Source organism: Peromyscus californicus, unplaced genomic scaffold, assembly GCF_007827085.1.
Source record: "Peromyscus californicus insignis strain IS unplaced genomic scaffold, ASM782708v3 Scaffold_15__1_contigs__length_86483966, whole genome shotgun sequence".
NCBI classification, from domain to species: domain Eukaryota; kingdom Metazoa; phylum Chordata; class Mammalia; order Rodentia; family Cricetidae; genus Peromyscus; species Peromyscus californicus.
Window position 1 is genome coordinate 27,401,081 of NW_026294447.1, and position 72,089 is coordinate 27,473,169.

The 72,089-nt window shown below is 40.0% G+C and overlaps 1 protein-coding gene across 1 annotated transcript; it reads left to right on the forward strand.

The window, feature by feature from the left end:
• The first annotated feature begins 24,761 nt into the window (after positions 1-24,761).
• On the forward strand, positions 24,762-29,591 carry Sstr1 (somatostatin receptor 1). The gene is made up of 2 exons (XM_052738584.1): positions 24,762-25,380; positions 25,730-29,591. The coding sequence occupies exon 2, from the start codon at positions 26,078-26,080 to the stop codon at positions 27,251-27,253; it is 1,176 nt and encodes a 391-aa protein (XP_052594544.1). The 5' UTR covers positions 24,762-25,380; positions 25,730-26,077; the 3' UTR covers positions 27,254-29,591.
• The last annotated feature ends 42,498 nt before the right edge of the window (positions 29,592-72,089 follow it).

A 72,089-nucleotide genomic window follows, 5' to 3' on the forward strand; every position in this document is an offset into this window, starting at 1 on the left:
TATCCTTTTCCAATAATAAATCATAACCACAACTGTAATGTCTTTCTGCAAGTACTCTTAGGGAATTATTAAAGCTCCCCAAGCTTGCCATTGATCTTAGGTGGGAGGACTGTTTGGGGATGCTCCCTCTAACACTGCATCCTCGATATATCTTCAATGTTTTCTCAGGGTGTCACCTGGCTCAAACTTAACCCTGGCTTTCTCCTGGGAGTGGTTCTTTCTTGAGTGCCCTGTCAAATGAAAGAATTTTTTTCTTCCGCATTCCTGAAGCCTCTGGATTTCCAGGTGGGATAACTGTTCTTTCTCACTGTCATTTGAAACCAGCTTTTAGAAAATCTTTAGGGTCTGAGAGATGACTCAAGGGTCAGGAGCTCATACCCATCTGGCAGGGGACCTGAGTTTGACTCCCAGTACCCTTGTTGGGTACTATCCCTATCTTTAGTAGGGTCAGTTTCCACCAGGGACTGTGGCAAAACTTAAACATCCAGTGAGCCTTCCATTTCTGCAGGTTCCACATCTGAGCAGTCAAACTAAAACAGTGGCTTGAACATACTTAATTAAAAACAATGAATTGACCCCACACTGAACATAGACAGACCTTTTCTTTTTATTTATCCCATAAACAATACAGTAGAACAGTTACATAAAGTGTATTTTCATTATGTTAGATGTCAATGTGTTACCTAGAGATGTTTTAAGCCTTTGCTATCAATGGGAATCATGAGTCCAGTCCTCAGTAGATCTATGGGAAGACTACATTGTACTAAAGTACCAGGCACACTAGGCTAAAGCTTCAGAAGCATGAGAAGGAAGCTGCTTCAGCCTTTGGCAGCAGGGCCAACAAAGTCTTGCATGGAATCACAGAGAGGGTACAGGTAAGACTTTCTACCTTTAGACAAAATTAGTCCAACAGTTGGAGCACAGACAGAGGAAAAGAGCCAAGAACCAGGAAGGTATGGGTAATGAAACAGAATTATGTCAGCAGAGAAAGGGAATCCATAAACCTGAGGAGGAAATTATTCCATTATTCAGGAAGATATATTTGATTCTTAGTACCTCCAGACTTCAGAATTCTAAAACTATCAAAACCACCAGATTTTCAACCATCAAAGGAAACTTTCAATTAGAATGTCCTGAAATTTCATTGGTTGCTTTGGAGAGGCAACAAGTCTTCAGTCAGTTGAGAGGCATGAAGAGAGTTTGGGCACGTCATTCAGAGGATCTTATATCAATCAAGCCAAGCAATCACTAGGGGTCAGACAATGTGGTTTCCAAATTGCCTCATTTTCCTATGGTTAAATACTTTAAAAAATTGTTCTTTGACATTTTTATTCATGTATATAGTGCATTCTGATTACTCTCACCATCTATTCTCCTGTTTCCCTTCCATCACCACTAATCTCCTTTCATCCCTACATGTCCCTTTTGTCCATATTTATGTATGTGATTTTGTTTTGTTTAAAGATCCAAAGAATCAGAAACAACTGTATGATCTTGGGTTTAGAATTCTCTATTGGAGCCTGGTGGGTGGAGGGGATGTCTTTCTGTATGCTGTGAATGTGTTGCTCTGATTGATTGATAAATAAAATGTCAATTGGCCAGTAGCCAGGCAGGAAGTATAATATAGGCAGGACAAACAGAGAAGAGAATTCTGGGAAGTGGAAGGCTGGCTCAGGAGACACTGCCAGCTGCCACCATGAGAAGCAAAGATGTAAAGTACTGGTAAGCCATGAGCCACATGGCAACTTATAGATTAGTAGACATGGGTTAATTTAAGATATAAGAACTAGATAGCAGGAAGCCTGAGCCATTAGGCCAAACAGTTTAAATAATATATGTGTCTGTATGTTTATTTGGGCCTAAGTGGCCCAGGCAGGACTGTAGATAACTCCAGCTACAGGTGGGCTCACCGGCAATGACTCACCTGATGACAGTGACCCCCCAAATTCCAGAATCTATCAGTAGCTGTCAGTTCCCTAGGAAGGGGGTTCTTGAACCACTTCCCCATCCATAGTTGGCAGTTGACAGGTCTCTTCCTGTGCAGGCACAGTGCAGGCAAGTGCAGTTACAGGGAGTTCATGATTGGAATGATTCTCTCATATTCAGAAGATGGTGTCCTGTACCCCCTCCTTTTACCTTTGGGTTCTTACATTTATTCTGCCCCTTCTCCCACAATGTTCTCTGAGACTTAGAGGAGGTGGCACAAATACCCTGTTTAAGCATTCAAACTTGACCTACTTTCAGCATCTTGAGCTGTTATGTGCCCCTGCATTCATCACCTTTCACTGCCAAATGAGGCTTCTCTAATTAAAGCTGAGAGTAATACTTGTATATAGTCAAAAACTTAAATATTTAGAAGGCAGTTTGACACTCTGTCTACTTAAATAGTTGGTTTTATCCTAGGGCCTATTTTTTTTCTCTAGGCATGGATTTTTGATGGGAATTTACAGTACCAGAAATGGATTCACCCTTGTAAGCAAGCCTCAAATTTAATCAGAGAGTTGTTAGTTACCCCTACTAATAGTCATACCACCAAAGCACAATCGAGTATGCCCAATCTGCATTGTAGGTCACAGAGTTTACAGTTGTGTAAGACTTTTGGTGCCTTTTATCCCTAAGCAGCCTATATAGCAGCTTATAGCACTGTGAAAGCTAGTTAGCGGGGGAAGCTGCCATCTTGGGTTCAGCTTGGTTTCTATGGACCCTGCAATCAAGATGTCAGGTATCTTCAGCAATAGGGTCCTGTCATCTAGTTTTGGTGGGCTACCAAGAGGAATAACAAAAGCCTGTATTGTTTAGGGGGCAATTTAAAAGGAAGTATCCCACACTGGGCACTGGGAGTTTTGTTTAATTATCCACGATTTCTAAAAGCAACCTTATTCGGATTTGAGAGCACTTCTCTTTAGGCCATTATATCGTGTGTGTGTGTGTGTGTGTGTGTGTGTGTGTGTGTGGTGTGTGTGTGTGTGTGTGTGATTTTAAAATTGGCTTACAAGGTAGTAGATTTCAATATAAATTTTTCACATATCATTTGATTTACTTAGCCCTACCCCTTTCCTTTTTTCCTGCCCAGAATTCCCAGTCACCACCATTCTGAAACCTTTCCACCCCTATTATTCACCCTCTCTATTTTCATATTTCCTATATCCTAGGACCCCTCTCTCTTAGGGGTCACCTTCTCATGCCCTCTTCTAGTTCCCTGACTTCTGTAGGTACTCCATGTCAACCATATTAACTTAGAAGTTTAAGGCTAGGTTCCACATATGAGGGAGAATATGAAGCCCTTGTCTTTCTCTGGGTTACCTCAGGACAGTTCTTTCCACTGTCATCCATTTGCCTGAAATTTTGATCACTTCATGTCTTTTGACAGCTTATAAAATTCCATTATGAATGGGTATCATATTTTCATGATTTATTCATCAGTTTATGGACATCAAGGCTGATCCTAGCTACTGTAAATAGAACAGCAATAAGTTTAGGAGAGCAAGGGTCTGTATGTCTCTCAATATCATAACTGGATCATAGGGTAGTTTTATTTCTAGCTTTTGAAGGAATCTCCATATTGATACCTATAATGACTGTAGCTATTTATACTACCAACAGCTAATAAATATTCCTCTTTGCCAGCATCCTCATCAGCATTTTTTGTTTCTGTTATGTTTTTGTTTTTAATTTCTTGATGTTGGCCATTATGATTGGGCGAGACAGAATCTCAAATTGGCTTTAATTTCCAATTCTTCATGGCTAGTGATGTTGAACTAATTTTAAAATGTTTATTAGCCATTTTTGCTATTTTAAGAACTCTCTGTTCATATCTAAAATGTTTGATTGTGCTGTATTTTTGATACTTTGTTTTTATGTTCTTTGAGTATTCTAAATGTTAATCCTCTATCAGATGGATAGCTGAAGATTTTCTTCCATTTGTGGGCTTCCTCTTCATTGTTTCTTTTTGAGTACAGATGCTTTTAGTTTCATGAGGTTCCATTTATCAATTATTGGTCTATTTTCCTGGGCTACTGGAGCCCTAGTTAGAAAGTTCTTATCTGTGCTTATATTATTGCATATTCCCTTACCTTTTCTTCTACCAGTTTCAGTGTTTCATTTTTCATAGTCAAATCTTTGATCCATTTGTTATTGATTACCATATTGTATGATAGACAAGGATCTAAATTTATTCTGCTACCTGTGGACATCCAGTTATCCCAGTAATATTTATTGATGATTTTCTTTCTTTCCACATTTATTTTTGGTGTCTTTGTCAAAACATGGGCTGTAGTTTTGTGGACTTAAGTCTGGGTCATTTATTCTTTTCCATTGGTCTACATGCATGTACCAAATGCTATGCTGTGTTTATTACTATGGTTCTGTATTATAACTAGGTTGAACTATGATGACTGTAGTAAATGATCAAGTTGGATTTATGGCAGAGAGAGACACAGGGATGTTTTAACATATACAAGATGATATATGTAGTAAATTATACAAATGAAATTAAAGAAAAAAAATCACATGATCATTCAACAGATGCAGTGCAAGCCTTTGACAAAATCCAACACAACTTCTTGATAAAAGTCCAAGCAAGAACAGGACTAGAAGGAACATACCTCAAGATAATATGTGTGACTAACTCATAGCTAACATCATCCTAAGTGGATGTAAGTTTAAAGCAATCTTATTAAAATCAGGGTTAAGATAGAACTTGTTACTTTCTCTACTGCTCTTCAGTGTAGTTCTAGAGGTCCTGCGTTTGGGTTGTATTTTATTGAGAACTTTTGTGTCTATGTTCATCAAGTATATTGGTCTAAAGTTCTCTCTTTTTGTTGTATCTTTACATGTATTTAGTATTAGAATAAGAGTGGTTTTGCACAAAGATTTTGGTAGTGTTCCTTCTGTTTATATTTGTGAAATAATCTGAAAAGCATTGCTTGTAATTCTTCTTTAATGATCTGGTAGAATTCTGCTGTGAACCCATCTGTACCAGGGACTTTTAGGTCAGGAGACTTATTACTGTCTTAATCCCCTTGTCTATTATAGCTCTGTTTAAATTATTGATTCCATCTTAATCTAATGTTGGTGATTGGGATCTAGAAATTCATTTATTTCTTTTAGATTTTCTGTTGTAGTCAAACACAGGTTTTAAAGCATTCCACAATAGTTTTCTGAATTGCTTTGGTATATGTTATGGTGTCTCCCTGTTCATCTCCAATTTAAGTAACTTTTTTTTTTTTTTTTTTTTTTTTGGTTTTTCGAGACAGGGTTTCTCTGTGTAGCTTTGCGCCTTTTCCTGGAACTCACTTGGTAGCCCAGGCTAGCCTCGAACTCACAGAGATCCGCCTGGCTCTGCCTCCCGAGTGCTGGGATTAAAGGCGTGCGCCACCACCGCCCGGCCAATTTAAGTAACTTTTATCTGCTCTCTCTTTTAATTATTTTTGCTAAATAGTTCGTCAGTCTTGTTTATCTTTTCAAAGAACCAGTCCTTCATTTCATTGATTCTTTGTATTTTTTATTTTCATTTCATTAATTTCTGCATTTTTTGTTGATTTCTTCTTCTATTTGGGGGTTTGGTTTGTTCTTGCTGTTCTAAGTTCTTGAAGTGAATCAATAAATTATTTATTTGAACTCTTTCTTTTTTGTCAAAAATGTAGACACTTAGATGTATACATTTCTCTCTTAGAACTTTTTTCAATGTATCCCAGAGGTTAAAGTATGCTATGCTTTCAATTTTAATTCATTCCAGGAATTTCCTGGTTTCTGTATTGATTTCTTTAATGTCCTTTTAACATTCAGTGGTGTTTTATTTAATCCCCGTGAATGTGTGTATTTTCTAATGCTTCCTTTGCTAATGGTTTCAAGTTTTATTCCGTTATTGACAGATTGAATACAAGGATTTATTTTTATTTTCCAGTATTTGTTAAGATTTTCATTGTGTCCTAATGTGTTATCTTTTAGAGAAACTTCCATGGGCTGCTGAAAATAACTATTCTGTAGATATCTGTAAGGCACATTTGACCTATGATGCCTTTTAACGCCAATGTTTGTATCTTTATTTTTGTTTGAATGTCCTCTCAATTGCTGAAAATGGGGCATTGAAGTCACCTACCATTATTGTGTTGGTATTAATCTCTGGCTCAATGCCTAAAAGCTGCTGTTTTACAATATTAGCTAAACCTGCTTGGTGTATATGCTTTTAAGACTGTAACATTGTTGTGGTTGATTGTTCTACTGATCATGATGAAATGACTTTCTTCGTCTTTCTGATTAGTTTCTGTTTGAAGTCTATTTTGTCTGATAGTGATGCCTTATTGCTTCCAAGTCCCATTTACTTAGTACTTTTCCCCATCACTTCACTCTAAGATAGTTGCTTCCCTTTAAGGTTATGTGTGTCTTTACAACAAAAAGATGTATATTATTTCTTAATTCAATCTGCTCACCTATCGTTTAATAAAGGAGTTGAGGCCATTAATATTTAAAGTTATCATTGAGAGGTGCTTGTTGATTGTTGTCAATCTGTTTCTTTTGTGTTGTTAGTTCTCTTAATCTTATTTTACGTACCAGTTATCTCAGAGTCATTTGTTTTCTTTCAGCAATGTCATGGATATGTTTATCCTTCCTTTCAATCGAAAGTGTTCATTCCAGTGTTCTCTGTAGCCTGGTTTGATTGATCTGAATTCCTTTGGCCTACTTATATCATGGGAATTTTTTTCTTTCTTCTTCAACTATTGCAGATAATTTTGCCAGGAATAATCATCTGGATTAGCACCAGTGGTCTTCTAAGACTTCAAATACATCACTCCAAGTTCTTCTGGCTAAAAGTTTCCATTAGAAAGTTAACTGTTATTTTAACATGTTTGTCTCTATATTTGATTTTGGCTTCTCTCCTCCTGTTTTCAACAATATACTTTCTTTTTCTGTATATTTTGCATTTTAACTATAGAGTGACATGAAGAGTTCTTTTCTGGTCCTGTCTGTTTAGGGTTCTCCATGCTTCTTCTCATACAAGTATCTCTTTCACAGTTTGAGAATTTTTTTTATGATTTTATTGATGATGTGTCCTATGCCTTCGAGGTGAACTTATATTCTCCTTCTATGCCCATAATCCATGGAGTTAATCTAATCACAGTGTGCCTAATTTCCTGCATATTCCATTCACAATTTTTTTAACCTATTTTCTTTCATTGACTGATCCAAGTCCTCTCTCTTTCCTTCAGGCATTGATAGTCTGTCTCCTGCCTTCATCCATTCAGTTGGTAAGGTTTTCCAATGAGTGTTTTGCTGAATTGTTGAATTTTTAATTTTCAGCTTCAATTCAGTGTGGGTCTTCTTCAGTATTTCTGCTTCTTTATTGAATTTACTTTATTCTTCCTCATTTCATTCAACCATTTGTGTTTTCTTGGACTTCAGTCAGGGCTTTATTTCTTTCTTGTTCAAGATCGTTCAAGTCCCTTTTGAACTCTTTGAACACATTTGTGACTGTTATTTTAAATTCCATGTACTGATATTCATCTAAGCTGTCCTTTTGGGAACCATTACTATAGGCTTAATGGTCTTGGGCATAGTATATTGTCTTTTTTTTTTAATATTTCTTTTGTTTTTGCCTTGGGACCTGGGCATCTGCAGTTAAGTTGTTGTTTGTATCTTTTAATATGTGTTTTTAGATCATTTGTGTTGAGTGAGAGTTCGGTTCTGTTTTTGTTGCTACCCTAACTTGGCTGGTTTTGAACCAACTAACTAGGAGGCACTCAAAGCTCAGGTTTTCAGACACTCAGTATCGACCCATGAGTATAAATGCTGGGACAATTCCAACTGTTGGCTACCTGGAGGTCACTGGTGTCTTAACAAGTTCACAGGGCAGGTAACATGACAAGGTGAGGCTGAGGGAGACTTACCACTGGTGCTCAAACTTACGAGGCTGCTTGAGCAAAGTCCTGAGCCCCAGATTCTTCCCACTGACTGCTATATGTATGGCTGTTTGGTCAAGGTCTCTGAGAGGCTATGCAGTGGGGTGTGATTGAGCAATGGGTATTTTCACCAATTGCTACAGCCTTGTGTATGATAGCTGGGGCAAAGTCTTGGGGTAGACATCAGGTTGTGATGGGGGAATCTTACTTGTGGTTTCTGGAGCAAGGTCCCAGGGCAGGTGGCACAGCAGGAGAGGGTTGTGGATAGTTACTTGTTCTTTATGTTTATGCCTTACCTGTCATCTGACACAGTCCCCCAAATAAATGAGGTTAGCAATGCTGTTCTTCCAGAGGTCCCAGAATTGGTGTGCCAGGACTTCTCTTTTGTGTCCACTCTGGCTTCTGTTCCCCAGTCTACAAAAAGCATGTGCAACTGGCAAATTTCAAATGTAGAGTAATTTTAGTACAGTGTAAAAAATGTCAGTATCAGAAGGTAAAGTTGGTAGGTTTAAGTGCCTAGTTACACATTAGTTAATTAGCACAGGAGAGATTTAAAGAATGAGACAGTTTCTTCTGACTGCCTTTTCTCTCTCTCCTGTTCATTGACACCTCTTCTGTGTTGACAGTTTTGAGTGCTTGCAACAGAATCCCCCCCCCAGTCTAAATAGAAAACACATGTCTTAACAACAGTGCAAGTAGACATCTAGATAGAATAGAAAAAAAAAAGGTTAAAAATCAGTCTTGTTTCCAAGTTGTAATGTATTTGCAGATAGTCTATTTTGTGTATCGCAACTGCTATCATTAATTAGAACAAATATAGCAGCTAAGACATTGGAGATTGGGTCTCTCACCATTGTAGACACCATAAGTTCAAGCTCAAGGTGTCCTTGAGTCATGATCATTTTAAAAGCTGTAGAGGAAAGAAAACTTTCTTGCCCTTTCTAGTACCTAGTGGCTCCAAGGATCCATTTTATATTCTCTGCCTCTGGCTACATATGGCCTCCTGCCCTGGGAGTCTGTTTGGCTTCTCTTTGTCTCATAAGAATACCAATTATTAGACATGGGATCCCTAAAAATCCTTAAAGATTTGATTTTCAGATCTTTGATTAAAATTACATCTAATAAAACCCCATTCCCAGATAAGATCATATTCTGGGGTTCTGGGTAGACACAAAATTGGGGAGATTTTATTCAATTCAGTCCTCTTGTCACAACTGAAACATGGTTTTATCTTGAGGACTCCAAATCTCTCTGTTAAACACACCTGATGGTTTCAGGGCTCCCGTTGCCACACAACATCCTTGAATGCACCTATGAGATGAATGTCTATTATATCATAATTATCTTACCCTCTCTCCTTGCTCATCTATTCAAAGACAAAGAGTTCCAAAGTAGATTTTATGTATCAAAGGCAGAATTTATCACCAGTTCTTTATGTGGCTGTGGTGGTTTGGAGCTGCATCCTGGACCTGTTTCTGTGAGTTCTCGAGCTAGATGGAAACAGCAGCTATTAGTCTCTAAAGGTCTTAGATGCAGGAGAAAATGGGGAGAGCTGTCCCTGGGCATCTCCACCAGTTCTCCCCAAGTTTCTATGTCCACAGTCCCATGCTCTGTTTCAGAAGCCTGCAAAATAACTTTTCTGTGGTCCTCCAGCTTCTCTTTTCAGGCCTTGATTTTCCTAACTTCGGCTATGATTATATAATATATTATTTCTTTAATACATTCCTTGGCACATTACGCTTACAAAGGTTCTGCTTATCAAACCTTGGCTGATACATATAAAAACTGATACAGCAGTTTCCATGAGAATGTAAATTCTATAAAGAACATCCTAACAATCTTTTAGTACACTACTATGATCCTAGAACAGTTACCAGTGATATGTAGCATATACTAGGTGACAAATTCAGCTTAAATGAATACATAATATAAAGCAGATTTGGGGAGTGATGCAGTTTTGCAAATGCTGAACTCAGATCCATGTAAACAATCGAAGTATGTCTTTGAGGCAGCAGGCGCTCAGATGAGAGCTGGGGTAAGTATGCCAGATGTGTGAGTAAAAAAATAGAGCTGTGACTGCAATAATGCAGGAGAGTCTACTGGATAGTGGATAAAATGAGGGCATGATACTGGTGCTATTAACCAAAGCAATGCTCAGAGACAAAGAAAACCTCAGGTAAGAAAATGTCAAGGAAACATAGGGAAGATCATCAGGTAGGAGAGAATACCAACATGGTCAACGGCTAATTAAACGTAGAGAATATAAAATTTAAAGTATGTTCGCAATATTTGGCAGCTGTCAGCTCCCTCTCTCTCTCCCTCTCCCTCTCCCCCCCTCTGTGTGTCTGTCTCTCTCTCTGTATCTGTCTCTGTTTCTCTCCCTGTCTCTCTCTAGGTGTGTCTCTGTCTTTGTCTCTCTGTCTCTGCCCCCACGCCCCGAACTCAGGTGTTTTTGAAACAACGGGATGACCTCAAACATGTAACCACTTTGTTTGATTTGAGGCTTCTAAGTTTTGGAGTTAAAGGAGTCAGCCTACATTCCTAGCTTTGTTATTTCAGTTTCGGTTGCTGTAACCAAAATTCCTAAGGCGGGATAATTTATGAGGAAAAGAGTTTATGTAAGCTCGTGGGTCTACAGGCTCAGAAGCCCAAGAGCATGGCATTGGCCAAGGACTTGTGCTACCTAAGTCCTGGAAGGAAGTGGGCAGACAAGTAGCACTTGCAAGAGAGAAGGAACAGGTCGGCAGCCTCACTTTATAAAAACCTGCTCTACAACAAACAAGCCCACTCCCTCTAGAAAAGCACTGGTCCTTTTTCAACAATGGTCTTTTAAGTCAACACCTTCTAACAATGTCACAATGACTATCAGATTTCAGCATGAGTTTTAGAGAGAGTAAAGCGTATTTAAGCCAAAGCAGCAACCAGGAGACCTGGATGGCTTCAGTAAGGGAAATTCTGTGATAAATTGAGAGAACAAGTGTCTACTGACTGCCATGGCTAATCTTCATACCTTGAGGAAGTTCAGAATCACCTTGAACACAAACCTCTTGGGATGTCTGTTAGGGAGACTCCAGCCTAATGTAACTGAGAAGGGAAGACCCTCCCCTGACCCCTGAATATGGATGGCGTGGTTCCTTGGGCTTGGGTCCTGGGACTCAATAAAAAAGAGAAAGTGAGTGGAGCACTAACATTCATCCCTCTGCTTCGTGACTGTTGACACACTGTGACCAGCAGCTGCACCTTCTGCAGCCATGGCTTCCCTGCCATGAAGGATTACAGCTCCAAATTCTGACCCAAAATAGACTTTTCCCTTCTTAGGGTGCTTTTTTGGTCAGTCTTTATTACTTTTTTTCTACAGCAATGAGAAAAGTAGCTAGTATGCTGGCCATGTACGAAGGGTTGGGGAGATAATGAAGTTGGTCAAAGTTCTTGCAGTGGAAGCACAAAGACCTGAATTCAGTCCTCAGAATGGACATGGTAAGACCCGCCATGGAGGTGCATGCTTATACTTCCAGCACTCCAGACATGGAGATGGTAGATCCTAAGTGCTCATTGACTAGCCAGCCTAGTTTACTTGGTAAGCTCCAGTTAAGTGAAAGACTTTTCTCTCTCTCTCTCTCTTTCTCTCTCTCTCTCTCTCTCTCTCTCTCTCTCTCTCTCTCTCTCTCTCTGCCCCCCCCCCCACATGTTCACTGGCACACCTGTATAAGTGCACTGAAACACACACAAGCAGAAATATATGCATACACATGTTCACACACACATAAAATCAAACACACATTCGTGCTTGGTGTATATCTAATACAACCAAGACAGCTAAATTAAAATTGGTCATTTATTAGCTGTGAGATCTTAGACAAATTCAAAAGGAAAATATTTCTATGCTCCAGTTTTTCAGCTATTAAAAATGAAATGGTAGCGATTCGTGTATTTTTGTGAGAACACATATGATGATATACAAATACAATGGTATATAAAATTATTATGGGATTCATAAAGATAACGTTGGAACCCTGCTGCTCCTAAGGAAGGCAAGGTGACTGCAGGTGAGAAAAGGCAGCACACTAGTTATGGAAGTTACCCTAAGGAAGCTGTAGTTCTTAGAAATCCATAGCACAGTGAGTGTGTGTAGTGTGGTGGGGGGACCTGAGGAAGGAATGTCTTTTCTTCAAGGAGAGAGAAGGGAGAGGGAGTCTGGATACAGACAAGCTTCTGGAGTACGAAAAGCAAGGTGGGGGAGCATCTGCTTCATAGGCAACTTTACTTTTTCTAAAATTAGATAAAGGGTTCAACTACTGTTAGAAAAAAAAATGTCCCAATGACGTAGTGTACTTGAAGAGTGGTGTGATCTGAGATTTGAACTATCAGTTGTAGGGAAGACTGTAAGGAGCATATCCAAGACTAGTCAGCAGGGCCTGGGCCTGGTTTGAGATGAGCTACAGTGATTGTGGTAGAAATGACCATAAGCTATTACGGAATCTCTTAAGTGCCCACTCAGCATCTCCCGTTTCAAATGGAGAAAGAGTGCGGCAAATTGGTCAATGTTGAGATTTTTTTTTTTTTTTTGCCAATTGTAGAAAATAGACAAAAAAATAAAATAAATAAAACAGCTAAGAGCACAGGCAGAAGTGTCTCTGAAATCTGAAACTCCAAGTATAGTCAGAAGGGAGCAACGGATTAGGGGGTGTTCATTTCTCTATCTGATTCCTGAGGAGCATGTCTGGTAGCAGAAGAGCAAAGGGATGATTTGAAAGAACCAGTGCTTGTGTGCAAGACATCAAATTCTTTTTCATTAGTGAGAAATTTCTTTCTTGCCATTCCTTAGGCTCCCTCTTCTCCCAGGTCACATCAAGCTACAGCAGTGCTTCCTACCCAATGCCAAGCCCCCTGAAGGTTCTTCTGGTGTTGGCCACTTGTCTACACTGTCGGTGCTAGAACATCCCTGTGCCAGCTCTCATGATCCACCTTCCTGCTGGGTTCCACAGTCTGCTCCAGGCACAGAGCTCATCAATGAAACTGGGCACCCATGGTAAAGTCATTTTTGATTCTCTGCTGTGTCCTCAGAATTCCAGAAGGAAGCATGGCACATACCCCTGCCACTGTTGGGACCCATAACCCCAGCTTTGTCCTGTTCCAAAGATAGGTGTTCATTCTGGCTTGACTATTGTTTCTCAAACTACACTGTCTCTGGGCACTGAAGTCCTGCAAAGGGGGCAGGTAGGAAGTGAGTTGCACGTCTCCTGGAAGAAAGGAATCAATCTGCTGCATGGGCTATGGACGAAAAAGAGAAAGGGAAGGAAGCAGCGCTCTCTCACAGGGTGTGCTTAGTTTGTATGCTAGACTACACTGGAGCAGAGGTGTGTGTGTGTGTGTGTGTGTGTGTGTGTGTGAGAGAGAGAGAGAGAGAGAGAGAGAGAGAGAGAGAGAGAGAGAGAGAGAGAGAGAGAGAGACTCACGAGAACAAAGATGTGATTTATTGGTAGAAAGAACTGTGTCATTTGTATTTAAAAAAATCGCCTCTCATGGAAGGTAGGGAAGTGGCTAGGAGGGCGTCTGCACCAGTGACCTTTCCATCTGGTCTCTATACTCTAGGGTGAGAAATGGGTGAAACTGCAGTTGCTTTGCTCTGTATCAGGAAAACGTCTGCATGGTAACAGGGGTTAACTGAATCTTGAAAATGTCCTTGGACTTCAAATCAATCTTTGTTTGTTTGTTTCTTTCTTTCTTTTCTTTTCTTTTTTTCTTTTCAATACCCTTATAGAGATTATCTCTTTATAAAATTTGTACATACAGGTGATTGAAACATGGTAGTGTGGTTATATAAGAATTTCTGCAATGATGTCATTCCTTTACAAAGAAAACAATTTGCCATAAAAATATCCCTTGTACATATTTTGTTTCTTCTTTTATCACCCTTATAAAGCATTTCAGTCGTATCCTAAGTCTTAAAGCTTCCCAAGGAAGATCAAAGTTTTATGAGTCACTCAAAATAGAAATTGACATTATATGTAGTAGAAATAACCTCAAATTACTCTTTCTTCTGATCCATGCCCTGGAGACAAAGACCTCACCTCATCTACAACCAAATAACCCTTCTCCCCGAGACATACAGCTATCACCTGAAATCTCTAACAAGACCCAGTAATATGTCATCAGTTCCCCTAGCCACTCAGTCCAGAGCTCAGTGCATCAAGAATTGTTTGAAAAGACATAACTTCAAATCTAGGCGTAGTTGAAGAAACTGTCACCTGAAATACAACTGAATAAAATCTGAAACTTTTCTTATTCAAGTTCCCAGTGTTGAAATCTCCCCCTGGTGGATTTTAAGAGTATGTGTTTTCATAAGTAGAGTGAGACCTTTTCAAGAAAATAAATGCTGAAACATTACAGGTGTGAAATTGGTTCTATCGATTCTAAGATATTGTAGTTATTTAAAAGCTTCTCATCAAAAGAATTGTAAAAGGAAAATATGGTAATTTGAGTTTACATTAGTGTTATATGCATGTGTGAATACAGAATTTCTAATCATTCCCACTTAAGTTACTACTCTTTAGTGAATTTGAGGCATAATGGACTAAACATGCTAATTTCCCACTTTAGTGAACAGAGGCATAATGTTTCAATCAGGGAGAAGTGTGTTCCTTCTCCAGTGACTCTGCCATCTGCCTATCATCATCATGGCTATAGCTGTCAGTCAAATCAATGAAAGTCCAAGTAGAAAGTCCCTAGGCCACTTACAATGTGCATATACTTGAGCTAGGGCAGTGATTCTCAATCTGTGGGTCATGAACCCTTTGGGGGTCAAAGGATCCTTTCACAGGGGTCACCTAAGAGCATCAGAAAGCACAGATATTTACATTATGATTCATAACAGTAGCAAAATTACAGTTATGAAGTAGAAACAAAATAATTTTATGGTTGGGGGTCACCACAACCTCAGGAACCATAGTGAAGGGTTGCAGCAGCAGAAAGGTTGAGAACCTCTACTCTAGGGGATTCATTGTGTTAACTGATTTTTTTTTTTCCAGGAGCGATGCTTCTTTGTTACTGGGCATACATCTTGGCTCTGATTTCGTGGAGTCCCGACGAGCCATTTCCAAGCCATTCTCGGCATTTTGCCTTCTCTCTGGTGTCTCAGCTCACCCATTACGAAATACACATTTGCTGGAGAAGGGGCAAAGGTGAGATATGAAAGGAGCACAAGAATCAATTAGAAAAGGCTATGCAGAAATTCTCTTATGAGAGGAAGCAGGCAGCAAGGCCAGGGACTTGAACACAGATGATGCAAAGCTGTCTCCTTGCACTGACCACACAACCAATGCAGAGGTGAGGAACAGGTCAGCAGTCTATGGATAATGAAGTTTCTTTGGCAAATACATTCCCATGCTTCATCAGTCTCGCATTTCTTAAAATATTGCTATGGTTGATTTTTTTTTCCAAAATTTATTCAATACTTACAATTATAGGATTATGTGGTACCTTTCATGTTTCAGATAAATAGAGGCGACTGTTAGATTCATTGAGAAATGCAAGAAACTCGGGAGTAACTGAAATTTGCTGTTTATGTGATTTCTTGGCATGAGACCTATCTTTTGATGGTGTGAGAGATGAGAACTCGGCAGTGTGACATGGTCATTCTGATTACACGCCCTGCGGTAGACAGCTAAAGTCAAACCCAAGCCCCGTGCCCTTTAGTTGTCTTACTTGGACCAGTTACTTAGCCTCTCTGGGTTGCAGTTTCTCATCTACAAAATGGAAGCAGCCCATCAAAACATCCATACAGTGTAGCTGAAAGGATTAAGGACAGTGTCTTAGAGTTTCTGTAGCTGTGATAAAACACCATGACCAAAAGCAACTTGTGGAAAAAAGGATTTATTTCATCTTTTAACTCTGAGGTCACAATCTATCACTAAGGAGAAGTCAGGGCAGGAACTCAAAACAAGAATCTGGAGGCAAGAATTGAAAAAGAAGCCATTGAGGAATGCTGCTTGCTGACTTGCTCTACATGTCTTGTCAGCCTGCTTTCTTATATCACCCAGGACCTTGGGTCTAGGGGTGGCACCACCTATAGTGGGCTGGCCTCTTCCACATTCATCATTAATCAAGAAAATGTCCTACAGACTTGCCTACAGGCAAGCTAATGGAGGGTTTTGTTTGTTTCTTTGTTTGTTTCATTTGAGGTTCCTCTTCCCAGATAACTCTAACTTGTATCAAGTTGACAAAAGTCTAGCCAGGATAGACGCTAAAACTATTCACACAGACCATAGCTTCTTTTTCTCATATGCTTAACAGTATCATTTTCAGACATTATTTTAAAATTTCTTACTAAATTGAACTGATTTCTCATTCAACTGAAGTCTTTGTCTCTGTCCAGTAGGGAAGAAGGCAGAGGTTAATTTTTCATTTCTTTGTACTTTTTTAAAAAATCACATCTTCTTCACTACGTTAACTGTCTTCAACTCCTGCAGAGGCGTGAGAAGAACATTGATGGATGGGACAATTCCTCTTTGAGCCAAGCAGTCATTATCCTGTCTGCATTGGCACCCTCTGGCTTTGACATGTTCTCTCCTCAATTGTGCTATGAGTTGGGAAACATTTTGCTCTCCATCCCTTTTCCAAAGTCCCCTTCCATCAGCCTCTATACCCACTCAACTCCTGCTGTGATTCACAAACTTCCTGTCTGTCCAAGTCACTTCCTGATGCCACCTGTCTGCCTGGAATACTGGAGTTTCATTTTCCTCTACCTAAGGTGAGGGAGGAGAGCACGGCCTCTGCCTGCTCTCTGTGGGGGTCAAGTCCATCACTCTAATAATGAGCTTCTTCCTTATCTTTAAATTATCTAGGTGAGAGTGAGACAGCATTTCCCGGGTCTTCTCCCATCCCAGGAGGCACCATCATGCTCTGGGGGTGATTTTCTGAAAGCCCCCGTAATTCATTGGTGGTATAAGCAATGACATCTATCTTCCTTCCTAGGAGAAAAAAACAGTGCTTTCAAACTATCTCTAACAAACAGCTTGTCTTTTAATCTTTCTTTCTACTCTTACAAGTGAGTAAAGGTTGGAGAGAAGTGGAATAACAACTATGGAAGGTGAATATAGTTTCCATAATGATCATCTTGAAGGCTTCACTAGAATCTAAGGCAGATTGTGTCTTTGTAACTTTCACACAGTTAGGTTGAACTGGTGAGCATGGTGGTCAGACAAAAATCCTTATGATGTGGGTAGACTAAACTGACTTTGGTTTGATTTTGATAAGGGTGATTAACACTAGTTACTTAAGCTGAAGATGTGGCATGTCCAAACACCCCAGAATAGAATGTAGTTCACTGTATTGAATTATAGAACTGGCTGCATAAGAAGGAGGGAAATTAAAGGATAAGTCACTTATCTACAGTAATTGCTCAATAATTAAAAAAAAAATTGCTCAAGAATTAAAAATATCAAATGCCAGATTTCCTGTTATTAAATTTTTGAGCCATAGGGGAAAATCGACTTCTTAAATTTTTTTGGTAGCTCAACGACAATGTTACACTGCAATCTATACTTTATAGACATTAGTTTGTGATATCTAAATGCTTTTATGATGCCCAGTATATATCAATATTCTAAACATGCCATATGTTTATTCTGCTTAAGTACTCTACCAAGCAGTTGCACAACTATCTCCAGTTTATGAATGAAGAAGCTGGAGCACAAAGAGATCAACCACCTGCACAGGATGAATAGATAAGACGTGTAGCCCAGTACTGCAACACAATGATTGCTTTCTTAAATCCCTTCATGTGATTCACATCGCCACAGCTATCTTGTGAGGTGGGAGCTACAGACTGACAAGGAGTCAGTTGGCCATCGAGCTGAGTGAACCCTTCAGTCCTTGTTTCTGTTCTATCGACCACTTTCAGCTCTGTACATTTTGTTGGTTAATCTATTTGCATCGTAATATGTTAATTTTTAGTATTAGAATAACACTAATAATTATTAGTGTTATTTTTACTGACAGTCAAAATAATTAAGGAGGAAATTAATGAACAAATGCTTTGTTAAATAGGGCAGACACTTATGGCCCAGAGCTGCTTTTTTTTAAACTATTTTTTTAAATCTTTCATTACCTTTACCTTAAAAGGCAACACATAGTCATATCTGAACAAATAGAAAATCTCTACAGAAAGGAAAAGAAAACACTCATGATCCAACCACCTGATGAAAACCACTATGGATATCTTCGTCACTGTCCTTCCAGGCCTCTACATACCTGGGTGGGGGCTGTTTGCACCCATTGTTATGTGTCTATTACTCCTATCTGAGTGAAGTACAATATCCTGTTTTGGAATAAGAAGCATCAAGATGATCAGGAAAAGCCACAGTCACCGATGTGGCTTCCTCTCTCCAGCTCCTCACTGGCCTGGGTAAGCATCAGTGATTAAAGTTATTTTGTTTGCTTTGCCTGTTTGATTACCCTTCAAGTTATAAAATCAAGCTTATAATCTGTTAAATAAAACATATATGTCAATCATATTCATTAAGACCTAGGAGGACAAAGTCCAAAGTAGCCTCTTCAGGATCTGTACCCTGAGACCTGACCCATCTGTAACCTATTGACTTGTATTTCCACCCTAGACTCTATCCCCCACAGTAAGCAATACCATGTACACTAGCGTAGATATCTTGGCCTCATGGTCACACTCACACCTCCTCTGCATCATCCTTTCCTGAACAGTTACCACTTGATTTAGGCATAGAAGTTCTGGACCTACCATGTGACCAGCCCTCTCTGTCCTTGGAAAAGAGCTTGAGCTCTCCAGGTAAGGAATCCTGGGATCATTAAGGATGCCATTTTGAATCTAGTTCAGATGGGGGCTTCCAGGTTCTGATTGGAAATTTGTAGTTGTACCTGGGAACTTCTGTTGTTCTGAGCAGATAGATCATGAGCTTCATGAGCTCTCTGTAGGAGACAATGATTAAAAGGAACCAACCACAATTTGTACCCAGAATGTTTAAAAATATATATTATTATTTCATTGTATGAGTATTTCCTTCCTGTATGTCTGCGTACCACGTGTGTGCATGGTGCCCATGGAGGCTAGAAGAGGGCAGATCTCCTGGAGTTCCTGATGGTTGTGAGCACAATGTGGGTGCTGAGAATTAAACCCTAGCCCTCTACAAGAGCAACAGATACTCCTCACTGCTAAGCTACCTCTCCAGACTCCCAGATGTGTTCTAACTTCTGGTTGTAGTGAGACAAAATAAACACAAGAGGGGCAATGGGGCATCACCTCAGTGTGCCTGAACCTACATGTCCCCATTGCTCTCTGTTGCTGTGATACACACTGACCAAAAACAGCTTGGGGAGGTATTGGTGAAATTATTAAGGCCACTCCATGTAGTTAAAAGGAGATTTATTTAATGGCGTAACTTACAAATTAAGGGATAGGTAGGTCGCGGGGTCTGGGGAAGGTGTATCGCAGTCCAGCGGTGTTCTCTGGAGCTCTGCTTGACCCACCTCCACCAGGATCCCGGAGCAGAGAGAGAGCTGGCTGGCCCATCCAGATCTCAGGTCTCCAGGCGCCTCCCTTGGCCCTGCCTTGTAGGCGTGACAGTTGCCGAAGTCTCAATGGGGGTTGGAACTTCCAGATCAAAACTGGAATGGCTACCCACTACAGGGAGGAAGGAAGTCATTTGGCTTAGAGGTTAGACTCTACAATTCAGGGAAACCAAGGCAGGAATTTGAAGCAGGAACTGAAACAGAGACTGCTGAGGGGTGCTGCTTACTGACTGTAAGGGTGACATTCAGCTCCCTTTCTCATACAGCCCAGGTCCACCTGCCTAAGGTCCAAAGTGGAGTGGGCCCTTCTACATCAATTAGCAATCAAGAAAGTACCCCCCACAGACATCCCCACAGGTCAATATGATGCAGCAAATTTCTTAACAGAGGGACTCTCTTTCCAGGTGTGCCAACTTGACAAAAACCACACTACACCTGCAGGTATCTACACGGTAGCTACACACATGCTATACTTCCGGCTGGAGCAACCCCCACCCCCAAATGTGTGCTCCTTTATCTTCACATCTTTGAGGGGCAGTCGAGCATCACTTTTTTTTCCTTTTGGTCTAACCCTGTCAAGTATGCCCACACCTACACCACTCTGCAGCACGCGTATCTTTTTCCTTCTTAGATATATTACTAAACGCAGCTACAATACCTGTTTTTCTACCTCTTTCCTCTTCCTTCTTCATGAGAATAAGAATTTGGTGAACCTTTTTGCCACTCCAAAAAGTAACTCAAAACAGTGCCTGTCACCTAGTGGGCATCCAATGAATTTTTTTATTACGTTAATGAACTAATTGCCAAGTTATATTTACAACTGCATTATTCATGCATAATGGAATTTGGAAATTAATTTCCAGTTACTTCTAATAAAGAAATAAGGACAAAAATATGGACATACCCCCATGCAGCTATGAAATTAAGTCTATTCTGCTCTAGTGTCAATTTTGTACCCATAATAGTATCAAAACATAAAAGTAAGTTAATATAAGAAACAAGGTCCTAGACCAAAGGCAGAAGCCATGAAAACTTGACTGATCTAGATAGTACACAAAAAGCTGTTTTTCTAACTAGTCAGGTGACTCCACTGGGCTTTCATGTTTTCTGACCTCTCTCTGGATAAGGGCAAAACCAGAATGTCACGGGAGCTGCTTCCGCCTGTCTTCCTATGCTGTGTGGGAAAGGAGGGCAGAGGCACCTCAATGCTTTAGGACACCTGAATGTAACAGTGATTTGGCTGGTATAACCTGGCCCAGACTCCCGTTTTAACATATTTAAGATGGGCACAAAGTGGCAGTACCAAAAGAGTACTGCCAATTTAAGCTTCCTTCTGCAAAACTGTCTTCTCTTCCACACTCAGCCCTTTGCCTGGCTTTGTGTTCTTTCTTTTGGCTGGCGAATCTGATTGACACCTGTGGCCTGCTCTGAAAGAACAGCCAATTCTTAAGGAATGGGTAAGTTGCTGTAAGTATTTAAGTGCTCTGAGCAGAATCAAACATCATTTGAGGCATCAAAAGAAATAAAAATGTGGCTTTGTTACTTTGAAAGCATTTTTTCTTTTGTGATTGCCACTGGGTGGTGGGGGGAGACAAATAATAGTAAAAGAAAGGTTTGAATAAAATTGTTGAAACTAATGCTACCCATCTTAAAGTCCTTAAATAACAAAAGCTTTATTACAGAAAAAAAATGTATTCTTGCTAAGAACTATTCAAAGTAGTACAGGTGGCATGTGGCCATTTCTATTCCATTATTTATCCATTAATAATAATGAATACTTTTGTATATGTGTTGAATGTGTGTGTTCTTAGAAGCATTATTCAGCAGCAGAGAATCCATAGGGAAGAATGAGCTGTTACACCGTACGTGTCTTTTCTGAAAGCACAAAAGAGACTCTACCACGCTGTTTCACAGAAGAGGCAATAGGAAAATCAGCAGGCCAGTGGGTTTGCTAAGATTGGTGATGAACTTCACCACAGGCTGCCTGGGCTGCTGTGAAGTGATTGGGCATCCCTGGGAGATGGAGTCTAAGGCTACTGTTTAGCCAGATAGCCACTTTGTACCCTAGTAACTTTCTTATTAGACTGTCATCTCATTAACTGCTTCATGCCAGATGGTCCCCAAGTGCCACATACTCTACTTTGGGCCATATTGCTGAGTGATGCTCACCCCTTATACTCAGCTTTCTCCCATCTGCCCAGACAGGTGTTTTCAAACATGACTGAGGCTGTTGAGTACAGAGTATGTTCCAAGAAGTGCCTTTGCCCCTGAAATGCATTAGAACATAGGTTCCAACTGGAAAAACCACATTAGCAGTTTTTTTTGACAGACAAAGAATTTGAGCTTGTGATAATTACTATTTCACCAAACCAACTGAGACTCAGGACTACAATTAAAAAGAAATGATCTTTCATGTATAATGGCTTTCACACTGCATGATACTATTAAATAACCATCATTAGCTACTAAAGCATGTACTACTCCTTTCCCAGATCCCTTTCCCTGCCAAGAAATTTAAGACCAAGAATGATCAATGAATGGTCAGCACTGTAATTGTTGATACAGGACATGCAAATCAAAAATTTTCAGAATGATTTAGATGCATGAGGAATTGTTAATTACGATGATATCACCCAGACATCCAAGTTATTCTAAAGACCCATATTTATGTCTTTATATCTACAATTCATGGGCTAGTACAGAAAAAGGAAGTATCTTTAAAATAAAGAACAAGGAGATTTAGGGTAGTTTCTCGAGTATTTTGCTAGGTTCTGGGAACAAAAACCTCAATAAAACAGTTTTTCTTCTCAAAAACCTTCTACATCAGGGTATAGACAAATAGATATGAACCAACAGTATGGTGTGATGAATTTAATAAACAAATGTACACCAGGTTCAAGACTGCACAGGGGAGTTTAGTTTTATAATGATGGAAGGAAGAGTCTGCTTGAGGACCTACAATTCTTATGTGGGCCTTTTCGTTCTTGTCTTTTTAGGAAAAAAAAAAAAACCTTTTTCCTCTCTACAGATGTTTGTAGCTTGGAAGAGGCACAGGAAAAGATGGTCACCAAAGACATGAGAGCTTGAGGATGGGCAGCTTTTCAAGGCCTTAGAGATATCAGTTCAAACATTAGACAGGGCTCCTGGGTCCCAACTTCACATTATATTGCTTAGTCTAGAAGTGCCTTTTGCTTTATCTGCTCCTGGGGCAGAGAGTCACAGACACAATGATGAGACATACATGACTGAAGAGGTTTAATAAAAGAAGCATGACCTATATCCATCTCAAATGCTTTTTAATGAAATAAAATTCACATAAAATCCATAATTTTAGCCATTTAAGTGTGTCATTCAAGGGGGTTTGGTATAGACACACTATTCCGAAGCTACTACCATTGTTAAATTCTAAAATACTTTCCTTGCCCCAAAGAAACTTTATACCTGAGCCAGTTACTTCTTCCTCCAGCCCTTGACAATCATTAATCTACTTCCTGTCTCTGTAGTCTAGACTAGTTTGTATGAACTGAAACAAGTAATTATTGCCTTTTGAGACTGGTTTCTTTTATTATTAAAATGTCTTTGAACTTCATCAGTACAGTATCTAATCAGCACTTTATTCCTTTTAAAGGAAGAGTAATATTTTACCGATTAATGTGCCATATTTTTGTTCACACATACATCAGTTGGTGACATTTGGGTTGTTTCTTTTCTTTATCTTTTTTTGTTATTGCTCCAATACTTGGTTTCAATTTTGAGGGATAAAGGACAGAGGCTGAAATGCTGGTTCATAATGTTTTTGAAAAATCATTAAACTTGTTTGCAAAAATGTGCCTCGTGATTTTATTTCTACGAGCATGTATGAGTGATCAAATTTTTCCATCTCTTTGTTCACATTTGTTTTTTTTTCTTTTAAAAATTATAGCCAACCTATTGTCAAACTCCTTTATGAATATGTAGTACATCATCAAAAACCCTCCACAACCAGAAAGAGATACACTTGTCCAGTTTTCTTCATTTGTATGTGAAGCCATAACTTAATTGAATGAAGCTTCTTTTTCTATGATGAGTTGCAAAGTGAATTTAATGAAATTCTGACGACAAAACTGCCTTTCATAAACTCCCAGCCCTGCCCCAGTCACTATGATCAAAGCCAATGCCTCTAAATGGTGACCTTGAAAAAGCATCCCAGAAATACAGCCGGGTACTTTGGTCAGTGGCTGGCAAAGGCATCGAAACTATGTCCGGGCTTGGCAAGGAAAATACTCCTCTAGGACAAAACTCAGTTTTGTTTTTTAAACCCAATGGACATCACCCGCCCCACACATGTTGTTTTGTATGTTCTGTTTTAGAAACATAACTCACTTCCGAGTCACATTCCACTTCAGGCAAGGTGGTTTGTTTAGGTAAAGCAATGTCTTAAACAGCCCCAGTCCTCCCAAATTTCGAATTCCACTCCAACATTTTTCTCATGAATAATTCAGCGTCTGTCGCACACACTCCTAGGGAGTCTGTGGTCATTGATTTTAATCTGACTGCCATCCTGGACACAACACGTGATTCTCTCCCTTCCGGCGCACTTAGTTTTGGAAACCGAAGCACCTATGTAAAAGTGATTGCTGGGAACAAGCAACTGGACACTGAGTATAAATGTTTTACTTTTAATACGGTGTCCAGTTTTGCATTCTAGACTGTCTGGTAGAAACAGCTTCCGTGAGTTTAATTTCAAATTTTCCACCTCTTGAAGTAGATGTGAGAGGTGGTGAGGGAGAAGACAATAACTATTTAGCAAAAATTGCAGGCAGCAAAGTTCAGAGTGAGCCTTGGGCTAAGGCAGGCCAGTATTTCCGGGAGTGAGGGGTGGGGCGGGGGAGGGGGAGAAGCTTGGCGCGCTTCAGGCGAAGACTTGCAGGGATTTTGTGGAATACAGCAGCATCCATGAAAAAGGAGGAGACTGAATCTTTGACAGGGAGAGACTGCAAGGCCAAAGAGACACTAGGCTCAGAATTCTGGGAAATCTCAGGGTCCCTAAAACAATAAAAATTAAAAAATCAACATCCATTCTTTCCCAAGCAGAAGTCTACAGTTCTTAGAAGTCAGTGAGCTTTGGTCCTGCCCGCAGGTCTTGATATCCACGTCTTAATGGTTTTGGCACTTGGACCAGAGAGGGGTCATACCTCAAGGCCCTTGTATCTCTTAGTATTCCACGGGGGGGGGGGGGGGGGGGGGGGGGGAGTCTAAATGCCTCGCCACTGATCCCGGGCTTGATGACAGTTCGATCATCTGCGCAGCCAGTCACGGTAGATTTAAAGCTGGCATGCCTGCCTGTTCAGGTCTTGGCGCTCTCCACCTCCATCCTCCGCCCCGCCAACTCTCCAGGGTACAAAGTACAGCAGGGACGCGCGCACTCGCGCGGGCGCAGCAGCTACAAGCCGCGCAGCCTAATCTTTCCCTTGTGAACACCTACATGGATTTCCAATACCGAGTCTGGCAGGTTCCGGAGGGAGTGCCAGCCTCTTCTTGAGCTCTCTGCCCCTCGTCCTGGTTTCTGCAGTCGATATTCCTGGGGGAGATGAAGTGGGGGGGGGGGCTCTAGGCACTAGAAGCTTCGTTAGAGATTCAATGGTTCACTTACTTTCCCTTAACACTCCCTGCTGCAGAGCAGAGGGCGATGGATGTGTTAAATCAGCATCCCCTAACACATCATTGTGGTCCTTCGCGTTCATAATGCCATTGGCTTAGGTCTGGTTTCCACCACTCAGTGTTTGCGTGGGCATTTGTGCAGTGGCCAGCCCCACAGGGAGTTGGACCTCTCAAAGAACGTCAGCGCACCACCAGACCTCACAAGCACTTTGCAAGGGCCATCTGGAGACATCGACTTTGGGATCCGAAGGCCTGAAATCTTCAGCTTCAGCTTTGAAGGACTGGCCAAGCCGGAAAGGAGGTGGGTGTTTAGGGTCCCGGAGAGCAGCTAGGGAAACGTGGGGTCCCTCCCATCACCAGAAGAGAGCAGCAACTGAGAGAAACGAAGATGAACTCCAGACATATATGTCTGGGGTTTTGCTTTAGTTTTTACTATGGGGTGGAATGGGACAGAATCTACATTCTTAGCTTGTACCTACCCTTTAGAAAGGTAGAGAAACTCCTCAGGTCCGTCCTAGGAGTGCCTGAAGATGCTGTGAGAGAAATCTGAAGCAATCTTTGAGTTGAGCCTAGAGGGGACTGGAAATGGGGGTGGGGGGAAGCTGGGAGGGAGGAAATAAACCACCTATGTGCCCCCCCTCCTTTCGTAGCTGCTGACGCGATGGTGCTGCTTATTAATCATTCACCAGTCCAGAGCCACTCCACTTAATGGCTGTACCGCGCGTGGCGGCTCTAGCCTCTTGGCCTCTCCTCTCCACGCTCGGGAGTGCCCGGGACCCACAGAGCTGCTGCAAGAGACAGCGCGCAAGCAGCCGCTGGGCGATGCGCCCCGCCGGCCTCGGTAGGAGCCGCGCTCGCCGCAGCTGCTGCGCTCTGCCAGGCGGCGCCAGGAGGCGGTGAGCTGCGAGCTGGGAGCCTTGAGCTCGGGGAGGGCGCAGGCAGCAAGGGCGCAAGGTGAGCGCCCTAGCCCGCAGCCGCACCGGCCCCTTTCAGCCGGGATGTTCCCCAATGGCACCGCCTCCTCTCCCTCCTCTTCTCCTAGCCCCAGTCCAGGCAGCTGCGGGGAAGGCGCCTGCAGCAGGGGCCCCGGGGCCGGCGCTGCGGACGGCATGGAGGAACCGGGACGAAACGCTTCCCAGAACGGGACCTTAAGCGAGGGCCAGGGTAGCGCCATTCTCATCTCTTTCATCTACTCCGTGGTATGCTTGGTGGGACTGTGTGGGAACTCCATGGTCATCTACGTGATCCTGCGTTATGCCAAAATGAAGACCGCCACCAACATCTACATTCTAAACCTGGCCATTGCTGATGAGCTGCTCATGCTCAGCGTGCCCTTTCTGGTCACTTCCACACTGTTGCGCCACTGGCCCTTTGGCGCGCTACTTTGCCGCCTTGTGCTCAGCGTGGACGCGGTCAACATGTTCACCAGCATTTACTGTCTGACTGTGCTTAGTGTGGATCGCTATGTCGCTGTGGTGCACCCGATCAAGGCAGCGCGCTACCGTCGGCCCACTGTAGCCAAGGTGGTGAACCTGGGCGTGTGGGTGCTGTCTCTACTGGTTATCTTGCCCATCGTGGTCTTCTCACGCACAGCCGCCAACAGCGACGGCACTGTGGCCTGCAACATGCTCATGCCCGAGCCCGCCCAGCGCTGGCTGGTGGGCTTCGTCTTATACACATTTCTCATGGGCTTCCTGCTGCCTGTCGGGGCCATCTGCCTGTGTTACGTGCTCATCATTGCCAAGATGCGCATGGTGGCCCTCAAGGCCGGCTGGCAGCAGCGCAAGCGCTCAGAGCGCAAGATCACTTTAATGGTGATGATGGTGGTGATGGTGTTTGTCATCTGCTGGATGCCTTTCTACGTGGTACAGCTGGTCAATGTGTTCGCTGAGCAAGACGACGCCACCGTGAGCCAGTTGTCTGTCATCCTGGGCTACGCCAACAGCTGTGCCAACCCCATCCTCTACGGCTTCCTGTCGGACAACTTCAAGCGCTCTTTCCAGCGCATCCTGTGCCTCAGCTGGATGGACAACGCTGCGGAAGAACCAGTCGACTACTACGCCACCGCCTTGAAGAGTCGCGCTTACAGTGTGGAGGACTTCCAGCCTGAGAACCTGGAATCTGGAGGCGTTTTCCGTAATGGCACCTGTGCTTCCAGGATCAGCACGCTTTGAGGCCGGGGGAGAGTGGCCGGAAAGGGGGAGGGGGGAGCAGGCGTGAACGAATGATAACAAGACACCAAGTGCTGTAGTAGAGCGCCTGGTTAGCCGGACCTAGGAAAGCCATGTGACCAAGGTAAAATGGAGAAATTTGTGGGTCAATTGGGAAGGCTTTCGGGCCATCTTCTCAGCCCTTCCTTTTTCCCACACAGCGCTTGCTACTTTGAACAACTCTATTCGCCAAGCCCAGTAACTTCGATGCTCCCTCCCAGTTCTGCTAGTTCAAACCACAAACTTTTAACGTCGTCAACTCAGTTTGACCCTTGCCCTCTCAAGTCGATATTTCTGTTTCTTTAAGCTGAGCCACGGTTACCGCCATGTGTTTCCTTGGGGCTGAGTCCCCAGCTTGCGCTCAACCCTGATCGCTGTGCAGGTCAGCGGGCCGGACTCAGCTCAGAGCGGGTATCAGACTCTCCCCAATCACCGCTCTCCCTTTGCACAGCCTTACTGTTAAGGAAGCCCAGCTTGAGGATGACCAGGCAACTTTTCAAAGGCTCACTTTTCCCTGGGCCCTTCCTCCCTCCGCTCCGCCCCACCCAGAGCAGAGCTAGGTGCTTAAGAAAAGATCGTGCACCTAGAACCCCAGACTCGGTATAGCTCCACCCACGTCCTCCTTTGGAGGACAAGAAAGGGGCTGCTGAGAGCAAGAAGAAGGACAAGTTTGTAATATTCCTGGGTTGTGGATATGGGCACCATCGGACCCCCCCCCCCCCCTTAGAGCTCAGAACTTGAGCACTGGGTTCCAAAGTCCCAGTGAGGGGCGCTTCCAGCTGGTGAATGACGCAGGCACCCTGGAGGGTGCACCTGAATCGCAGGGCAGCTCCTCTTGGTTTCCTCCCTAGAATAACAAAAGATTCGGTTTCTGCTCTGGTGTAAGTTGTAGGTTCAGCTCCGGCTCCTCCTGTGACAACTGCCTTTCCCTGAGCTGGGTTGGTTGCTGCAGCCCGTCTGGTCCCTGAGCAGTCCTGCCTTTCAAGCGGTGCCTAATGAGTTATGTCTTGTTTAACATATTTATTTATTTATTTGTGGTGTTGGAAGTCGTGTGTGTGTGCTTTCTTTTTCTCTATTCGCCTAACAAGGCTGTTCTTGGGAATTCTGGGGGTTTGAGGGTGTGAAACCACCACCACCACCGAACAGGAGTGGAGAAAAGCTCCCTCCTCACCCTAAGGACCCCTGGAAAGTTTCCCTCTCTTGGATTCTCTTAGCCTTTTCTCAATTCTTCCTATTTTTGCTTGTGTCCAGTGAAGTTTGAAGTTTTTTATACTTTTTTATTGTAGCATTTGTCTTATTAAAATAAATGAATGATAATTTGGGTTAACATCTGTTGGTACAGAGTGAAAGACTTGGTTTCCAGGTGTTCCAGGTAACACAGGGGAAGTGACACTGTCTTGATGTGTGTATGTATGCATATGTGCTGCTATGCACAAATCATATGTATATACATATATAGAGAAAGATAGATTTGTCTATCTTCACCAACTGTCTCAAGTCCATGAAGCAATTAAAAGGACAGCCACCAAGTGACAAGTGTGACTCCAGCTGGGATCTTTTCAGTTTCAGGTTCAAGTAGCACTCAAACTTGGAACTGAGAAATGTCAGTCAGAGACTTGAATCACTGCAGAAGATATTGCTTCCTTTTTCGAGGTCCCAGCAGAGGTGATTCTTACATACACCCAGTTAACATAGTCACTTCTGTTGAGGAATGGAGTGAAACAACAGTTGTGTCTGCATTTACTAACTTCATCGGAAATCTGAGCAAAGACAAAAGCAAAATCAAAGCAAAAATGATTGCATTTCAGTCATTCATGTTTCCTGTATTCTTTGATTTCCTGGTCTGTACATAGGAGACACTGAAAGCCTGTCATGACTGGTTGTTTAAGTAAGCCAGTGTGTATCAGTGGTCCTGGAATACTGAACCTGGGATTCTCAGATTCCCACTGACATGACATACAACGATTGAATGCACTATTGAAAAAGACGTTTTGTTCACATTTGCTTGGAGAATACCATGCATTTCTAAAAGCAGTAACCAAGAGTTAAACTGTCTCTTAGGTTTAAACAAATGAACAAATATGCTTTTGATCATAAGCCAGAAAGTTTAGATCTTTTCCTAAGAACGGTATATATATATATAATTACTCTTCTGTTAAAATAAAATTTTTTAAGCGTTAACAACAGTGAACTTTACAAACTGAAATCTCCATTGTTATCGTCTCAGCAGGATAGAACTGTAGTTGCTCTTAACCTGTCACCACTGTAACAGTAACCGAATAAACAGATGTATTATGCTGTCGCAAGTAGTGTGCTTCCATGTGAACCTTACTGTTTCCAGGGGTTATTTGAACACCCAAGTCTGATTGACACACTTAGCTTTTAGGAAAATTTCAGATTAACTTTGAAAATTTCCAAGATTGCATTTATCCTTTGAATTATTTTCTTTAAAATGGGGATCCTGGTATGGTTGTTGTTGTTGCGGTGGTGGTGGTGGTGGTGGTGGTGGTGGTTTTGTGTGTGTGTGTGTGTGTGTGTGGTGTGTGTGTGTACTAGACAGGGAGGGGAGGTGTATAAGGAGGAGACTGAGGAGGAGGAGGAGGGGGAGGAAGAGCAAAAGAAGGAAGCAATAATACCTGTGGAGTGAGTGTGAACAGGAAACAATGACCTGGGTTACACTCCGCTGTCACCACACTCATGGACAATGTCCCTGGTTTTCACAGATTAAATTACTCCTGCCCTCATTTGGGACCTCAGATTTTGTTGTCAAGTAAATAATTGCTGCTTAACATCAGGGAATGATAATGGGGGAGAAGGAAAGAAATATCTCTTAAAAGTATTGGAACGGTGGTGTAGAAAAGAAACAGAAAAGCCAAGTTTTTTTTTTTTTTGGTTTTTTTTGAGACAGGGTTTCTCTGTGTAGCTTTGCGCCTTTCCTGGAACTCACTTGGTAGCCCAGGCTGGCCTCGAACTCACAGAGATCCGCCTGGCTCTGCCTCCCGAGTGCTGGGATTAAAGGCGTGCGCCACCACCGCCCGGCAAAAGCCAAGTTTTAAGGAGGACCTATTGTATGCCTTGCTCAGTTTGGGCCATTTCCCTGCTGGAGGCTGTAACAAGGCTTGGTGGGGATTTAAAAAAAAAAAAAAGAAAGAAAGAAAGAAAGAAAGAAAGAAAGAAAGAAAGAAAGAAAGAAAGAAAGAAAGAAAGAAAGAAAAAAGAAAAGCAAAACAGATTCTGTGTTTCCCAGCAGCTTTGTTTCCACAGCAAAATGATTGAAAGTAGTATTCTTCAAATATTCGAGAGCAGTGATTCAGTATGATAGTGGTTCAAATGCCCTGTAACTCCAGCTTCATGTAGTTATATACATGATCACAAAATGACTAAGGATAGCAATACTTACAGATTTTGATTATTTTTCAAAGTCATAGCAAGGTAGCAAACGTGAAGCTGGGTTTACAACTTAGATTTGGAATATTGTTTTCTCAGTGCTGGGATCTTTGTGCTCAGCCACAGCTTACACAATTTCTTGTTTCAGTTTTAACTACTGTAAACATTGTTCCAAACTCCTTCAAACTGGTTAGCTGAGAGAAACGAGCCAATTGAGCTAATAATTTAATTTGATATTTTTTTTAATTGCAGCCTTTTGTTTAAGTTTGTACAGTTTCACAGCTAGAACCCCCTCTCTCTCTTATTATTGCTAAACTGGCTCTAAAGTCTGCAGGGAGACTTTACACATCCTAGTGGGGAGCATGGCTGGGTGAGTCCTTGGGAAAGTGGCCTTCTGGGCCTTTTACCTTCTGCCTGGGATCCTGTGTTACTGGGGACACTTCCTAGCTGCAGCTAGGTAACATTTGCAGCTCTAGAGCCTGGGATCCTACATCTCATGGGGAGCGGCATCTCCTGTGGGCTACAGCTTCTTGAGTACCCACAGCCCTCACACTCATCACCTGTCCGGTGGATGCCTCATCTGTGCTTCAGAGTCTGACACTCTGCCACTGTGGTCCCTGGGTCAATGGCTATAGGAGACCTAGGGAGCTGGCACGGGGTATCCCCAGGCTCACCTTGGTCTGTCCTCGTTGTCTCCCTTTGCTGACGGCTGTCCCAGATCTATTGCATTCATCTTTGCTTTTGTCCACCTTACTACTAAAACATTTCGTGCTCTCTATATCCGGTTTGTACTTAAGAGGAAAACCATAGAAGTAGAGTCCTCCATCACAGCCCTGTGTCTCATAGAGCATGAACGTGTTAAACCAGTTCCCACTCCCAACCCAATCATATTCACACTTGATTTCCAAGAATTTTCCATTTCCTAACTACAAATCCATCTCCTATCCTCAGGTGATGAACCTCCCCTCAAAGAGTGATACTGAAAAATCCTCATGTTATGAGACTTCCCCTCAGAGAGAGAGAATGAAATGACTGGTCATTTATAGAGGAAATTCAAACATGTAGGTTTAATGTCTGTAAATGATTATCTCACTCTCAAGTGACCTCTAAACTCCCAGAGTGGCATTTTCCAGGCTATCTTCTCACACATCAACCATGTAAAATGATCATATTAAAAAGTTTCGATGCCTAATCTATTTTTACCCCATGTTAATCATGCAGTTTACATATGAGGAAAAAGTGGTTCTCTTAGCATAGAGATGCATCATTTTAAATTATAAATATATTTCTACCTTAGTATTATTAAGCAAATGATAAAGATACTAATACAATCTTCTAGGAAAAACTCGTTGGTGGTATGGTATGTTTCATAAATTAGACCCAGTCCCTTCTTTGTTCCAAGGTAGTGCATCAGAGGTGAGGAACTCCAACAATGCTATAGACAGATGCTCAGAATTTGCTATTATGGTGGTGAGTGCTCACAGCACAGGACATTGCTAAGCTGGCATTCTCTTCCAGCACTGTGCACCTGGAGCTAATGACACCCTCTTCCACATACACAGATGGGTACTTTGCTTCTCATCTGACAGATCTCCGTTTGTTGGCTTTAGAAGATGTCAACAGGTTCAACACTGTGACATGGTTTCCCTAGGGGAAAACAGGTGCAGAGATAAAGTCATGAATGATAGTTTATTATTTTATGACCTACCTGCAGACTGCATACAATAGTAAGCACCTGAGAAAGGACTGTGTTATAGGTGGTTGTGTATACTTCAGCTATGATGACAGCTATAAAGAAAAATGAAGATATCGCTGCAATAATGACAAGGTGGAGGAGCCCTGTGAACTGAAGCAGGTAGTTCAAACTAATATAGTAAAATCCCTGATGGCCAAACTGCTGCTAGGGTGAGGGAAGCATTGTCTAAAAGGGAGATAGGGTTTTAGGTCAAAATCTTCTGTTAAATGTTCACTTTCATAAGAAACTGAGTGATTGTCAAATGCTATATAAAACTCAGTCCTATCCCAAAGCTGGAAATTTTATATCTATGTAAGAGTGAATCCTCAGGATGTTACCCATATTCTTGCTGAGTAATGATAAACTTAGCACTTTAAAAATAAATCTCTTTAACCCAGATCAATCCAAATCAATTGTGAGCAGACACAGTATAAAAAAGAAATGACAAGTTGGAAGTAGTATCCACCTAGCATATTACCTCTTTAGAACTCTGATCACATGGCTGGAGCTATTAGCGAAGAAGACTCAGGTCCTCCCAGCATTAGGAAATTTAAGAAAGACTGTGTATTAAATTCCACTTAGAGACCACAGGTTGTGCAGAGGAGGAAGTTGCAGGATAATACATAAACACTGGTCTGACTTTTACAAAAATGATGTATATTCCCAAAGACAATTTCTAATCCACTTAGTTACTTGAGGTGGGGGGGCAGGCAGTCCAGGGCATGATAGGTAAACAGAATCCTATTGTAAATTAGATGTCATCTGTGGCTCACAGGGCTGTTCTGGGAAAGAATGGGTAATAGTTTGAACTGCATTCTTTATGTTTCTATAATCCTTGAACGATCCACTAATCTATTGAGCTAATATTATTAGCAGTCACAAAGTGTCTATTCAATGTCAATAATAAAAATCAAACATTTCTCTTTACGTCTAATGAGCCACTGTTACTACTGAGCCAGGCAGAGGTATGCATGTCTTTTTCAACAGAACCTCAAATTGCCTTGCACATAAACTATCGTACCTGAAGTTTAAATTAAATTATGCATGTGTGCTTGTGCACCTGCGCACCACACACGCGCGCGCATGCACGCACACACACATTCAGTAAAAGAGTAACATCGTAAGAAATCATTGGTAAAATAGTATTTCAAAGCTGTCTTTCTCCTTCACAGTTGTTCCATTTCTGCGTCCTCCCCCTTAGCTCTGTTCTCCCCTTCCCCAGTCCTCCAAAGAAACTCTTCTCAGAAAGCTCTTTCGCTTGGTTCACAGTTTACATAACGGAAAAAGTTTAAGTGTTGGTCTGCCAGAAGCAAGGCTGTTCGATAAGCACATTATATCAAACTGTTAGGCTGCAGTCTCTCTGAAAACATATCTTCCAATACAACTGTGTCCTCACAAGGACTCATAATCCCCACATGTAAGGATCACTTACGGACTTTTAAAAAGATAGTTTCTATGCTCCATCATAAAAATGTTGGTGCTTTGGACCCAGGGTGAATCTGGCTATTTTCCAAAAGCACACTACAGTTTGAGAACAAGTAGCTGAGATTCTGAGAGCATGGAGTTTACCATCAGCACGGGAGACTCTGCTTGGTTGTATAATACAGGCAAGCTAATCTGCATGATGCTTATTAGCCTCATCTATAAGGTCAACATGATGACATCCTCTTCTGTAAAGCTGTTGTGAAGAGACAATACATGTCAAATGACAAATCTGTCAAAGGTCTTTCAGTTGTTAATGAGTGAAAACGCAATTAGCTCACAAGAGTAAACATTCTTGAGAAGATCTGGCCTCAGGGTGACTTGATTCCCAATACACTAATTTTTTTTTTCCGGACTCCACTTTGATCTCTGACCTGCTATATTGATTCATTTTCACACTCAGCATTTGTTTGTCCTTTTATATGAGTGAGTAGCATAATCCCCCCACACACAGAGATTCAAATGTAATTCTCTCTAGCTGTACTGACTGATTTCATTTTCTGACAGAATCAGCTTCGTGAGCCTCTGACCCTCTATTCATTTTTACTGAACATGCTAAGAATATGAAGTTCTGGCTAACTGCTGTTATTTCCCTGGATTATTTTTCAAGTTTTTTTCAAGCAATTCCAAACAATTATGTCTCCTTCAATGACAAAGACAAACTTTGGCCACTCTTTGTCATGAAGTAGTGATGTCCCCAAAGTCAGCCTGACTCAGATATGACACAAACCCACTGGGACCTAGCAGCCACTCAGGCTAATACGTATTATCTATATGAGAGGTGAAGACAAGGACTACCCCATTAGTTTGCTTTTCTGCTATAATGTTGTATCATTAGCAGCGAATTCCTGGATCACTGACCTGGGAATCCTGGGTCTTCCACCATCTGTGAAACAGCAGTTCTCTGGTTGGAAAGGAGGATAAGTCAAATCACAGACACTCACAGTATCCACCACTGAACTGATTAACAGGACTTGCAGAAAGCAGTGAGTTAGGTCTGGACTATTTAACCCACCTGTGGACAGTGTCAATTTCACCAGAAGTGGGAAGGGGGGAGGGTCGGTCCCTAAAGGAAAAGTGAGATACATTTAGCAAAAGTTCAATGAGTGACATATTATTATGTGATAAAAATTAAAATGGTTAAAATGGTTGTTGTTTGTCAATAATTATTTGCAGTATATAAAAGGAAGTACAGAGTTGAGATGAATCAGATTTTGAAGTGGTTCTCCATAATCCAGTCATATAATCAACTTGGGTCACTTTAAACAAAAATGAACTTTCTTTATGTGAAGCTTATCTGAATATTGAACAAATATATTTATGTAATATATTTTGAATAATAAAATTTAGAATGTTAATTATTTCAGAAACATAAAATGTATCTCAAATAGGCTAGTGAGATGGGATGGCTCAGAGGCAAAGACTCTTACTGTACAATCCTGATGAACTGAATTTTCATTCCTGGAACTCATGTAAAGGTTGAAGGAGAGAACCAATTTCATAAAGTTGTTCAGCCACCTCCATATACATGCCTTGGCATACATCCTGACACACTCACACCATGAACATACACACGCCCTCAACAACAGTACATATATTTTAAAAGTGTATTACACTATTTGATCCAGAGATTGAAAATGCCATCTGAACTTAAGAAAATCAATCACACTATAGATGAGTGTCTATGTGTTAAACATAGAATAAACATCCATTTAGATTAGTAGCAATTCATTGCATGCTTATAAGAATGTCATCATTTAAGTACATTTAAAATAAGACAATAAAGGCATTTTAATGTTACACAGTGTGGTACAAATTGTAAAGCATATCAAAGATGACACTGAGATCGGAAACACATTGAAGAAAAGCAGGAAATTATATGCAGTTTTGGACAGGTCTGACCATCAGTAATTAAGGGGAAACTTTACTTAAGTGCATTCTAAATAACAGGAATAATGTAACCTACTATACCAGAGATAAGTACTAATTATTAATGTATTTAAATAATATATTAGTTATGTTTTGCTGATGTTTCTTCAGTTATATATATATATATATATATATATATATATATATATATATACATATACATATGCATGATTATCTGTGTTATATATTTGGAGCTTGTGATAGCATTGTGGAGATAACCCAGTCCCATGAATTAGACTGACAGTTTCAGTTCCCTTCAGACTTCATAGCAGTTACACAAAACTGTCCAAAACCAGGTTTAAATACAGCAACAGGGAAGAAAGGGAAGGCCAGAGAATTAATATTTATCAGCATCAACTTTGTAAATAACACAGTTGCTAGGTGCTTTGTAAACCATCCCATTCAGTTTCCCCTAAGATTCCTACAAACTACCAAATTCTAATTTGTCTTTCAAGAAAGGAGAGTGAGGAGAGAGAGAGGAAGGAAGGAAGAGAGAAAGAGAGAGGTAGAGAACGAATAACTGGAAAGAACAGCAGCAGCTTGACCCAAGAAGCACAATCCTTCCCTTTCATCACTTATGCCTTTAAAGGGCACTCACAGGAAGATTTTTATGTACCACTATTTGAAGATTTACAAAACCAAAACAAACCACCTTACTTTGGTCTCTATCTAGAAGAGAATAATTGGTAAATAATCACAAAACTGTAAAATCTCCAATAGAGATGAATAAGATTGTCTATGAGAAAATCAGTTTCTATTGAGAATACCATTAAGTCCGATGTGTCCTTTTCTAAAGAACTATATAGGTTCCATCCAAAGTGGCAGTATCTTCCAGTATGAGTGATGTCATAGTGCAATGATTGACAGATGGTTTCAGGAATCAGAATGTGTGCTTTAGAATCCTGGACTTGGAAATCACCAGGTAGATTACTGTAGGCAGGTTATTTTTCCATTTACAAGTCATAACTTCTAACTGAAAGACATGAGAACAAAAATAAAATTTAATCTCACAACATTAGCAATAAAACACAAGTCCTTTTAGAACTTTTATGTACTCAACAGTACTTTCCATCTCCATTTCCAGAGAGAGTTCATAAACACTGAAATCTAGAAAAATAGTTCACTTTTCACCTAAAACAGTAACTATGTTCTATTTATCAGTAATTAAATGATTAAAACATTAAAAGGATTACCAGATGTTAAAACTGTGGTGAACATTTGGAAAACATGAAACTGTAGAGTTAAAATACTATAATCCTATATGAGCACAGTTAAGTCAATCCTACAAACTAGAAAGATGTTAGACTATGAGTAACAGATTAGAACTTTTTCTTCCTGTATTTAAACCAGTAAATTGTTCGGTCCTAACAATAGCGTAGAGTAATTGAAAAGCATTAAACTCAATCTTTTTATCTGGCTCTCTTTCCAATTAAGAGGTCACACCATTTATCAGATGCCAATTGAATAGCACCCACTGAATTATTCAAGCAAATAGAGTCTGCTGAGGGAAAGAGAAGAATCTCAGGAAAAAAAATACTCAAAGTTTGAAAACTGATACTGCAAATTAGCAGAAACCGTATCTTCTTGTAAATGTCTCTTGCAAATTATCATATTGAATATGCAAGCAGAAGGAGGAGAATGTAAAATGAAGAGCAAATTTCAAACAGCTGTGGATTCTTTCAAGACGTCGAGTTTGCCAAGCACTTCACTTAAATGAGTGTTGTCTCACCTGCAGCTGCATCGCTCATCTCGTTTGCAACACGAGGGTGTATCTATGAGAATAAAATTGATGACTGCATTGATTCCTCTAAAAGTTTTAATCCTTCTCCTATACCACGATGTTCCTCAAAATGAAAGTGTCTAAAATCATCACAACCAACATCCTGCTCTGCGCCATTCAAAATGAAATTAAACCACTCAGCTCCAAACTGAACACATACCCAAACCTCCCTTTCCTTTTCCCTCAGAAAACCATAGAAGACATCAAGGCAAACCAAGGGCTAGGCTTTTGCCACGATGGGTAGCCATAGGAGGATGAAGGGTCAACCAGAGTTTACGTGGGCAGGACTCAGTTTTCTACCTAAAGCATAGATTCAAGATGCTGATTTTCAATTGCTTTCCAATTTGTTTGTAACTTTTCCAAGGGCCATTGCCTCAGTGTCTAGACTGTCATCTAAAGTCTCTGAAGAGTAATAGGCTGTATTCAGGAGCAGGAACTATAAAACAGTGCCCTTTAATAGCTATATGACCCTATTTTAACACCTTATGTTCAGTTTTCTCATCTTTGAACAAGGGAAGCAACTGTGCTTATCCAACAGAACTGTTCCGATTAAACATGTCAACACTTGCAAAGTTCCAAAGCCATGTTTGGCACATGGTAAATGTTCTAGCTCCTCATCCAGACGTACATACACAAATTGTATGGATTTATTCGTACAAACAAGGCCTTGTAGTCACTGATGTTGGTCTTGGGAACTCTCAAGTGCCTCTATGTCAGATTTGGGCCCTCTGGAGTTTTCCCCCTCCCCATAGCTTATAATCTTACATTGATTTTTCTAAAGTTCAAATTATCAAGTTATTGTAGAATTAAATTATTGATTTGATAATCCTCAGTTAGCTGATATTTAAAAATATCTCTTTTTTTTCTTATTTATGTATGGATGGGTGTAGGTGTCCAAAGAGACCAGAAGAGGGCATTCAGGGCTCATGGAGCTGGAGTTACAAAAGGTTTTGAGCTGCTGGGTGTAGGTGCTGGGAACTGAACCCGGGTCCTCTAGAAGAGCGAGTGCTCTTAAGTACTGAACCACTAGGCCAGTGAGTTGACTTTTAAATGTGAGATTGTGAGGTCCCCTTTACTTTAGAGGTCTGTGTGGCCACCAGTCCATGAGAACAAAGGGACAGATGTGATGACAGAGATCTCTTGATGGCCCCGTGAACAGAACGGAGACAGCCCTCCAGGAGATGACTTTGGTGAATCAGCTCAGCTTTACTCCAGAGTACAGGAAATATAGGATTGGGAGCCTATGGACAAACCCTAATTTGCATTAAGTGGCACGCTCCTATCAAAAGACTTTGTATGTGGCAGTAGGGTCCTGTAGCAAAGCTCCTAGTACAAGACTTAGTTACCATATATGTAGCAGGAGAAAGGCTTCTAGCAGGGGACTGTGCCAAGGATCACCCTAGAGATTAATCAAGCATCCAGGCTTAGAGATAGCTTTCAGATAAGGTTGGTCCTCCAGGCCCAGAGACAATCTCTAGTTAAGGGCAGGTAGAGAGTAAGAAGTCTTGTTGGGCCGGGGGGCCGGGGGTAGGGGGAGTCCTCATGTTGCCAAGCTTTGGTAAAAGCTTCAAGGCCATGATAGACTGAAACCTCTGACCAGCAAGCAAGGTTCCCCCAACACGAGATAACCTGATTCATACCACAATTGCTTGGAGAGTCTTTCTAAAAACATAGGTTCTTAACACATATTTCGGAAACTCTTGAAAAAGAGGCCCAATCATCCATATCTCAAAAAGTTTTTGCAAGATTCCGAACTGCACTTCCTCTTCTGAGTGCTTAGTGAATCTCGACCATGGCTGACTTGGGCTTCATAAGGAAAGTTTCCATGCTTTATAAAGGAATTTGGCTGCCTGTTTCATAAAGCATTAGTAGATCCATTTTAATTAGATCTCCCTCGGCCCTGCAGTTTATATCACATAGTCTTTACCAGCGATTCTTCTTTAGGACAGGAATATTGTTTCCAACCCCCTTAGCAGTATAGTTTCCAAACATGGTATTCATCCTGAGCTACTTCCTCTTTCGTATTCTTCCCGCAGATAGAGCTCTTCAGAGCAGTCAGGAAAATGGACAAAACCTTGCAGCTTTCTTTCCAGCACGCTCCCTACTTTGCCTTGAAGCATAAGCACAATCCATTACTCCAGACAAAGACAATATAGCGTACTTATCCTTAATCATCCTTCTGTTTCCTTTTTTTTTTCCCGAGTAATCTCATGTGATCAGGATCAGCAATTTAAAAGTTAAATTTGCAAAGTGATTTGATATTCTCCAGCAATAAGAGGCTTTGTTTCTTGGCCATATTATTTCATAACCGTTTTGAGACCAGAGACATGCTGTGGTTGTGACCGGTGGGACTCGGGTGGTGGCGATGACAGGGACTGTTATTACCTCCATCATCCTTATTATGACCTCTTGGCTGCACAGCTGCAGCTGAAGCACCTTCAGGAGTGGTTCATTAGCATCCAGATGAAAAACCATAGAGTCTCTCTGGATATTTGAGACTAAGATAAAAAGAATGAATTGGAGGACTAATGACTTGGAAAAAAAATCAAATGGCAGATATTCCTATAAAGGGAGATTGTGGGTCCTGTGTTTAATCTATCAGGAGAATATTTAGCCTAGGTATAAAAGCATATTAGCACAATAGCAAAGATTAGCTCAAATAGCTGTAATGTTTCATTTGTTTCCCATAAGATCCATAAAACTAGAAAAATAAACATGTACCAATAATGTGAGACACCGGACAGCTTGCAAAGAATTCTTTTGGAAAAAGAAAACTCCTTTTTATCAAATGTGCTAGAAAATGCTTATGAGATCTATATCACTACCACCTCCTTCTTTCCCTCCTCCTCATTACTTTATACATAATTTTGTACTGATCCTTGCTATCATTTTTTAATCACAATTGTTCACTACTTCCAAGTTTTACACCATCCCAGGACTTCATCCAGCCGACTAAAAACTCATAATAATATTCTTAACATCGAGGCTCATCTTGGTTCTCCATATGTGTGTCACCTACTTCCCTCTAGCAACATTTTATTTTAAAAACCTTCTAAATGTAAGGTTGCAAGTTTGCAACAGCAGATTTTTAATATTTTTGCTTGAAACGACTAAATATGTGTTCTTTCATCATGGGGATGCTTCACATTTGTGGATTAGCTCTAGACAAGAAATGGTGGACCAAGAAGGTTTTCACATTGGAGTGCTGTGAGGAAATGATTCTTAGAAATGCATCTCCCCTTAGACCTGAAGACTTGTCCTTTAGGGAGTCTAGCAAGAATCATCATGTCAATCACTCAGGAAATGTCACCCTCTGCTCTCAGTAGCTTATCATGTGTTCCTATTTTAGTTATACATCCTATTTATTTAGCTATATAAATAACCTCATGGTAAATTTTGTCATGAAAATTAGATGACATTAAGAAACAATATTTTTTCTACATGTGGAGAGATATTTGGCAGCCCTGAGCAGTGTTATAATTCTTAAACAAATCACTTGCAGTGTCTAATTTTTAAGATGTTTCTGTTTTGTGCCTGTTCTTTTACCTTTGCTAGAATATAGTCAGTGTACAGAGTACTAGTTCCCACAAGCACATATTCATCTGTACATCACGTCCTTTAAGTATATCACTGTCCTCTTTCTTCTGCCTCCCCTACTCATTGGCATTCTTTGTTCCCACAGACAATTTAACTTCTGCTTTCGTATATACATCTTAGTTTCCTAGATGCCAATTTGTGGGATTCATTTTTGGTATCACTATTCAGAGCTAAGGGAAAAATTAATCAAAGCTTTTCTTATAATTTATTTAGACTAGATCGTAGAGGTGAAGGCTCCTGTTTCTAGCATAATTTATGGAAAATGCAGCAGTTCTGGCTGTGACTGGCAATGTCATAAAAAGCAACCTTGAGCTGCATTTACATTTCAACTACTTACATATAAATTTTAAATATAAGTTTAAACCAGAGGTAGGAAAAGCCATTCTTGTGGGGATATTTGTACACCATTTAATCAGATATTACTTCCTCTCCCATTTAAAATTAGTTTTGAGCAAGGAATACTTTGTTCAATAATTGAGCTTGACCTGTAAAAGTTAAGACCTATAGTTCCAAAGTCAGTATTTAAAATTATTGAAATAAATGCAATAATTTCTAGAACCTTATGAAATTCTAGATATTCTTTGAGCTAATGTTTAAAAGAAAGACAAGCTGATTTTGTGGACAGCCAGAGAAAATGTAACCATATAACACTGACTGTCTTGATAAACATGAAAGACAATGAAGATAGAGGTTGTATTTATTAAACGTTTTATTTAATATTTATATTTGGATAAAATTACTTTGGATTTAATGACCCCATTCCCACTTCTCCCAATCCTCCTCTGTTCCTCCCCAACTCACATACTTTTTGCTCTCAACCTCATGTGCTCTCCTTCTCTTATTTTAGATTTAATATCCACTGAGTCCATTTAGCGCTGCGTGTGTATGCATGGGTATGGGACCATCTATTGGAGCATGGGAAACCTCTCAGGGCTCACGTCCCATAGAACAAAAAGATTTTCCTCCTAGTAGCTCCTCAGACAGGTGTGGGGGTGTCTTGAGGGCCTCCTCCACCCATGCTGAGAAGTGTTTGGCCATGTATAATTCTTAGGCCTGTAATCTCAGCTATCCAGAGCTCCTGTGTACAACTGTACTATCAGGTCCAGCAAATACTGTTTCATCACAGACAAACCCTCCCTGTGGCTCCTACAATCTTTCTGCTCCTTTTTTCACAGTGATCTTTGAGCCTTTTTGGAAGGGTGATCTAGATGTCCCATGTAGAGGTAAGCATGTTACAGTCTCTTAATCTTTGCATACAGATTGGTTGTTGATCTCTGTATTAAACATCGTCTACTGCAAAAATAAGCTTCTCTAATGAGGGTTGAGAGAAACACTAATCTGTAGCTGGAGTTATCTCCAGTCCCAACTGGGCTGGCAGGCACTCAGACTCAAATAAACACACAGATGCTTATATTATTTATAAACTGTATGGCTGTGTGGCTCAGGCTTCATGCTATCTAGTTCTTATATCTTAAATTAACCCATTTCTATAAATCTATACCTTGCCATGTGGCTCATGCCTTACCAGTACTTTACATCCTGCTCTCATGGTGGTGGCTGGCAGTGTCTCCTTTTGCCTCAGCCTTCCACTTCCCAGAATTCTCCTCTCTCCTTGTCCCACCTATACTTCCTGCCTGGCTACTGGCCACTCAGCACTTTATTTATCAATCAGTCATCCACAGCACTAATCTATGTGTATAAAGGTAAGAACATGGGGTCAGTTTATCACTAGGCTGTCTAGCAGAATAATAGTACTAGGGCTGCCATAGGCCCTATGGCCTGATTCACCATGAGCATTTGGCCTGGTTAAGGGTATCCACACATCTTATGGAATGAGCTTTCAATTCACTCAGAAAGTGGTTGGTTATTTCTATAACACGAGTGCCGTATTGTAGGGGGGGTGGGGGGCACATCTTGCCAGGTCAATAGCTGTTGTATCAAACATGAAGGAGTCACAGCTAAATAAAACAGTTGATTACTTCCTCCCCCCAGTAGCATGCATAGCATCTTCTAGCACTATGAAGGCTAGTCAGTAGGGATGAAGCTTACAGATTGGTGCCAGCTTGATTTCCCTAAGTTCTATGACTTAGGTAGTGTTTTCAGCAATAGGGGCTTACCATCAAGTTTAGGAAAGTAACCAGGAGAAATAATAGCTATTAATGTTTTTCTATAGAACCCCAGTGACCAAACAACATGAGAAGGCAATCCACACCCAGCACTGGGCAGTTTATTTGATAGTGGTGTCTGGAGGAGGCATTATCTTCCCCATTATGGAGTAATAGAATAACTCCATTTAAAGCCCATTTGTGCAAATGTGTATATATATGTATATTATATATAAAATATATACATATGTTATATACATATGAAGATACATTTTAAGTGAGCAAATAGTGCTTGCCAATGTATAACCCAACACTAATATTCTCATTCATACAAATATTTCAAAATGTCTGCAGTCCAGAAGAAGACAGAGAAGTTCTTAATTCTACTGAATTTATTTTCTAGTGTGCTGAGACAGACAATGAACAAATAATTAGATATATTATGAACTATAATGGAGATAAAACAAGGTAATATGAAATGGGTAATACCTGAATGGCATCGGAGACTGCCCTGAGAAGATCAGAGGAAAGGGGATTGTCTGGATGAGAAATTAAGGTGATATGATAGATTCCAGAAACAACCACAGGTTGAACAGAGGAAGAGAGGCCAGGAAAACAGAAATGCCCACCAAGGAAAAGCAGTATTTCTAAGAAGCGTGGTCCACAGTGGTGACGGTCCATAAGAACTTTGGTAAGAAGGATAGTGATGGACATGACTAATAAATTTGATAGAATATAGGCTACTATTGGCCTAACTTCAATATTTCAGAAGAATAGAGGGTAAAGGCCAGTTGGTGTGATCTAAAGAAACAATGAACTTAGAAAGGAAATGGAAATATCACAGTGGCAACACTTCTGAAATTTTTTTTCTCCAAAGAGGAACTAACAAAACAGCAGGAATTTGGGAAAGAAATGAAGGTGATGTATCTATATTGGTGGAAATGACTTAGTACACAAGGATAAAAGGCACACATTGAAGGATTATTCCAGGATTAGTGTCTGATCCTAGCAGGTGCACACCTAGGTGCTAGTGCCTTGTTTTCTGTGATGAAAGAATGGGAGAATGTGAGCAACTTCCACCTTGGCACTTTGAAGAGATATGAAAAATGTGACTTTTTGGAAAATAGTGAATAACCTTTTATTAAAGAAAGGTGATAAACTAAAAATAATGGCAAATATTGAATAATCAGGATTTGTGATCTTGTGTTTCACTATAGCTTGTCCAGGAGATGTTTATGCTTTTCTCCAAAGCTATTTCAGTAGCCTATGTAGAACAGGAGATAGTGGAACAATTGAGGTTTTTTTGGGGGGGCATGGATATGGAGCAGAATAAAGTAGAAGAAATATTCTGTACCCAGTAACCAGGGATAAAAGAAAAAGTGAGAGACCGTGAGTTACGAACTTGAATAAAGACTGATGATTTGTAGTACATAGTACTTGATGGAGTCAAGGCAGAGATGCTGTGGGGATGAGAGAGAAATATGGTTAGTGAGGGTGGAGAATCAAATACAGATAGCTGTGGGATGCAGCACAGTTGTCAATAACAAAGTCAAGATATATCTATTAGAGTGCATTGTTGTTGTGTGATAGGGGAGATGAGTATGAAAGATATGGAGGTTGAGGACCCTAAGGATGTTGGAGGAGTTTCTCATAAGAATATTGGAATCATCAGTGAGAGATAATGATGTGCAAGTGCTATGCCGGGCTTTTCATAGTGAAATCTTTTATGAATTGCAAAAAAGAACCATTAGGTTAATGGAGGTCAGTTCCAAGAAAGGCAGTGTATCGTCTGGTATGAACTTCAAAGAAACCTGAGCATTTCATGGATGGGAGAAAGATGTAATAGAGATTGAAAAAAAAAGACTCCAACTTTGCTACCAATCTCTAAGAATCATCTGCATTAGTGATCAAATTATTTTCTTTACATCTAAATAATCAGTGTCATGTGGACACCCACAATCTAATCCAACTGTCATAGCTAGAAAAGGGATGTATACTTATGAGTTTTATTCCTTCTCATTTTTATTCAATTACATAAAGATATTTAACCTCACTCACAGAGGTGCTCTGGACAAACAATTAGATCTTATACATAAAATATTTGAAATTATTATATATTCAACTCTATTATCCATTTTTTTTTGTTTTTTTTCGAGACAAGGTTTCTCTGTGTTGTTTTGATGCCTGTCCTGGATTTCACTCTGTAGAGCAGGCTGGCCTCAAACTCACAGAGATCTGCCTGCCTCTGCCTCCTGAGTGCTGGGATTAAAGGCGTGCACCACCACAGCCTGGCTGTTCCATTATCCATTTTAATATTTGCTTGTATGGAGCAAACTTTGATGTCTTAGAGCATTGCACTGAGGACAGAGAATTGTGATATAAGATATAAGATAAGACTAGGAAGAAACCACAGTATATATTATCTCACAGGTAATAAGAATGCATGCTCACACATCTCTTCTCCTTCTCAAGCTACATCATAACAATTTAATGCGAAAGGACAGATCTTTTCTTTTGGCCAAGATAAAACAGTAATGCAAAATAACCAGCATATCAGAGGTACATTCTGCAGGAACAACTCCTAAGACATACTTACTCTAGTTCTTTTGACAAACGTGTTGGTTCTGTTGATATCCCATGACAAATCCATTTCCATCTGCTTTTTTTTTAACAATGTATCTGATAAGAATGATAAACAAAACACACTCTACAGTACAACTATCTTTTTTTTTTCATTTCCAATTCATGATTACTTGAGTCACAAATGACATATGGTCTAAACCAGTAATGTGTGTCCTAACTGATGGAGGGCATTTTTCATTTGGTAAGTCTGAATTACAGCTTCAGCAGCAGTGCTGTCAATCTCCACAAAGAGAAACAAGTTCCTGAGGTCACTGCTCAGGCTCTGTGTGTTTGCTACGAACAGAAATGAAGAGGGCAGTTTCACTTTTCTATTTTGTAAAATGTCTGTAGATCACAGGCATTTAGTTTACTCTTAGACTTTCAAAGTTTGGTTACAACATTTTAATGTGGTTCTTCTTTTCAACAGAACTGAGTCCCACAGCATTTAGCTCTCATCCTTGCCTCTACCTGCTTTCTTTACACACCTTTGACTCTGTTAGATCCCAGCAGTATGGGAGTAATTACTTTGCACCAATTACTTGTATTTCCATAGTATTCCTGCTTATTGGAACACATTTGATTTCACCCATCTGGACCCTTTCAATGCCTCCTTCAAGACAGAGCCAAGTGTTACCTTTGTACTCTTATTTTCTCCCACAGGTATCCATTCTCCTTTCTTTTTCTTTCTGTGATGGTTCGAATGAGAATGTCCCCCAGAGGCTCAGATGTTAGAATACTTGGTCCCCAGTTGGTTATAATGTCTGGGAGCCTTAAGGGGTGTGACCTTTTTGGAAGAAGTATGTCACCAGAGGTCTGGAGATTTTTAAAGACTTGTCCCATTCTCAGTGCACCCTCTCTCTGATTTGTATTTTTAGTTTAAGATGTGAGCGCTCATCTGCAGCTCCAGCCTCCACATCTGGCAATGACAGTTGACTCTCTATTCTGCCATCATGGAGACCCTCTGGATCCATAAGTCCAAAAGAAACTCTTCTATAAATTGCCTTGGTCATGGTGTTTTATTACAGTAATAGAAAATAACTAATAAACTTCCCTTTTCCTCCCTTCCTTTTCTGTTTACTTGAATGTATAACAATTAATGTTAGGTAAGGTGGACCTTGGAATATATTGCCCAAACCATGGCTCCTTTAAAAGCAAGGAGGTGTGGTGTTAATTATTCTAGGGCATTACTCATAAACAGTGATTCTCTTTGCTAGCCAAAGTGTGAAGCCACTGTAGGCACAGCACTAACTGCAGAACCATCCTTCTGCCGTCAAGATGAAAGGGCAAGACTCAGCTGTTCAACCTCTTGAGCTGGTCGGTGGTGCTTAAGAATAACAGTTCTGCTTTTCCTGTCATCTGGTGTTGTGCCTCGGTCAAAACCCACAGAGAGACCACCGAAGACGAGCATATCGGAACCCAAAAGCAAGGCTTTAATTCTGGATATCCAAGAGCAATACAAGCCTAGGCAGGGACTTTGTCTAACACATCCAACACAGTGGAGGCTGGAGGAAGTGTCCACCCCTCTGCAAGCTCAGTTTTTAGAGGCAAAAACCACAAAGTTACATCAGTTAGGGGTGCTAGTATGGGTACAATTCTGATTGGCTCGATTGTAGGGACTTTCCAGAAACCTTATCTTTATCTTACTGCTAGATGGGTGGTTGCCCATCACTGTTTCTCATTGGCTGCCCTCAGGTGGGGACATTCTGTGATTAAATGTGATTAAACAATCACCATGGAGACCAGGATTGGGACATTCCATGGTCACACAGTCACCATCACATGATTAACTTGTTATTCTGTAAAAATGGAGGAGCTTTGGGTCTCACACTGGTAGAGGTTTCTTTAGGGACCCCTACTTTGTTTATTTCTGATCATTGCCCCTGTGGTTTAGACAGAGCTAACCCCACTCACTTTCCCTCATCTGAAGGGCACACCACCCACGTTTAACTGTTTAAAGCACAAGTTTCTAGCTAGCTCCTGGGCAGTTGCATACATTGGTAGAGTTAAAACAAATCTTGTGGGTTTCATTCTAACAATGGAGAAGAAAGACCCCATTTACACTTGGGCTTATTGTGAGGTTGGAACTTCTAGGGGAACCACCTACCTCTGAGGAGTGATATCTAGGAAAATGCAGCCAATGTTAAAGTAACAAAATCAAAAATGAGAACAAACAAACCAGGGTCAAGGTGTGGGTTTATGTGCTGTGAAAATGGCTCATCAAGTAAAGTGCTTGCATGTGGGCAGGACTTTAGACCCACCCACCCCGTCCCTAGAATGAATAAAGGCTGTGTGGGTATGGTGGTCCAGCATTCAAAATGTGGAGAGGGGATTCAAGGGGCAAACTGGCTAGCTACAATGGATTAGTTGAAATGGTGGGCAAGCTCTGAGTTCAAGTGAGAGAATCCTGCTTTAATATCTAAGGTGGAGTGCTGTTTTTATCTGTGGCACAGCAGCTGCACCTGAACCCACCGCTGTCTCGGCTGCTGCTGATGCCTCTGAAACCGCCACCATCTTGCTGCTGAGGCCACAGCTGGGGATGTAGGGGGTCTTGACTCTGCCTCTGCCACTGCCTCAGCTGCCTCGACTTAGGGAGGCAAATGATGTTTTTGACTAAGTTTCTATCTTTTTTATTTTACCAGTAAAAACTCAGGTGCCAGATGCTGGGGTGAAAACCTATTATCTCAGAGAGGCAGAGAAAGCAGCCGGCCAGCACTGTCATCCCCAAAAGAGAGCTCTCTCCTAGACCATCTGAAATAAAAACTCCTCTAACCCTATGTCCCTCCCCGCTGCTTCCTTTCTCTCTCTCTCTCTCTCTCTCTCTCTCTCTCTCTCTCTCTCTCTCTCTCTCTGACCTCCTGACTTCCCCTCACTCTCTATGGATACTTCCAGTCAACTGGTTACTTGCTCTGCCTCTTGACCTATGGTTGATTTTATTTAAATAATGCAATTTCAGGGTTCACAGTACGATCAAATACCCCACAACAGTGGAGAGTGATTGAAGAGACCTAAGATCATTAATCTTTGGCCCCACATAAATGCATACATGTGTACAAATGCAAATATACCCACACATATGCAAACAGCTACAGAGAGAGAGAGAGAGAGAGAGAGAGAGAGAGAGAGAGAGAGAGAGAGAGAGAGAGCGAGCAAGAGAGTGGGAGCAAGAGCTTCAAGAAAAATCTCCCCCCACCAGAATCTTAACAATAACAAAAACTGCACTGTTAAATTTTGTGCACTGGCAATTTCCCTTTTTTTGCTGGAGCCAGGTTGAGTTGTTTTTTTTTTTTTTTCTCTGCAAGAAAACATTAATTTCCTCATCAATGAGTCTTGGACTGTAGGAGGCACTGGGTGAACATCAGAGCAAGTAGAGCAACTGGAGCAAGAGGTTGCTCTGCTTCTGAGTTCTCAGGAATATGGATGGTGGAGGTTGCTCCCCTTCTGCCCCTGGCTCCCCAGCCCATCCTCCAAGTTATCTTCAGTCTGCTCTGTCTAACAGTGATTTACTTCAGTGAAGACACTGGGCGAGTTGGAACAGGCCACCTTTTCTGTTGCTCCTGCATTTTTCTCTTTTATGGGTACTGCTGTCATTAGTGAGTTGGTAGTCATTTCTGGACAACTGGCAAGGTGATAGGAGGTGCTACTTCCAGCTGATGCTTACAGAAATAATTGGAGGTGTGAAACACACCATCTGGACATAAATCACCTTTTCTGTCTGCTTTCCTTTCCTTTCTTTTACTAAGACAAAAAGACTTCAACTTTAACTACTTCAAGGTTACATGGATAAATGCGTCTTACTGCTAGTTTGGTCTAATTCATTTCCAAACCAATGCTTTCAGATTCCATTTAGGAGGTCTATATAAAGTTATGCAAAAAGAGAAAGTATTTTAGATATTTGAAACATTCAGGCTTATGAAATACTTTTATAGGAGAGAGATGGGTGTTGTTGTAATTGTTATGCTAACTATCCCTACAGGCAGGGGACACTTAGCACCACAGTGAACATAAATTGGTTGCAAATAATCTACCAACCCCATTCTCAGGAAGAACTGAGATGACCCTGCCTAAAAATTTTGGCTTAAAAGTCTAGACTCTAAGTGTAGTCTTTTGGGGGCAGTAAGGGTGATAAACAAAGAATGAAATTTTGATACAGCTATCCTATAAAGTAATTGTATTTGTGGGGGCTGGATGCAAATTCACTTCTTGTATTCCTGTGAACCAAGCATTAAGTGATGTTAACATTAATGTATAAAATGACAGTACCCATATAGCTGAATAACTTTCTAACATTTAATTACCTAGATTAAAACGCTTTACTGAAATTTTATTTACCTAGAATAAAATTGAAAAAAAAAATTGATTCTTTTAACTGTTTTAGTTGGTTGAGAACCTGATGAAATTAGTCCACCTGTGGCCCAATACCAAAGCTCTACAATTGATGACTGGAATTGCTAAGGACTAGAATCCAAGTCTTCCCAGGCTCCTACAATGATATCAATGAGCAATGCATGTACTTCAGGCAACCCCATACACCTTCTCAGTATCCCCTGAATTGACTTCCCCAATCTGACTTTGGCTAAGGCATAATTATGACAATTTCACTGTGAACTTGTCTTGGGGCTAATGCAATAAATAAGCAAACTTAATAGGAGACTTGGGCAATTGCCATCTGTTGAGATAAATGCAAAGACTTTATCATAAGTTGAGTTATGAAAGTGTTTTATCACCATTATTTTCCCCAATTCTTTTGTCAGTTCTATGTATTTGCTTTTACCTTTTATTGGTTTACATTCACTTGACATAGTGTGAGTTTGATAAAGACAATTCGTTTCAAGTGTATCATATTCATCACCACATTTAGCCTCTATGCTTTGCTTCTTCATTTCTTTCTTCTGCCTCCACCTTCCCTCTCTCATTAGTTTCTTTCTTTACCCAAGCCTCTTGCATGCTTTCATGCTTCATGGCGTATGTATGTGTGTGTGTGTGTGTGTGTGTGTGTGTGTGTGTGTGTGTGTGTGTGTATGTTCAATTTCTTCATATTCATGAATACCTTAGAATCTAAAAACGAGAGAAAACTTACATTGGTCTTTTAAATCTGGCTTATTTCACATAATGATCTCCATTTGCATACATTTGTCAACAAACAATATAATTTTATTCTTCATTGTGTTTGAATAAAACCTTATTGTATGTATATATATACCACATTTTCTTTATCTATTCAAATGTTAATAGGTACCTAGGCTGATCTCTAACTTTGGTATGTGAACAGCCCAATGATAAACAAGACTTAGGGGTCCTTAAATATGTACAAAGGGATAGAGTTTTATACAAAGTGAGAATATGGATCTTATTTGCACACTACCATTTGTTAAAGGAGATGACTTTTCTTCAATGAATATTTTTGAAACTTTTGTTGAAATCGGGTGGCTGGCTGTAGCTGTGTGCACTTAATTCTGGGTGTTCTATTCTGTCCCATTTGTCTGTTTTGTGCCAGTACTGTGCTGTTTTAGTTAGTATGGCCCTGTGGTATAACTTCCAGCATTATTCTATTTGCTCAGAATTGCTTTGACTAATTTAGATCTCTTGTGCTTCCATATATGTTTAGTTTTATTTTTTCCTATTTATGTGAAGAATGTCATTGAAGCTTTTATGGCACTTGCACTGAATCTGCACATTTTTAGAAATGTATCCATTTTCACAATATTAATTCATGACCATGGGAATTCTTCATATTTATTAGTATCTTCTTCAATTTTTCCCTTCAATATTTTAAAATTTTCATTGTATAGGTTTTTCACAACCTTGGTTAGGTTTATTCTTAGATTCTTTTAAGCTATTGTAAACAGGATTGTTTTTCTGATTTTTTTCAACATGTTCATTATTGGTATATGTATGCTGACTTATATTTTGTTGAAAATGTTTGTGAGTCCTAAGAGTCTGGTGGAGTAATCAAGGTCTTTTAGGAATAGAATCATTTCGTTTGAGAATAAGATAGTCTGTCTTTTTTTCATTTCCAATTTGTGTTCTTTTTATTTCTTTTTCTTTTCTTGTACCTTTAAAAAAGATATTGAACCCTATATTGAATGAGTGCAAATGATGAGAATCCTTGTCTTCTTTACATTTTAGTGACAATATCTTCAGTTTCCCCCCATTTTGTACAATGTTGGCTATCAGTTTGTATTATATAACTATTACTCTATTTAGCTGTGTTCCTTCTGTTTCTATTTTCTTCAGGCTATAATGAAACAATTCTGGGCTTTGTCGAAGCCTTTGCTCCATCAATTGAGATGACTGCATGATTTTCTTTCTTGAGTTGATTAACATAATATTTTACATTCATTGATTGGCCTATGCGGAACTACCCTTGCATTTAGTCTAGTTTTAATCTTTTTGGCTTAATTTTTGTAGGTCATGCATGCTAAGCCTACTTGCTCATGGGAAATGATGTTTTTGATACATATTTGGATTTTGTTTGAAATATTTGTGGTGTGTGGTGGTGATGGTGGTGGTGGTGGTGGTGGTGGTGGTGGTGGTGGTGGTGGTGGTGCGTGTGTGTGTGTAGGCCAGTGAGTGTCTTTCTCAACAGACATTTAGAAAAAAAGGTCTGTTAAAAAACAAAACAAAACTGGAGCTCATTGTTTGGTAGACTGACTAACCAGTGGGCTCCAGGGATCCTCCACTCTCTGTCCTCACAGCACTGGAGGTACAGATTGCTTCACTGTGCCTGCCTTTTTATGTGGGTGCCAGGAATCTGGACTTATGTCCTTTTATTTGTGAAGCAAGCATCTTACTGATGAAGACAATTTTCCAGTCCCAGGTTTGAAATATTTTACTGAGAATTTTTGCATTCATGTTCATCAGAGAGATTAGCCTATACTTTTCTTTTAGTGTCATGGTTATATTTGGATTTCAGTGCATTGCTGGCTCTGTAGAATAAGCTTGATGGCGTTCCATTCTTTCTATTTTATGGTATAGACTGAGGATCATTAATGTTAGTTCTTCTTTAAAGATCTGTTGAAATTCATCTGTGAATCCAAGCGAATCTGGAAACTTAATTTGAAAAGGTTTATTATTACTTCAATTTTATTCCTTGTTACATATCTAGTACAGTTTTTTATATTCTAGTGATTTAATTTTAGATTATATATGTCTAGATAGATACCATTTTCTTATAGATTTTCAGAATTATTATATAGGTTTTTAAAGTTCACCCTTATGATCCTCTGAAGTCCATTGGCATCTAGTTTAATGTCTCCCTTCTAACTTCTAGTTTTGTTAATCTGGGTTTTCTCTTTCTTTCTTTTGGTTAGTTAGGATAAGGACTGTTAATCTTGTTTACTGTGGCTTGAATAGGTATGGCCCCCATAGACTCATGTGTTTGAATGCTTGGCCCATAGAGAGTGGTACTATTAGGAGATGTGGCCTTATTGGAGGAAGTATGTCACTGTGGAGGTGGGCTTTAAGGCCCCATATGCTCAAGCTACCCTAGTATGGCATATGATCTGTTTCTGCTGCCTGCAGTTCAGTATGTAGAACTCTCAGCCCCTTCTCCACCATCATGTTTGCCTGTGTGCCACCATGCTTCCCACCATTAGGATAATGGACTAAACTTCTGAAACTGTAAACCAGCCCCAATTAAATATTTTCCTTTATAAGATTTTCTTGGTCATGATGTCTCTTCACAGCAATAGAATCCCTAACTAAGACATTCACATTTTCAACAAACCAGCTCTTTTTTTTCATTAATTCTATACAATTTTTGTTTCCATTTCATTAATTTCTGCCCTCATCCTTGCTATTTCTTTTTGTCTACTGATGCGAGGTTTGATTTGGTCTTGTTTTTCTAAGACCTTGGAATACACCATTACTTATGTGTGCTTTATCTGATTTTTTTTAAGCCCAGGCATTTATAATTATAAAGTTTCCTTTTAGAGCTGCCTTCATTGAATCATACAGGCTCTGGTGAGCAATATTTCCATTTTCATTTAAATCTAGGAATTTAAAATTTTATCTTCTGACTTCTTTGATGACAACTTCGAGGGCACCGTACAATCTCCATGAGTTTGTGTATTTTCCCTTGCTGTTAAATTCCAGTTTTACTATATTGTGATCAAATAGAATACAATAAATTATTATTTCAGTATTCTTACATTTGTTAAGGCTTGTTTTTTTGTCCTAAAATGTGGTTAATTATAGAGAAAGTGTCATGGACTGCTGAGAGTCTTCTGCTAGTAGAACGCTTTGTGTCTGTTAGGTCCATTTCTTCTAATATTAAATGATCATAACTCTGATTTTTTTCTTGACTTTTTTGTTTGCATGACATGTCCATACAAACAAAGAGAATAGAATTAAAGTCACCCACTAATATTATTATGTTAAGGTCTGTCTATGCCTTACATCCAGTATGTATGAAACTGAGTACACAAATGTTCAATGTATATATGGTCAAAATTGTAATATCCTCTTGATACATTATTCCATTAATTAGTGTGACTGATGTCTACTTTTAGGTATTGGTATGCTATCCTATTGCTTTCCAGATCCATTTACTTGGAATATCTTTTCCTATCCTTTTCCTTTTCACCTTATGGCCACAGTTTTCTTTGGCAGTGAAGTTCATTTCTCAGAGACAATAAATAAGTGCATCCTGATTTTGAACCCAATATTCTAGTTTTTATATTGTGTTTGTGTAGTCAAGACCACTAACGTTCATATTTATTATTGAAAGGCGTGTATTTACTCCTGTTTCTCTGTTATTTTATAATGTTTGGTATTATTCTAATACACATTTGGTTATTTACTGTTCTAATTTTTTCTCTGGGGTTCTAGTATTGTATCTGTGGCCCATGTGTGTGTTTATCTTTCTCTTACGTGTGTAAGATTCATCCAAGTATCTTCTGTGGTGCTGCTCTATTGAGAATCAAGTCAGCCTGGGAGTTTTCCTGAGATCCTGGTGTATGGAGAAGGAGCTCAGTTCCTGGTCTAAAACCAGGTGCATACTTGTCAAGGCCAATGATGGCCTGGATCCAAGGTCCTGTGGAACTTCAACTTCAGATTCCAAGAACCCAATACTTTCTACCATTTTTTTTGCTTTGTTTTGTTTTGGTTTTGGTCAACTTGACATAAGCTAGGGTCATCTTGGAAGAGGGAACCTCAACTGAGAAAATGCCTCCATGATATTTATTTGTAGGCAAGTCTGTATGGGGCATTTTCTTGCTTAATAAATGATGTAGGAGGGACCAACACTGTTGGCAATGACACCCCTGAGCAGGTGGTCCTGGGGTATATAAGAAAGCAAACTGAGCCAGCCATGGAGAACAAGCCAGTAAGCAGCCTTGCTCCATGGCTTTTGCTCCAGTTCTTGCCTTTGCTTCTTTTAATGGATTGTGATCCAGGATATGTAAGCCAAATAAACCTTTCTTCACCAAGTTGGTTTTGGTTATGATCTTTATAACACAAATAGAACACAAACTAAGACAATGCTCTCTACACCTTTAGTGTGAATTTCTTTTCCTTCTATACCCATTATTTGCAGAGTTAGTATTTTAATGGTTTCCCATAGACATTATGTTTTCTTTTCAAATGTTTTATTATTTTATTCTTGTCATTATTTGGGTGTTCTAATTCATCTGTCTTGTATTCAAGACCTTTTAGTCTGTCTTATACTTGATCCATTCTACTGACCAGGCTTTCCACTAAGCTTTATATTTGATGTATTAAAATTTTCACTTCTAAAATTTCAGTTTCAATGTTTTCAATATTTCTCTTTACTTCCTTATTTCCCTCAGTTATTTGTCTCCTCTTTGATTTTATTTATATTTTATTTGATTTTATAATTGAATATTCTTTTGAATTCCTTGTCTGGTATTTCATCCACTTCATTTTCATTGTTGTTTACTTCTATGGGATTAGTAATTTTCAGAGGAGTCATACCATATTGATTTTTTATGTTTCCTGTATTACTGTCCTGGGACTTGTATATCTAAGATTAGATTGCTTGTTGATTTTTACTAATCATCATATCCTTTCTCTAGAAGTGTTTGTGATGTTCAGGTAGGGCTAGGCTGTATTAGGGCTGAAACATCATCTCTCCTCTCTGGACTAGGGGTAGGATGGGCTATAGCTTTGTAGCTAATTCCCGAGCCCACATGCCCAAGGCACTGGGCTTGATATCTAGCTCTATTCTGAAAGTAAGTGACCAACTGAAGAAGTAACTCCAACTGATTGAAATAGTTTCTATAAAAAATATGGTAATATCTTATTAAAAATAATTTCCTCTTCAACGTGATAATTTGAGGGAGTAAAGGAATAAGGACAGTACCTTGTATACTAAGTTGTCAGTTATTGAGTACAGGAATAAAAATAAGAAGAGCAAGACTACTGATATCATTTAAATAACAGACACAAGAAGAGAAGAGAGTAAAGTAAATAAAGGGGGGAGATAATAAAGATGATGGAGGAAATAAGGCAACTCAACTAAAGTTAGAATAAAAAGAGAAAGAGATAAAGGAATATAATTGGAGAACAAAAAAAAAAATCCTAGCACTTTGGAAGCTGAAGCCAGCCTATGTTCTTTGAGAAAGAATTTAAAAACAAACAAACAAAAAAGTACACTTCGAATTTTCTGAGTGTCTCTGTGTCTCTCTGTCTCTGTGCGTCTTAAGACTCAGGGGACACTCTGCAGCTTACTTGATGCTCTGGCAGGACACTCTGAAATGGGAGCTGAGCCCCTCTAAAATGTATCCTGGACTCTCTACATACTGTCTTACAGTTTTCCTTCTGTCTTAGCTAATAAAATTAATGTTTTCCTACCATCGCCCATCTTGTAGGATGAATGCACTCCACTGATTGCCATTTTATCCCCTGGAGAATCTAGGAATCCACGCATAGGTATTACCCCATCTTCAGGGCTCTACTTCATGAAATGTTTACTTTACACTGATTTATGTGACTTCTTTAAAGCTATAATTTAATTTGATAATAATCTGAGCACAGGACAGAATATCAACTGCTGGAGGAAATTGTTTGGTATTTTCCTCCAAACTGAAACATTTTCTCCTGGAGGGAGAAAAGGGCTCTTGAGACTCCAGAAGTAAGCGAAAATTACTTACTGGGAAAGTGGAGGTGGGAGATTTCTGAAGTTTCTCTTCAGATTCATAAAAGGAATGAACAATTATAGCAGGAGAAGATTCCTTGCAGCTGGGCTGTCCAGGCAAGATCTCACCCTCCCACCAAGCTGCTGGCAAGTTGTCCAGGAAGCTCCAAGGATGGAGCTTTCATGAGTTTCACACATTTGGGGGTAGGTTGTTCGTAACATCTCTATTCCTGGAAGAAACCCCTCGCCCATACTCTTATTAGTAAGCCCAACAAAGACTCACTGATTTACCAAGTTGGACTTTGATGCAATCAATACTTTGATCTGTCATCGATTCCCTTCCTGGGGAGAAGAGACTTGTGTGACATCTCCCTAGGAAGCATCTCCTACATAGTAGATACATATTTCAATTATTAGTCAATGCTGTAACTTATACTTACAATATATATCTGTAACTGACCACTAAGTGGATTTTCTTTGTTTGAAAGTGGAATGCAAAAATTAAATCATGACTTTGTGCGTTGACATCAATTCTTTCCTTGATTATTACAGAAACAGGAAGAAGAAAAAGTCACTTAAAATAAAAATATATAACAAACACATTTCTTTATCCATAACCTTACCTTCTGGATATAACTTGGGAAAGAGAACAAATATAAACAAAACCATTTTAAAAAGAAAGCAAACAAGAGTATCTCCCAAGTGGTAATGCTTTTTTGTCTTGTTGCATTGAAAAATAGGAGGTGATTCCGCATTGTGTACTTGGAAGAACACAGACAAGTAGATACCGTATCCAAGTATCATCTCCTTTTCTTCTTGGAGACACATGAAATGCTTTTATTTTTATTTTTATTTTTTTGGTGTCAAGGTAGTACACACCTTCTGGAATAGCTAGATGTATAGCTTTGATTTCTTAGTTCTTTGTTTATCATTATCAATAAATCCACAGTACGCATGAAATACTCTTTGGGTGTAAAAATGTGATAGCACTTGAAGAAATTATATGTTTCTTTTACTTACTACCGTCACAAAGCTTATCATTGGGTTGGAGGGAGACAAACAGGGTTGTCTTGATAATGCTTTCATTTGATGCCAATGTACTGCTCCCTCCACCTGAGAGAGGCATTGGCTCTTACACATTTTCCTTTGTTGGTGGATATAGACTGAGCTACTGAGGGAGACTTCAAAACCCAAAGACTTAAACCCAAGAAGTGTTTATTCTCCTATATGCAATGATCTAGCAGTAGGAGACTGGAGCTGGCTCTGCTTCCCAAAATCATTTAAGGACTCTAATTCTTTTCCAATTTTGCTCCAACTGTCCCCTACGGTGTCATCAGCCTTTTACTTGTTCGAGACTTGTCAAGGCCACTTGTATGTTTTGGTCTTTGGAAAGTAGAGATTAGCTCTCTGGCGTGCAATTTATTTTTGTTTGGAAATAGTAAACATAACAAAATATCAATTTTTTTGCTTATGAGCACATAGATGATTATATTTCTACATGCCTGTGGTTAGCCATGGATGGCCCTGTGGCCAGTTTTGAGTGAGCATGGCGTGAATCCCTTCTGTGCTGAAAGTTTCGGTTGCTAGTGCATGATTTTCTAGCCCTCACCTCCTTTGCCGCAGTGACTACAAAGCACACACCGATGAGGAGCTGCAGGTGGGAGACCTGTCGGAACCTCAAGCAACATGTAAAGCAGCTACCCCAGAGAGTCACCCGCACTTGCAGCAGAGTTTTGTCTTCTTTTCTAGAAACACACTCCGTTTATTTCCCAGCAATACCCGTCCTACTCTACCGCAGATGACGAGGAAATTGTACATAACATTTCCATCCACATTCTGTTCCTAAAGACAGCCCTATTGTTTAAGAGCTAGCTGGCCTGCCTATGTCCCATCACAAAGGAAACTGAGGAAATCAGACAGGGGAGTGGGAAATTAGCAGTCTGCTTTGCTTCCTCGCTCAGAGTTGTGCTTGCTGGGCATGCCCCCCCCCCCCCCCCCCCCCCCCCCCCCCCCGCCCCCGCCGCCGCTCCCCGCCCCCCCCCGCCCCCCCCCCCACTTCTCAGTCTGTGAGCATCCTACTTAGCTGTCAGAGCACATCCTTGTGAAAACTCCTTGACTCTGATTTCTCTGTCTCCTAAGTTTTGATTGTCCAATATTTATAAGTTTTTATTGTGCAATTCATTCAAAAGGGTTATGAACTACCCGCCCATAGCTGGGTATTGTGCTCTTAGATACTGAAGCTGAAACATAATATCAATTTTCAGAGTTTACAGCTTCCTCATGCCTGATACAATTCCCTACCCAAATTACATAATCAATAAATAATTCTTGGTTGAACATACAAATAAGTCAACCACATGTCAGTAAGCAACTGAATGCTAAATGACAGACCATTGTTGGCATACACAAACAGGGAGAAAACTTGAAGATAGATTGTGGCTACATGAGGTCAACAATCATGTCTGCTTCTGACCTTACCTCCCGTGCTGATTGCTGGTGACAGGATGCACAGGTAACACTTACCCTGCATTTGTTGTTCAGCTACGGGAAGTTCATATTCTCCAGGAGTTCATATTCTCCTCCTAAGGGAGGAGTTATAATGAGAGGAAAAGATGGATACCTCTAGGGTGGAGAACTCTGAGTTAGGGGGACATAAGACAGGTGAGATGCACTAGCCTTGAAAAATCCTAAGGTATAAATTTGAATAAGCACACAGAGTAAGACTATATTCTGAGAAATCAGTCAGATTTTTGGATCTTCATGTATGAGAAAATGGGAAGTATAGGTTATTCTTAAAAAATGGACTAACTAGGTCCTGGAGATACAGCTCAGTGGTTAAGAGCATTGGCTGCTTTTCTTGAGGACCCAGGTTCAATTCCCAGCACCCACATGGCAGCTCACAGTTTTCTGTAACTCTCTAGTTCCAGGGGACCCAAGACCCATGGCAAAACACCAATGCACATAAAATAAAAATAAAAAAATTTAAAAATGGACTAGCTAGAGTAACTTACTAACATAGAGAAACTAAGTTGATTTGTCAAATAAACTCAGGTTTAAATATTGGAGTAAAGCAGATAATTTGTCAAACACTTTGCTAACAAAAGCCTGTAAGGGATAGTAATAGTGGACCTGCACAGACCATTTAAATCAAACAGATGTTTTAAAAGTAGAGTCAATAGGGTTGGTGGCACAGAGTGTAGAGGTTGGATGGGGAAATGGGTTGCAAAGAAACACTTCCCTATCCAGCCTGGAATTCCGGAATCAGTGCTGCACAACTCAAGAGGCAAATGAACTTTACATGAGGAGGTGTGAGGAGTTTAATCCGTGATGTGCTGCTCTGCCACGGCAGGAGGAAGTCCGCATGGGGAGGCTAGGCAGGCAGCCGAGGCCTGAGAAGCATGTGGTTTTAGTAATATGGATATAGCCTTGGAAGCCACATTCTGTAGACATGTAAAGGCCATACAGACATCTGCTCAACTCTAGTGACTTCCAGCATGTATGAGAGTAAACATGAGTCCTCATCACAACTGCTAAGTGTCTTTCTTTAGCACACTTCCTACCCTTGCCAACTCCTTACATCCTCTGCTGGGACCTGTCCCACTGGAGATGACTCCTGTATGCTTCCTCTTTGTCCTTCTTGGGAGAACCCCCCTCCATCTGTTCATGTCAGGTTCCTGAGAAGAAATGGGGAGGTGAAGGCTCAAAAGATGGAGAGTAGCCGCAAGAACACATTCCAGAAAAGAAGGTGGCGTGTGTCAGAGGCAAAGGACACTAAGCAGAGGCACACTGGCAACTTTTACAGGACTAAAGCTATAAACGTTGTGTATTTACCATTGTACATGTATAAGTGTCTATACAAACCAAAGCACATGGACTCAGGGGCAGAAAGTGTGTCTTCCCCTCAGTGCTTGTTCAAATCACTTGCCAGTGTCTCCATTTATTCAATAAGAGGTTTACAGTGCCCCTTATCTGCAAGGCACCATATAGTTGAACCTTTCGTTGGGACTACCAGCTCCTCAGTAATGACATGGAGTGCCAGAGTCCAGCTCCAGATGAGGGCAGGGTCTGAAGCTGGGTGGATGCAAGAGCGGCGATGAAGGAATCAGACATGGGATACTTCTTAGTTTCATTTTAGGAGAGATGGACAGAGAGGAAGCATACAGGAGTCATCTCCAGTGGGACAGGTCCCAGCAGAGGATGTAAGGAGTTGGCAAGGGTAGGAAGTGAGCCAGGCCATGGTGGTCAGGAGAATCTTATAGCCTGACTGACTAGCAGCCAGAGTGTTTCTTTATTTATACAGAATATAGTAAGCAGAGATACATTCATGATGTTCCAAAACATAGATCATATGATTTTTGGTTTTGGACATGTGTTTCATTTCCTTTTGCTCATCTTTTAGTCATCATTAATAAACTATGACACAACAGAATTATCATTTCCAATCATTTTCCCTCAAGTTTTGACATCATTAATAAACAGAGTTATCATTCTTACTCATCAACCCCATAACCCAAATTTTGAGAATCTAGAGGCATGTGACAGCCTGTTCTCAGGCTGGTAGCTTTGGTTGCTTCAAGGACACTAGGCCACAACAAAATCTTCAACCACCCTGGGCATTTTGCCATGTCCCAAGCAGTGTATTATTAACTCTTAGTGGTCAGGGTGCCCAGGAAAAATCCTAAGGCCAAAGCTGCTGCAGTTATTACTCATATTCTGGCACAATAAATCAATATTCACATTTATGTCTTTATAGGATTTGTCTATATGTCTAATCCTGGCATTCTGTTGTTCCTTGGTCATACGACACTATAGTGGCTCTGCATGAGTTAACTTCTGAGAGAGGGAGGTCCTGACACCTCATACTTTTATCATCTTTCCACTCCATACTTTGTTCATCAATATGTCTTTCTGTAGAATTGTATGCCAGGTAATTGTCTGAGTATACAGTGGAAAGAGGCTTGTAATCTGAACTGTGGACAACTCCTCTAACCTACCGAATCTTGTTGATCTTTTTGAGTTTACTTTGTTTTGATTATCTTGTTCCTGCGTAAGTACAGGGACAGATGTTTCAAGAATGTCATGCCAGGTGGCAGTGGTGCATGCCTTTAATCCCAATACTTGAGAAGCAGAGCCAGGTGGATCTTTGTAAGTTCAAGGCCAGCCTGGTCTACAGAGCAAGATCCAGGATAGGCACCAAAACTACACAGAGAAACCCTGTCTCAAAAAACAAAAAACAAACAAACAAGGAATGTTTCATAGCCTCATGAAGAAACCTCTGGCTTCTTTATATTGTCACAACCTCCAAGGCATAAGGAAGACCTTCAATAGATACGGGTATCTCCCTAAAAGTGGAGGGAATAGTATGTTCAGGACTGTCCTGGGGAAGCTTAGAAGCAGCATTCTTGGGAGAAGGCATAAATGATTCAATTTTTCATACAAATATTAAAAGTGACCCAAATATGCAACAGGTGGAGATGAAAACCAAAGGTGGCATGGCAGCCATCATGCAACTCAGCTTAGCTGGATCTTTGTCAAGCAGCTGTGCTGGCTTTATGACTTCTGCCATTCCATTCAGAAATGGCTGTGCCAACGGGGACATATTATTAATTATAAAAGCTCAGCCAGTAGCTTAGGCTTGCTCCTAACTAGTTCTTTTAACTTAAATTAACCCATATCTTTTAATCTATATTGTTGTATGTGGCTCAGTTACCTTTGCTCTGTACTCCCCATGCTGCTTCCTCTCCATCTGCCCAGCAACTCCACCTTTTTCCTTCCCAGTGTCCTCTGTGTCTGGCTGTCCAGTCTATACCTCCTGCCTAGCTAAGGGCTGTTTAGCTTTTTATTACACCAACAAGAGAGTGCATTGGCGAAGATACATCTTCACAGTGTACAAAAAGATTATTCCACAACATTTCCCCCTTTTGTCTAAATAAAAAGGAAAGGGTTCAACTTGAACACAGTAAAACTATATATAATAATAGCAATTATCAGGTAAGAATTACATTCACAATGTCCAGTCCATTTTTATTTTGTAGTTTTGGAGAAAATACTCCAGTATTTATCCCATCTTGGTGAGTCTAAAGTTCTGTACCCAATTTATCTTCTAACATAACTAAGAAAAACTACAACTATAATGATCCAGTCTTTAACTCCATCAAAGACCTGAGAAGGATATAATATTACCTTAATAAACAGGATGTGAAGAACAAGCAATTTACAAAACTAAAGAAATGACAGAAAAACCTGGCTGCCTGGACAGTCACCCAAAGTTCCTTTGCAACATCGGGGCATCCAGCACTGCTGGAAAAACCCAGGCAGACCACGACCCCTGCTTCATGGGATACTTTAATTAAAGAAGACACACAATAACTAATTCAACAAATTTATAGTTAAATGTAAAGGACAAAATTAACTGCTTTATTTCTATTGATTTTTCCCTCCTCAAGGTAAAAAGGTTTAGGTAGACCTCAGCAGGAGCAAAAATCAACTTTAATCAGTTGGGACTTTGAATATAGCTCATTTGGGTAGTATACTAGCTTGATGCCCAGACCACAAATGATGAATGTTTAGAATCATTTCCACCACATCTTCTGTCCATAATCCAAACACTTTGTTCAAAAGACAAGTTCAGTGAGCTCTGGAGACCTGGAATTATCTATCTGTATCTTTATCTATACCTAGCATCTATTTAATATTTATCTATCTACCTGTCTATCTAATCAACACTTCCCCACTTTGCTTCCAACTTTAGCCTGTAAGTCTTCCTTTAAGCTTAAGAAATAGGCAAGTTTGGGTGGCAGAAAGATGTTACATGGATATTGGGACAGGAAAGACAGTGGTGACATTTTTGGATAAGAGCCAAAGCACCACACACAATAAATTGGTTTTGATTCAGTTTCTTTCTTTCCCATTTATTTATTCAATGGTTCGACGATTTATTGGGTAGCAGAGTTGGGATTGTTACTGTAAACTCTAGTTCCATGGACTTTGAAGTAAAGTGGCTGGAGTGCCTACAGATCCCCGTACTCAAGATATAGTTGAGACCATCCTGTTATTATTGAAAATTGAGTCCTTTGCCATGGGCTTAGCTTGGGGTCTGAATTATTCACATCTGTACCCACTCTTACTCCCTCAGATGATGGCACCTCAGCAAACGTAATTTTAAATCCCATGACTCCTGATACCTATGCTGTAAGGCTCTGACACTGGTCTTCAGAGAGGAGGGTGTGTAAGGGGGGAAGATGGAGGAAGAATCCATCTGAATGAATTAGTTATAGTATCTTTGTAAGAAGACAAGAAAGCTGGAGAAAAGAGAGTACCTCAAGTTTTAATTACTTGAGAGAGTATGTTTGAGTTCATAGAAAAGCATTGAAGAATACAGACAAAAAAAAATACCTTTGTTTCACACTTGTTTGAGTTAATATGTAAATATCATAAGGAGAAAACCTAAGGTATCCAAGAGACCTTTGAGTAACAATGCATAATGTAGTTACTAAATTATTTTAAGGACGTAAAGTTATTTTAAGAATCAAAGCCAACAGCAATTTTAACCTACTTATCCTCTCTGCCTAATTATAACTTAGCTGGAAAACATCTAGCCATGATTTCTGATGTGGAAGCAATTTATTCTTCTAAAGTTTGTGTAAGGCATTGCCCTTGATTTCAAAGCATGCAGTACTATAGAGAGACGCTCCCATAGAAGTCATATGAATTTCAGAAAATTGGTTTGGGGTTAAGGTAACTGGGCAAAAATCCTTGAAGAAAGGAATGTTTGAACTGGAGTTTTTGTATGTAATTATTTTAGCAAGTCAGGTGGTAATGACTGGCATACCAAGACGCAGGGGTACATGTTGTTAAATTTGGATGCATCTCAAAATCAAATCACTGGTCATTCCATTTGTCAAAGAATGCAGACTTAGAGTGGGTTAAGTAGCCTGACTTCATGGCCTGTGAAGGTCTGGGACCCCTTTGAGCACCACAGTTTAATGTTAGAGCAGTACATTAAGAAGGCTCTGATAACAGGCTGGAGAAGAGAGGCAGAGAATAAAAAGAAGAAGCTGAAGAATAAGATTTCTCCTTGTGCTGGTAGTTCAGAACAGGGCAGACTTCATAGATAGATAATCAAAAGGGATGTGGAAAGAAAAAGCAAAGGTAAAAATAGAAGTGTCTCAAATGATCAAGGAAAACATTTAGCCCATAAATGGAAGAGTTAGCCAACTCACCCATATCTACTCTGAGAAAGTGGATATATAAATTTAAACTCTATTTGAAATTTTCTTAAAAAGTAGATTTTTAATATTCTCAATACACAAAAACTTAGAAATAACTGAGCTAGTTTAATTCTGTATTTCTACAACACATGATCATTTTAGAAGCAAAATTATGTATTATACATACAATTATTTATCAATCAGGAATAAAATGAATTGATAAAGATTTTTTTGAAAGTAATGTGACAAAGTTCAAATGAAGGTCTCAAAACCTGAGACCAAGAATCTGGCATCAGCCTACATTTTCCAAGTCACCCACCAAAGAGAACATAAACAAGAAGGGAAACTTAGTTCTGACTTAACTTTCACAGAAACCTGAAAAGTTCAATCAAATGTGGCTGATTCACAGGATCATGGACATTTTACTGCCTGTAAAACTACTGATTCCTTTGCCATTCCAAAGAGGAAAGCATCTCTTGTTAAAATGAGAGGCTTTGCAGTCCTGCATTTGAAAACTCTCTCAATAATTCTGCAGGCTCCAGCTTGGAAAGAGCTGTCATAGATGCAGGAGCTAGCTACCCATCCATTCCTTCCCTAGTTTCACATTATTTGGTGCAAATAAATAAAACAAGATGATGCAAATAAAAGTATTTTGTTTACACAATATCGCTATGTGAATCATATAAAATATGTATGTAATAAAATATAAATATTACATAATATAAATATTAAAATGCTATGTAATTATTATAATGACACAATACTCTGTGATTTCTTGTTTCTGTTCTGTATTAAACCAGATAACCAAAAGGAATTCTAAGTTGTTTCATATAGTTTATCATTTATAAGAACTTCATATATATGTATGTATATATATATGTGTGTGTGTGTGTGTGTGTGTGTGTGTGTGTATTGTTGAAGGTTATAGAAGTAAAGGAGATATTTTAGAATTAAGTACAGTGATATACAATTGTAAATTCTAGCACTCACGAAGATCATGAGTTCAACACCATCTTGGGCTATACAGTGAAACTATCTAAAAAAAATGAACAATAAATGCAAATGTTTTAAACTAAGAAGGATTCAATTGTAACAATGACATCTGCCAAATGCTGGTGCAGTATCCACAATTTCATTTTTGTGGCTTAACTAGAAGATGAATTATAACCAGTGCTCTCCAGGACATAGCAATCTAGGAATGTTCCAAGTCACTCCTAGTAATGTAGAGGGCATGCCTTTGTCTCAGGCTTTGAGAAGAGACTTTTTGGCCATATTTAAGTATCCAATCATGCAACACCCTTTGAATCAATAATATATGCACTTAGTTCTGCTGTTTGAAAGACGGAGAAACGTGGGAATTGGGAAAGGCTCTCTTATTCAAAGAATGAAATATATGCTAACAGCTCCAGTCACACCTCATAACACACAGCCAGCCAGTTAGAGTGTTTTGAGAAAAGAATGCTTTCCGTTTAGAAATATTTGTTATCCTTGGACACATTTATATGCTCTGCTTTCCCGCTGTAGACTGACTAGTTTTCTTATTCTCAGGTTATTTGATTTAAGCTTACTTGTTTATGATGACAATAATGACAAGATTCTGTAGACTCAGAATGGGTGTATCGACTGGCACTGTGGCATGGGCATTCAGGCTTTCTCCTTTAATTTTCTTCCAAGACAGTTGATGGGTGCTCGATTTATTCAAGTATACTATATGTCTATGCATTTTCTCACAAGATTCTTGCCAGGCAGTTATCACCCTCTCTACTTTATAAATTGAGCCAAAGCATGCAATATATTCTAAGTAAAGCTCTAGTAAAATCAAAATATGTACAAGCCTACATTTATTTGTTTCTGAAACAAAACTCAGTTTTCTTGTTCTATTTCTTTTAATTTCAGGAGATAAACTCATTTTCCTTTGATTTTTCTTAGTGCTGCCTGAGTTGATCATCCACTCTAAGATTTTCTTCCTCCTAATTCTTCAGTCATAGGTAGGAGTTATATGAGTTGTAGAAAGTTTACCTGTTTGGGGAATAAACCTCTCCAACCAGGCCTAAATGGAACATATAGTGAGTGGTGCTGCCTTCAAAAGTCTTCCCTTGTGTGTGTAACTCTACACACAAGAAAATTCCAACTGAGTTTTCCGTATTCGCAAGCAGAGCCTCACCCCAAAGAAATTGTAGTCATTCTTCCTCACTAATCAGCAATGCTTCTCTCAGGTTATCATCTTGGATTGCCTCCCTCAGACACCATCACAGGTCAGTCCAGTGCCCTGTTAACACTGTAACCCCTCTAGTAAATTTTCACTGTGGCCCATGACTAGGGAATTTAAACATCGTTTCCTAATTTGACCACCGTTCTGTTGCCACTTACTTTCTTTCTTTTTTTTTTTTTACAATACAATTCAGTTCTACATATCAGCCACAGATTCCCTTGTTCTCCCCGCTCCCAACCCTCTCCCTTTCGCCCCAGCCCAGCCCCCATTCCCACCTCCTCCAGGGCAAAGCCTCCCTCGAGGACTGAGATCAACCTGGTAGACTCAGTCCAGGCAGGTCCAGTCCCCTCCTCCCAGGCCGAGCCAAGGGACCCTGCATAATAAGCCCCAGGTTTCAAACAGCCAACTCATGCAATGAGCACAGGACCCGGTCCCACTACTGCCTGGATGCCTCCCAAACAGATCAAGCCAATCAACTGTCTCACCCATTCAGAGTGCCTGATCCAGTTGGGGGCTCCTCAGCTATTGGTTCATGTGTTTCCATTTGTTTGGCTATTTGTCCCTGTGCTTTATCCAACCTTGGTCTCAACAATTCTCACTCATATAAACCCTCCTCTTTCTCCCTAATTGGACTCTCAGAGCTCTTCCTGGGGCCTAGCCGTGGATCTCTGCATCCAGATCCCTCAGTCATTGGATGGGGTTTCTAGCACAATTAGGGTGTTTGACCATCCCATCACCAGAGTAGGTCAGTTCGGGCTGTCTCTCGACCATTGCCAGCAGTCTATTGTGGGGGTATCTTTGTGGATTTCTGTGGGCCTCTCTGCTGAAGAATGGATAAATAAAATGTGGTACATATACACAATGGAATACTACTCAGCAGAGAAAAACAATGACATCATGAGGTTTGTAGGCAAATGGATAGATCTAGAAAAAATCATCCTGAGTGAGGTAACCCAGACTCAGAAAGACAAACATGGTATGTACTCACTCGTAGGAGGATACTAGATGTGGAACAAGGATGACTGAACTACTACTCACAACTCCAGGGAGGCTACCTGGAAAACAGAACCCCAAGAAAGACACGGGGATCGCCCAATGACGGAGAAATGGAAGAGATCTACATGAACAGCCTGGACATGAGTGGGGGTAATGAAGGGCGAGGGTCGAGGGAAAGAGAGCTTGGGGGAGCAGGAGATCCCAGCTGGATCAAGAACAGAGAGGGAGAACAAGGAATAGGAGACCATGGTAAATGAAAACCACATGAGAATAGGAATAAGCAAAGTGCTAGAGAGGCCACTTACTTTCTGATCTCAGGACCTATGAGAAGTGACCGACTGTGAGAAAGAACTTCAGAGCACGCACCAATGTTTACCTCTATTGCATTAATGCGAATTTTCCTCTCTTTTGCTGGTAGAATTTCATTTTATGAGTTATTATACTTTCATCTGGCAAGGCCTACAAACAATGCCCAGTCTTCTAGCAGATGAATCCTTTGAGTCCAAAGTGCATCCTTGAGAAATACCCTCATCTATTAGAAGAAACCAAGTCTTTCTTAGAGAAATGCTAACTCAAGATCTGGGACAGCATAATGAACCTGAAATGCCCTGTAGTGTGAGATGCAGGGATATCATCAAAGGACCCTGAAGGCAAGTCAAAATAATCTACAGGCTTCTTAAGAAGCTCTCATCCATTCAGAGGGCCTGATCCAGTGGGGACCCCTCAGCCATTGGTTCATAGTTCATGTGTTTCCATTCATTTGGCCATTTGTCCCTGTGCTTTATCCAACCTTGGTCTCAACAACTCTCGCTCATATAAACCCTCCTCATTCTCGCTAATTGGACTCCCAGAGATCCACCCGGGGCCTAGTCATGGATCTCTGCATCCAGATCCCTCAGTAGTTGGATGGGGTTTCTAGCACAACAATTAGGGTGTTTGGCCATCCCATCACCAGAGTAGGTCAGTTCAGGCTGTCTCTCGACCTCTGCCAGCAGTCTGTTGTGTGGGTATCTTTGTGGATTTCTGTGGGCCTCTCTAGCACTTTGCTTCTTCCTATTCTCATGTGGTCTTTATTTACCATGGTCTCCTATTCCTTGTTCTCCCTCTCTGTTGTTGATCCAGCTGGGATCTCCCGCTCCCCCAAGCTCTCTTTCCCTCAACCCTCGCCTTTCATTACCCCCACTCATGTCCAGGCTGTTCATGTAGATCTCATTCCATTTCTCTGTCATTGGGTGATCCCTGTGTCTTTCTTGGGGTCCTGTTTTCCAGGTAGCCTCCCTGGTGATGTGAGTAGCAGACAAGTCATCCTTGTTTCATGTCTAGTATCCTGCTATGAGTGAGTACATACCATGTTTGTCTTTCTGAGTCTGGGTTACCTCACTCAGGATGATTTTTTCTAGATCCATCCATTTGTCTGCAAACCTCATGATGCCATTGTTTTTCTCTGCTGAGTAGTATTCCATTGTGTATATGTACCACATTTTGTTTATCCATTCTTCTGAACTGTCGACCTTGTGTACATCCTACTTCACAAATGAGTCTGTCAGATATGCTAAGCCTATAGGCTGAAGATGATGCCCCAACACTGTGGAGAAACCTCAGGTGACTGTCCAGGCAGCTGGCTGTTTCTGTCAACTCACAAATTTTTTGGAAGTTGCTTGCATGCACTTTCTGTTTTTATTTTTGTTAGCTAATATTATTTCCTTCTTGGGTCTCTGAGGGAGTTGAAGATTAGTTAGTTATAGTTGAAGGTTAGTTAGTTATAGTTGAAGATTAATTAGGATAGAAAGTGAATTAGATACATTTTGGACTTAACAAAATAGGATAGATAATGAAATTATTTTCTCTGAATTTGTCAAACACAAATGGACTAGACATTGTTTAGACATTTATTACTTGTATATATTGTATATAGTCATTGTACTTTTGTATATAGTTTTTCTTTTGTTAGTTATAACCTTTTTCTTTTTTTTCCTTTTTATTAAAATAGAAAAGGGGAAAAAAAAAAAAAAAAAAAAGAAACAACACAAATGGGGGGGGGCGTTGGGGGGAAGGTGAGGGGGACGGGAGGGGGGAGAACAAGGGAATCCGTGACCAATATGTAGAACTGAATTGTATTGCAAAATAAATTAAAATAAATTAAAAAAAAAAAAAAAAAAAAAAAAAAAAAGTACAAGTATTTCAAAAGAAAAAAAAAAAAAAAAAAAAAAAAAAAAAAAAAAAAAAAAAAAAAAAAAAAAAAGAAGCTCTCACTGGCCAAAGATGGGATAATTTGAGATTCAACACAGTTAGAATGGATTGAAACTTGCCAAATATTTTTAATTTTATGAATTTATATAGGTATTTTAGAATATAATTGGTTACCTTTTGTGAATAATAGTAAAATCCATTTTTGAAAATGTGAATATAAAAGAATAATTAAAATTTATTCTAGGGAGGTTGTGTATGGAATATAAACTTGAGCAATCAACTAGTAAATGAAAGGAAGTGTCTCTTCATAAAATTTTTCAGTTAAGAAAGGAAAACCAATGTAGATATATTTTCTGTTTTCAGGATAGAGTATATAGATGCCTTCAGAGGACCAAATTCTTCCCAGTGTATCTGATGATACAGAAATTTTTGTCTTTAGAACCTTGTCCTCAGAATGATAGGAAAGAACGAGAAGTTCTCAGCTACAGATGGCTGATGGTGTGTACTTTCTTATTCCCCAATGCTGAGCACCCCAAACAGAAAAGAAATAAAAAAGAAGGAAAATTTGGCTGACTTCTAAGAAATATGCCTTTATGGTTATTTCTCTATTATTTTGGTTCTTTTTTTTTTTACCATGAAAATATATTCTTTAAGAAGGAATAATTATTAAGACTAATCTAATTATTACACAGGATTTTATTATAATAATCAAATTTTAATGATTAAAATTTGAACAAATATAGTGTATTTTAATATTTATTATGAAGGTCGCAGTGTATTTTAAGTAATTAAAAATTTAACTGCCAACAGTATCTATCTGAAGAATCAATCTTTTAGAAAAAAATGTTTAAACTAGAATTTTAAAATGCTTTTGGTAGACAAAAACATAAATTCTTTTAACAGTCCATGAATTTATAAATTTTAGGTATTTTTATCATCTTTTGATTTTGTAAAATAAATATCATAGTCTTTATATTATGAGTTGATATCGTAGGATAATAAAATATCATGACAAATATCATTAATAAAATAGGAGTTGTTCAAAGGATAAACTAGGCAAAAGCATGTAAAGTTCAAATTATAATGACTTACACAGGACAAGAACTCACTAGCATTGATTTTTTGATTATAGTATGTTGTTCCAAAACTGGTGCAAACTCCAACTGACTGGATAAGATGAAGCAGTAGACCTGTTGTACCTTCTTACCAGAAACAATGAAAAAAATTAATAGGGCAGAAAGATGCAAACGTGACAGCACAAAACAACTTGACCTAATTGATGTTCATAAAACACCCTACCTAACCATAAAAGGATAAAGGTTTTCAAGTATGCATTTATATGGTAGATTACATTACTGCTATAAAACATATCTCAATAAGGCACAAATCATATGTGTTCTCTGACCAGAATTAAAATAAACTAGCAATAAAATTAAACAGTGAGAATAGTAGGAGAAATC

Coding starts and splice junctions, on each gene's coding strand:
- Sstr1 (XM_052738584.1), top strand. CDS start 26,078: ATGTTCCCCAATGGCACCGCCTCCTCTCCCTCCTCTTCTCCTAGCCCC.